Raw genomic sequence first — 72,089 nt, 5'->3', positions numbered from 1 at the left:
TCTTAGTGTGGTGTGCCTGTCGGCATAGGCCTCTTCCAACTCTTTCCAGTGCTGTCTGTCCAGGGCTACTCTGGTCCAGTTGGGTCCTAGAGTAAGTTGGATGTCATCTTCCCATCTGGTTATTTGTTTGGCTTTGCTTACAGCCTAGTGACTGACTGAGTTTAGTAAATGTAAAATTCATGCCTAAATTAATCCATTGGGTGAAAACTGTATTTTTATTTTACGATTACCCATTTGTTATTTTTGAGTGATCTACACACAGCCCATTCTCGATTCATCCATCAGCCACAAAAGGCCGGTATATCAAGCCGTTTGATTGTACCCGTTATGTAGGCATTCATAAAACGCTTGACACTTTTATATCCAGTACGTCCACTCTGTTAGGCTTAGTACAATTAGAAATGTAGTGTTAACAGATCACTTTACTTTTAACTTATTATTAACAATAGATACTTAACATAAATAACAGTTTTGTATAATTTGAAGCACCACCCAAAGTGTGAGAAACTTATGTTTATATGTGCAGAGCCCATAAAATGTTTTATTATTTATCTGTAAAACTATTTAGCAGAACACAATAGTAGCCTGAGACAACGGACAAGGAACATACAAAACTATAAGGTTTCTGTATTTACTACTTTGGTTATATCTAGAACCCTAAATCCTTTCCCTATTATGCGTAGCAAGTAAACACCCTCCTGTACATCTATATCTCATTTTGCAAATATAACTATGGTCGCGTCTCTTTCTCTAAACCTGAAATCCACAACACGTAACACACAATGACGTAAACAAAGAAGGTAAATTTACTTGTTTATGAGTAACACTCCGATATCAAGTGCACCTTCTACATCGCTTTCCTTATTCATCTTACGCAGATGCTCTAATTCTACCCCGTCATTCACTCGAAGCGTAATAATGAACGCCTTTGGGAGTCTAGTGTTGTGTAGTTAAATTCAGAATGAAATTAGTTTAATCTCGGCTGTTTCGCTATGCCGTACTGTTGAGCAGAACAGAATTACCAGTTTAGGATCTAAGCTTAGAGCTGTGTATGTCTTAGACACAGACGTTCTACGTTTATCTTCAAAATAGTTTCTGGTTGACGGAGCAAGTTCTTGAGCAAGAAATGTATGATTAGCCTTAATCACTGCTTGTTTACTGCCAGCGAGAACTTTTTCTAGGCCGAAATGTTTGCACGCAAAAATAAACATTGCTACTCCCTTCTCGTTTATTGTCAGTATTGGGACATCTGACTTAATTTTGTGCTCTCCGAGGTATTCGACTAACCTGTTCGCAATAAGCAATCTAAATACAGGGTTTAGTCATTAATTAAGTATCGGATAACCATCAATGGACACTCCGCAACGTCGAGCGTCATCAAGTTTTTAATTCAGCGCGAAATTAAAAAATATCAACCTGTTTATCGAAGCTCACATCTCCCTTCGCATATCCTTGAAAATGTATCCTAATAACCAAGTTATAAGGTTGTATTTTAAGTATTCAAGGTAGTACCATACGAGGAAGGACATATGTAGACATGTTACAGTAATTATGAAATGATTACTCCTGTAGCACAAGCACTCCGCTGATGAAATCCGTCTGAAATCTAGTAAAATATATTACGTTAGCTGCAGTGCGGTGCAGAGAATGCATTAGAAATTTTAAAATTATAGCTCCTGACATGGTGGCCAATTTAATAATAATAATCATAATCATTTATTTGTTGCAACCTTTAAACCATGTATTATGGGAGTTGTCAATTTTCATTATGCTATTTAAATTCACTAACTGTTTCAGTTAAGTGGATGTGTTTAATTTTCATAAAGGGTAAAAGTGGGAAAGTAAGTTGTTGGTTTACCATAATTAATATTGATCAGTAACTAAAATCGGACATTAAATAATTTAAAGGCATTTTATTTATAAGCCGCTTTGCTACCTATGCCTACTTAATTTCGCTACCGATACGCTAAATCAATGAAGATTTTGCATATATATACACATACAAAGGGACCGCAAAAAACGGAAATCGAAATTTAGTTTTTCGTGGTAGCCCTAAGGTCAATAGCATACAAAAAAGAAGCATTCAACCAGCAATATTTACATAGCAATGAAAAAATCCATTTAAAAATCCTAAATCCAATACAGCATCGAACAGTCCACGCCCGTCTGACGTAACAGGGTAAACAAAATAACAGTCCCATTTACCCGAAGGGCAGCTTCCTGTGGGAGAGATCCCTCTACTCCTGCAGCACTATACAATGTCGTAAATACAATTAAAAAATATTCAGATGTGAACCATGTTATATTAGAACAAGGTTCAAAATAGAATAAGTTTTCAAATGTAGATACGACAGATGGGAGAGCTCCACCCGGCACGCGAGCATTGTGACGTCACAATGGTACATTTTGTTTTGCTCGCCCGCCCTCGTGCCTTTCCATTGTACGGGGGGAAGTCAGGGGTGCAATTCTCACGGCTATTTATATCAATTGTTGTTGTCATTGAGGATAGTTTATTGCAATTGGAATGGGTTTTTGATATAAAGCTGTTACAAAATGCCTCAAGGGCCTGTTTTAGATTTAAGCTAGTTTTTAATTTCTTTTAGTAATACCACTGTATATATCTTGTTTGTAAATAAATGATTATCTCAAGCTGTTTTGATTTGAAAGGTTTTACAATTTGTGTTTAAGAGCCCCTAGGTCTTTTTCTATCAGACATGTTACATTAATATACGTATTGTTCTACATACTTGCTTTAGATTTTAGCTGATACCTACTACCTAAGATTTTATCTCTTTTCATTATATTTAGTTTATGTAAATCCATTGCATATACTAGCGGGTATGAAGAACATGATGATCATAAATATCAGCCACCACTCCTCAACCATCAACGTCGCCTTTCATCCGTTTTCTGAGATCTTGACCAGATTTGTCGTTGTGTTGATTACACTGCGTCGTTCACCTAATGCGGTCGCCGAATTCATTTTAAACTACTTAGGCCAACAAACGTCGTCTTCACATTAGTCTGTCCGCCTACTACGGCGACCGCATGACTCTTGAATGGATTCGTTCAACGAACGTCGTCTTTACACTAGTCTGTCCGCCTAATGCGGTGGCCGAAAAAGCATGCACGTCTGACGTTTGTTATTTGTGACAACTTCAAATATAAGTGGCCAATGCCAACGATATAATGAGTACATTTGCATAGAGGTTTTACTTTATCAAATGATCTGCGGTCGCCGCTGTCGGTGACCTAATAAGGCGGACAGATGTCGTATTTACACTGCTTCGGTCACCTTATAAGCGTTGGCAGCTGTCGATCGCCGAATGCGATCGACTAACGTGTTCTTTACAATTTTGCGGTCGCCGCGTGCAGCATGCGGCGAACGACGAAGTGTAATTGCCGCTTTAGCTTATACATAAGTATCTACTATATTTATGTCCATTAAAATAATGCACATACGAGAACGTAGGTAAAACTGAAATATTTATTACAAGTGCATCACAGTAGGTACACCTGGTTTGATTAATCAAACATTTCAACACCGCCGCGCCAATTTCGACGGAACGAAATTCACAAAAATATTGATACCAACTCCATTACCAATAGCGAATGTACAGTCAGGTACAAACGTTTTATTTTTCTGAAAACAGAGTCGAGTCTGAAATCATTTCTTCGTGGTCTTTTATGATAGGTAGGTTTCTAACCTTTTGTGATTCGAACCTTTCTCGGGAAAATAATATTTAAGTAACCCATGCCAATTTTGAAGTGATAAAAAAATATTTATGGGTTGCGTTTGTTGGTAAAGCTTTCCACGTACGCCTCACTGCTTAAGTAAGGCGTGTTTTCGACACGTTGTAGCTGAGTATTCTTCTGCATATTTATTCTGCAGCGAACTGTATCTGCATTGGTATCGTCCCAGCCCATCACAAATACCGTGTCTGTTCAATTAATTAAATCCGTAATAACGATCGGATTTTTCGAATAACAGTCGATTTTTTGCCATGAGTATACGAATATTTAAACACGTCGTGGTGTCTAAAAGTTGTGTTCATATTGAATTACTTGAAAATAAATGTTTTTGTCATCATATCAGACGTTAAGACGACTCGCTACTGGCTATTGGCCTCCCTTAAAGATCTTCATAATGACCAGACGCCTCATGCAAACGGTTCCCTGCGATCTTAATCGGACAAAATTTTACTCGGTACAAAATAACCGAGCAAAAAAGCGACTTAAGACGCAAAATTGTTGTCTCTTTCAAATTGTATCTATTATCTCTGACTCACGATTCTTGACTGTTATAACAGAACGAGCGTTCTCAAATAGCTCTATATGGTGGCAATGACTGTAGAATATATCAATCGTTCAGATTACTGTATGATCTGTGAAATGATACCTACCCGTCAGAAATATGGTCGCGATTGGAACCAGTCCGTTTAATTAAATTCCGAATAACGATCGGAGTGTTCGCAAACTGCGGATATTAAAGCACCATCGGTTGCAATTTCGCTTTGGCGATTTTGAAGTGCGAGATTTTGATTCCGACAGCGGGCGATAGCGAGCCGTTGTAACGCAATTTTGACGTGACTATGCATACATTTTTTATATACCTATAATGTCTCCCATGTCCACACATTTTTTTTAAACTCTAATACAGATAACTGGATAACTGTCGTCGTCAGAGCATCATTGTATGATACCTACCGATAATAAAGACTAGATAATTTAAAATCAAGCACTTACTTTATTTAATAAAGTACTTACTTAACAATCGGTATGTCCACGAATGTAGGCAATTTTACGTGCGATTTGGTATTCGGTAAATTTCCATACATATGTATTTGTAGGCCGAAGACTTTTTTTTTATTATTTAGAAACTTACTTATTTTGGAATTTTGGATAACGTTATAAATAATGACACGATATCCTAGAAAATACTGCTTAAGTTACCTTATACTTCATGCTGAAACAATGCTTGTGTGCCAATTTCAACTCATCAAATTCGAAGTAACTTAAAATTTGTGTGAAAACTTCCAATGCAAATTCATCACTTCTTCGTTCTTCGGGCAACTTCCGCAATCATTTCGCTGCGCATTCGTAAATCTGGAGTAAAGGCGGTGATAGATATCGGATGAGTGTTTGCTCTTTAATGGCTCTAAAACCTTTATCGCTGCTAAGTATGTCAATCAGCCGTTAACTTGGCGATCATTTGATTATTTTGTTACTTTTAATATCCTCACAAATGTAGGTGCCGAGACTACTTATCAGTAATCAACCTGTCATCCGAAAGACGACTAAAGCTAGCCAGCCAAGGGCGTACTCTAAAGTTTTTTACAATGCACTTCGAACTCGATTTCGAGAGCATCTTTTGATGGTACCTTGTACTTAGTTGCAAATGTGTAGATAAGTTATCGGGCATGAATCATGAACAGTAACCCTTGAGACTCCTTCGGACTAGAAGTATCGCGTAGAGAGCCAACAGTTAATTAAACATAGGTATAATTACGATAACTTAGTTTCATCTCAAGAATTCCCTCTGTAATCGTAGATAAATGTGCCCTCTGTGAACATTTATTCCGATGCTAGATAAAAGCAATGTTTACCTGCTTGAGAAATGTACCAGCACCGACAGCCAGTTTACTTTGTTGTACCGTAATGTCGCCAATCCATTATACGTAACAGGCGGGAGCAAAGCGCAAATATCTCGACATCAGAATAATTCCATTTATAATACTCTATTGAATTAAACGGAGACTTAAGTCCGGGTATAAATTATCTTTCTAGAACAGAGGACTTGTTCAGATTGTAGAAGCGGGAAAAGGTTCGGATATTATAATGAGAATTGACTTATGACTTGTTCTGGTTTTCCTCTACTCCAATAAGTGAAAAGGGGAAGGCTATGAATGTTAAATTTTAAATTTACTTAAATAATGTGTATTGAAAAAATCTTAAGCGGTATATAAAGCCCGCTCGGTAAATACTATTACCACTATTTTCTTTTACGGCCAACCCAACATCTCTCCGTGTCAATCCAAAGCAAATTACGAATATTTTTCGCTGCTATTTTCAGTCGCGTCCAACAAAAAGTTGCGGCTGTCTGGCGCAAACATTAATTTTGTTCACGTTCTTATATTTTTCTTTGACCGAGTCGTCGTGGAACTGACCTTTAATAAATAGAGTATAGCCTTCACCTACTTGAGTATCCTTGGGCGGTATCGGATAATTCTCTCTAGATTTTGCTAGGCTTTGGCCCTTGGAGCGATAGAGTTGTACGGGATTTAATAATACGGCTCGAATACGCCACCAAAGGAAATGTGGTTTCTTGATATTTTGGCTGCGGTATATGGACATTTTCGTTAATGCCTTTATGTTGATTTTGCTCGTTTAGGTGTTCGTTTTTAGATTTTAGTATTAACAGTATGGCTTTGCTATAATTATTTTTTGTTCTTTAAGCTGCAATAAACGACCTTCTGGCGGTCTGCGAATATTCAAAACTGAATGTCTACGGTGACAGGCTCATTTTTAAATATGCCCAATACCGGTCAAAACATAGATAATTTTAAATAATATAGCCTAATGACTATATACTTCATGTATTGAGTTTAATTTTGGCCCCGCGTTACCTTGTCACAGGATTTTGTTTGCACTCCACCTGAAAATTTTTGCTTTTTTAAACTGTCACCTTAAACGTCGCTGTGCGAGCTTATCCACGGTTTACCAATTGCAATCCTTAACAAGTACAAGACAGCACAACTGCGACCTCTGTCGGTCGATAAGCCACAGGTTCGTGCTCCTGCAATATTAACTGGACACTCGATACAATCTGCCGGCCTCGCACATTTGTATAAAACATGCAAACGCGTTGTGGTGGTGCATTTGTTTTTATTACTCTTGGTCAATTGCGGCAAAGACGGGTGAATAAAAATAAATGATAAAACTTACACAAGATAAAGCTAGTTCCATTGTAATAAAGTGTTTGTTGTAAAGAGAGAGAGAGAGAGAGAGAGAGAGAGATTCTTTATTTGTGAAAACACAGGTAGGTACAATGATTGATCTTACTTAGGTTTCGTAGGCTCACCATGCTCTGCTATTAGTGGCGTACAAATACTATACAACAATAAACATAAAACATCCATTATTTCAAAATGTACAATTTGTAAATTAAAATTACTCGTCTACTTAGAACATACGTAGTCACAAAAATTATACTTAAGAACGACTTAAGAATAAACTTAAGAATAAAATTTATATATAGGTACAGGTGCGGAGACATAAAAATACTAGGTACTGTCGAGAGGATACTTCAACAAGATCCACAAGGAAAAGGAAACGAAGTGTTATCTCCATTCCAAAAACAAAGTCTGCATATGCTAGAAGACAGTATGTCGCTCTATCTGCAAAATTATATAACCGTATAGATAATGCCATTGATTTATATCCTTCTACGTATAAAGAATGTAAAAATAAGATATTAAACTGGCTAAAAACAAAAAACTACACAGAAGTAGAAGATTTATTAGTAACAATCACGTAACCTCTCTTCAATCCTACAATTCTTCTATCAGCTTTCATCCAATTTAATTATACCGTCTTATGTTAACCATACCGGTTTATGTTAACACATACACTTCACGCATCCGTGCGCGCACACACACACACACACACACACACACACACACACACACACACACACACACACACACACACACACACACACACACACACACACACACACACACACACACACACATACATACACACAAGTGGCTCATAGATATCTAGCTTAGATATCTCTTTTCTGTTTAAGTTACATGTTACGCTAATTTAAATGTAATTTTAATCTTAAGTTCTAATTCTATTTTTGTTTCTTTCAACCGTTGCTCTGTTATTGTACTAAGTAAACCAGTAAGGAAGAGCGGTGTCTCTTGAAACAGGTATCTTGTATGCTTAAAAAGAGACACCAACCTGCATATTGTTAAGCTACTATGTTACTGAATAAATCATTTTTTTTTTATTATTATTATTTTTATTTAAATGATAAGACTGCTATAGGTACTGGACCCTCCATAGTTAATAACACTGATTTAAACGTTCACGATTTTTACACATTATTAAATTAAGACCACGGGGACAACGCCGTCCTCGAAACGTCGGAGGTAAATCTTAAAACTTAAATACGCGATTAAGTCCTCCATAGTTAATTGGCCACTTTCTGCCTTACTATCGAGTGGCCAATTAATATGGAGGGGCTAATAACTATAGCAGTCACACAAATTTAAAGCGGAGATCAATTTTGCCGCATATAGTCAACATGTCTGACTATAGATGTATCTAGAAGCAATCTTAGTATGCAGTGCTGCGAGTCCAATGTGGCACTGGCACTGCAGTTCATCCAATATTCCGGTCCATGTGGTGCTCGATTTCAGTGGCGTAACTAGGGGGGGGCTGGGGGGGGCACGTGCCCCGGGCGCCGTCCAAGGGGGGGCGCCAAAATGGGCAAAAGACCTCCCATAGAAAATGGACCAGCCAAAATGTAGGAAACAGTCAAATTTTTTTTTCGCGACTTAGGGGTTGGTCTCATAGTAAAAATTGCTCAGTATAATCCCAAAACCTCCCTGGTAACGGAAATGCAGTTATTTTTTAGCCACCCTGTATACAGGGTGGTCCAAACCTTGACGTCCAAAAAATTTTTTTAGAATCCTCGTCGTTGGTTATCAGAATATACCCCATGTATGTTAGCCGATTTTTCGTAGTTTTCGAGTTTAACTTTTAACTTTTGTTAAAAATTCCGGGGTGAAGCTTTGCGTTGCTTTTATGCCTTCTAATAATTGTTCGTGGTATTTGCACTGATAACATGAAATAGCGATGGGGAAGTGACCCCATAAAATAATAGTAGAAATAACAAAAGAGGATTTTTGTAATGAATTACTAATTTGGAAGCTTTGCACCTCAGTTCCTTTGACGGCGACTCTGACAAATTATGACTATTAAGTATCACTTTTTTGACCTTTTAAAAAAACGTAGGGTCTAGCAGTTTCTAAAATGACCAAAAGTCCTTGAAATCGCTTGTATTTTTTATTGACCGAAGCGTAAGCGAAGGTCTACGTTTTGACTCGGGCATTTTGCTTTTGTATGTCCGGATGTTCTCCTCCACAGGTCACAATTCTCAACCGATTCTTGTGAAATTTTGTGACCAGATTCTATGAGTAAATAAAATTTTTTTGTCGATCCCGTTTTTGGAATTTTTTAAAAATGGAGTAGTAAAAAGTACCTCGCGCTTAAACAAATAGTCGTATCGATATCACAAGAGTATTTTCTTTTTGAGACATATTTACATAGTAAATGGAAAAAAATGCAGAAAAATTGTATTGCTGGTTTAGGCGGTATTTAGATATTTAGTTTGTACTCGAGAATGAGTAGCCGAATTTCGTCAGCTTAGCAAAGAACTATCATGGCGCATTTTGTAAACAGTCGCTTTTTTGTTTGCACACAGAAAGTCTGGGTTCGATCCCCAGTAAGACATAACTTTTTGTATTTTTTTTTTCACTAAAACTTCGTATTTTTTGAAATAAATTAAAATCTTTGTATTGTTGATTGATCAAACCACTGTGTGGCGCTGTCATCGTGCACGGTTCCAATAAGCTATGCTCGCGAGGTCTACAGCTCACAGAGCCCCTAGTTTATTTAGGAAAGGGCAACATCTAAGCTTGACATGCTTGAACGTAAAAGTTTGTCTTTTTTCCCAACTCAGCCAAGTGAGGATGCTGATTTTTTTTAGCAACTGCGCCGGTTGTGAAAGATTATGTTACAAAAAAAATATTCAAAAAAGTTCAATATTTTTTTTTAATAAATAATTGCTTCACCCCGACTGATTTCTCAACAAAAGTTAAAAGTAATAAAAATAAAAATCATAATTCGAAAACTACGAAAAGTCGGCTAACATACATATTCTGATAGCCCACAGCGTGAGAAATCTAAAAAAATTTTTGGACGGCAAGGTTTGGACCAACCTGTATAACACATGCCGTGCCAACATCGCTCGTTCTGTGATACTAGAATGCCGTGAAAAACCTGTGTCAGGTACTTATTGAGAGCATTCTATCCAGAGTTTCGATGTAGGATCGGGAGAATTTAGTCCAATTCAATCCCACCAAGGCTCAATTTTGCGCGTTTACCGCTAAGAAAACCTCATTTTTCAAGGCACAACCCTTCCCATGTCATGGAGTATTGGGAGCCTCGGTGTTGACATCTCCATCAGTGACGTCCAATCATTTCGTAGCCACCTTGCTGGGTAGGCTGCGCTCGTATCCAAAAAATTCGGTGTGCTCAATAAAGGGAGGCGATACTTTACTCTGGGGCAGACAGATCCATAGGCGTACCCACGGTGGGGAAAGGTGGGGCAGTTGTCCCACCCTGATCTCTGACCATAAGCTAAGAATCTCTGTTTCAACCGTACCCTGTTACAACGTCCCCAGCCTCCCCTACTTCTGCCCCACCCCTTAAAAAATGCTGCGTACGACCATGGACAGATCCCATATAATGAGTACTGCTGTCACCTTTGGGCAGGAGCACCTAGATGCCACCTTGGTCCCTTCAAATCAGTCCAAAGGCGCGCTATGAATAGTCTACGATCCCAAACTTACAAGCGATATTGAATCTTCAAGTCTAAGGAGATCTCCAAAAAAGAAGTGTATAAGTTTTAAAATGGTCGGCAACGCGCATGTAACGCCCCTGGAGTGTAGACTAGAGCTCCCGATACACGTGTTACACGCTGACACGGGTACCCGTGTTCTTAAGCCCGGCGGTACTAAGAACCCGAACTACACGAACCCGCCCGGATCCAGAAACGTTTACACGGGTACCCGTGTACCCGTGTACACGGGTACACGAAAGAACGGATCTTATTTACCCGCGGGTTCAACCGTTCATTTTCGTGTAGCAGAGATTCGTGCTATGAAGAGATACGGTGGAATATAAGAGAGATTAGGAAAGTTCGATTACTTTGCAGTTTAACGTGGTATTGATTGGTAATGTCAATAATAAAGTACTTAGACTTTGTTTCAATAATTCATATGTTTTGTTTTACTCTAATTAAATTAAAATTAACAATAACTTAGGTACCGTTGAGTTCATTTATATAATTTTCTTCATTGATGTAGTTTTTTGATAATGAAAGTAAACGTATTCTTTATTGTATTGTCATCTATAGTCATGCTCATTATACATCAGCTGTTATAATTTGAGGATGGTAGGTACATATATGACACCCTGTTAGGGCACTCCATATTTGTTAAGTCTAGGTAGGTACATGCATTTTATACGTATAGCAATGACATCTATATTTATAATTTAATATTTAACGACCTAAATGATTATCTAACTAAGACAAAAGTAGATAGTTATGCTTACTGAAACTACCACGAACGGGGTACTAACAAAATGAGATTAAGTATTTTAAATTGCCATATCGTGTGAAAAACAAAATACATGACATATGTAGATAATAAACAAAGTGCAGAAGTTTCATTCAATAGAACGTGTTGTTTTTACAACGTGCGTTGGTGCTTTTGGTCTTATCTCTTTGCAAAAAAATACAACAACTAATCTATCAGGTAGGATTATTCTATTGTTTTGTTACCGCGCGGCTCTTAAAAGCATTTTACTAGCAGTGTTGGCCGAAAGTTAACGCGAATTGAAAATGTTCGCCATTAACCATTATAAATTGAACCTTAAACCGTATCGGACGATTATAGATTACGATTCAATTTATAATGGTTAATGGCCAGCATTTTCAATTTGCATTAACTTTCGGCCAACACTGTTTACTAGTGACAGAGACAGCAAACAATGAATAATATCTATGCCTAAGATTTAAAAAGTATCTCATAGAACTTTAGTTAGACTCCAGTTCGCCTATTGGTCAGTTGGATACTAAAGTCTATCTACGTTAATCGTACTGTTTTGTTGTTTTATTAATAGTTTTTGTTTTGTTGTTCACTGTTAATTTTTGTTAAAAAAATGAGAAGAAGTTGGGTGTGCAACTTTGCCAGATCCGGTGACAAAGCCTATTGCTCTTTGTGCAATGAGCGGGCAAATAACGAGTTTTCGTGCCATGGTGGTTCAACAGGAGCCATAGGAAGACATTTGTTATCAATACATACCCTGCCTGTGAAGCCGCGGTCCTGGGTTCGAATCCCAGTAAGGGCATTTATTTGTGTGATGAGCACAGATATTTGTTCCTGAGTCATGGTTGTTTTCTATGTATTTAAGTATTTGTATATTATATATATCGTTGTCGTACCCACAACACAAGCTTTCTTGAGCTTACCGTGGGGCTTAGTCAATTTGTGTAATAATGTCCTATAATATTTATTTATTTATTATTTATACATCAAAAAACACCCACCATGACGACCCCTGAGTAAGTACATTTCTTCCTACTTCGTATAGTGAAACCAAAAACTGCGTTAAAATGAATGCGATTTTTTTACATTTATAACAGTTATAATTTATTAGAATGTTTAGTATATTTAAATAAACAGTTCTGTAGTATATTTGTAATTAAGGTATTGAAACAATAAGGGTCATAATGGGAATGAGGATGGGATTTAAAACTACCGTTCTTATTATTGTGTGGTATATGATATATAATGAAGTTTATATCAATCAATCAATCAATAAATCAACTAATGAAATCTTCACATTTTACTTGTAGATACTTTAAGTTTAAAGTAATCAATTCACAAAATATTATGCACCATAAACAGTCACTACATATTACAAATAATTTTGTGATTAATGGGTCTTTTCTATATGGAAACAAGCACTTTACCATTTGTGACAATTTGTAGAAAAACAATTTTTTATATCTTTGAAAATTACTGTTTAATTTAAAATAAGTTTTTGGCAAAAATTTCATTTTTGTTACACGCTTTTATCGCTGACTGTACTTTTCTTACGACAGACAACTAATACTCATCGAGACAATTCTAAAAACCCCTAACACAATTAGGTTGCGTTGTTTCATCACAGAGTTCCTATGGCCACCTCCTGTCTCCATCATCAGATCAGCTCGATGGTACCAAATTATTGCATTGTCACCCGACTTACATATGTATGCAAAATTTCAGCTCAACCGGAAACCGGGAAGTGGATCAAATTTAACTTGCAAGATTCCATTACAATTTAGTTACATACAGGTCGAGTTCCTATGGCCACCTCCTGTCTCCATCATCAGATCAGCTCGATGGTACCATAATATTGCATTGTCACCCGACTTACATGTGTATGCAAAATTTCAGCTCAATCGGAAACCGGGAAGTGGATCAAATTTAACTTGCAAGATTCCATTACAATTTAGTTACATACAGGTCGACCTAATAAAAGCGTGTTAAAAATGAGAACCGTTGTAAAGCATTTCACAGCCTGTGTCGAATAATAATAGCATTTATGTTTCTTTTTATAATACAATTTGATATTTTAACTAGTACACAAAAATAAATATTTTCATTTCTGTTCACTCTACCAATAACGGTGTCGTTTTTAGCAATTATTTGAAAGCTATATTAAGCGATTAAAATAAGCGGGTCCTGGAGTATTCAAATAAAGAATAAATAAGTTTTTGGCAAAACTTTCATTTTTGGTATGTACAAGATTTTATCGCTGACTGTACTTTTCTTTCCACGAGTATATTCTAAAAACCCCAAACACAATTCGGTTGTTATATCACAGAGTTCATATGGCCTCCTCCTGTCTCCATCATCAGTTCAGCTCCATTAATATTGCATTGTCACCCGACTTACACACGTATGGAAATTTTCAGCTTCATCGGAAGTGGGTCAAATATAACTTGCAAGTCCGAATTTGAAAATCCGATAAAACTGGTAAACAATCGGGGCTCCTGACCCTGAATCTGTGTTTTATTTAAAGCTATACATAACTTTAATCTCCGCTACACGTCAAGAACGGGTTAGACCCGCGTGTATTTAAGATCCGTTTCGCCGTGTACACGGGTACACGGGTACACGGATACACGGATCTTAATTACACGTGTACCCGTCTACACGTGTAGAACGGGTCAGAAAACCGTGTACGTGTAGTACGGAAACGGGTACCGAACACGTGTACACGAAACCCGGACACGACCGCGAACCCTAGTGTAGACGTCCGTAGGATGCGGTGACCGCTTACCATCAGGTGAGTCGTACGCTTGTTAGCCACCGATGGAAACACTTAAACTAACTAAAAAAACACTTCTTTGTCTAAATCAAAAGTAAACTTTAATAAGTAATAAAAAGTAACCCTTTCGTTAGTTCACTTCGTTTGGGGGGGGGGGGGGCGCAAATTTAGTACCTGCCCCGGGCGCCATATCCTCTAGCTACGCCACTGCTCGATTTATAATTCATATGCAATGAAACTTGCTGTGATCATTGCTGCACCTATCGATTCCAATCACTGTCATATTATTATTTGAATTCGTTCTATTGTCTATGGGGTGTTGTTAAGGTGCGTCCAAATCTGACGAGCGCGTCTCGTAGGGTACCAAAATATATGCACCTACAAAGAAAAACATACGGATAAGTAAATAAATTCCGATGGTTTGTACTTATTGTTATAACAAATCGAATGTTACAAAGGTGTACGAAAATTTTAAATTAGGCTGATTGCACTTAGAGTTTATAACTTCACATTAAAACAGAGCCCTCGTTGATATTAAATTCTTTAAATACAGAAAGTTCAATTATTTAGTTTATTAAAGCAATTTTCGCATAGTTGTTCTTTTCAGCCAGATATAAGCTGTCTAAGTGGCTTCAAATAAAAATGGCAGCAATTTTATCAGCTGACATTTCTTGCATTTTATCCGATGGAAAAATATGAAATGTTTTAAGATAAATGTCCCAAAAATGTCAGCAGAATTTTCGCTAAAGCGACGTGCATTTATTCCGTTTTCATATCAAATAATGAAATTGGTATATCTAAAAGTTCACCGGCTCGTGTCTTATAATTAGTGTCCGACCGAAGGTTCGGTTTCGGTTTCGGTTTCGGCCAGTTTCGGCCAAAAAATCATGTTTCGGCCGTAGTTTCGGTTTCGGCCAAAAAACGGCCGAACCTTTCGGCCGGGCCGAAACATACGCAATGGTACTTCGTTCTATGAAACTAAACTATGTGACAAAGACCAAAAGTTGTGGAACAAGTAGGACAACAATATTACAATATTAATACATATACTGATTGATGTATACAGAAATTAATCGGTTTATTATTAAACACAATTCCACTAATGATGAGCCCACTGAACGGTCGACGCAGTCTTAAGAGGCTGTCAATACCTAAAACGCGCACACTGTCTAATTGTATCGTAGTAAATGAGATAGCACTGACGCATGTTACTGGGCCTGGGCAGTGGGCAAGGGAATAATAAGATAACTCATCATCTTCCTCGCGTTATCCCAGCATTTTGGCCACGGCTCATGGGAGCATGGGGTCCACTTGACAACTAATCTCAAGAATTGGCGTCGGCACTAGTTTTTACGAAAGCGACTGCCATCAGACTGACCTTCCAATCCAGAGGGTAAACTAGGCTTTATCGGGCTAGTCCGGCTTCCTCAATGGTAAATATCAAATGATATTTCGTACATAAGTTCCGAAAAACTCATTGGTACGAGCCGGGGTTTGTAGTGTTTGTACCTGCGACCTTTGGATTGAAAGTCGCACGCTCTTACTCACCGTTGGGCCACCAGCGCTAAAGGGAATAATAAGAAAACTATTGAAATAAAAATAGCGGTTAAGGTATAAGTAAATGTTTTGACAAATTGATTTTAATTTCAGACACATAAGTCAAGAAATAAAGTCATTAGAACCGTTTCTTTGCAATTATTTTCTATCGAGCCGATGTCGTTCAATCATGTATTGAGTGCCGCCACGGTCTTAAAATGTAATAAATATTAACATAGGTATAAATATATTTTTTGCTTTACTAAATCAAATAGTTTTTCTTAAAAGGGGCTACCTGTGGTTTTCATCGATTTTTGACAAGTTTTGAATCGTATCTCCTACTTTTGCACTACAGATAGATTTTTATAAGACAAACGGCTATCGGTTCTTCAATATTTATTTCCATTATTGTCTACCGGATTTTGAAAGAAATTGATACTATTTTATGATTTTGCTAACATTGTCTAAAAGAAAACTTTTTCGTATGTAGATTGCTGTGAAGGATATTACTTAAGTATACGAAATCTACATATTTGGGTTCGTCTTTGACGTGTCGTAAAACGTCGGTTTTAATTTTAAACGAATTAACACAAAAGTTATGGCCAGAAAACCAGTTTTTTGGCCTTAAATTGTTCAACTTTGATGCCAAATATCTCGAAGACAATGAACTTTGAAGTAAATATGGAATACTATATTGCTTAAAGCCGTTGCTGTTAATATGATAAGCCACAAAAAACATAAGAAAACTAAGGGATTCAGATCGAAGGTCATTAGCGTGGCGGAGCCCCTTAAGTAACATAAATTTCAAGGACATTGGGTGTTGACAGCCCCTTAATATGAGTTTAAAAGCGGTTTTATGACATTTTTTCAACGATTTTAACAAATCTTCAAAAGTTTCGGTTTCGGTTTCGGTTTCGGCCGAAACTAGAGCCAAAGCCGAACATTCGGTTTCGGTTTCGGTTTCGGCAAAAAAACATGTTTCGGTCGGACACTACTTATAATACACGTAGGAACGTTTTAAAAATATTTATCCACCAATACTACCTGCAGCAAAGTTCCTCGAAACAAACGTAGGTACCTAATGTTTACACATATTCATATATGTATAACGAGCTTTGAAACAAAACACAAAGGAATGAATTTTAACTCATACCTTCACACAAATCATTATAATTTGAGCTGCATGGAATGAATTAACATATAAATGTATTTCTGAAGTTGCAGCAAGACAAAGAGCCAGTGTAACGGCCTCATTGGTAGACAATAAATTTGTTTTTATGGCTCACTGACTTGCGTTCATTAACTTTACAAAATCTAATAACCATTAAAAAGTAACTGTTTTGCACACCTACGCAACGTTTAGGCACAGCTTTAACATATCTCATAAAATAAACTCAAACGATCTTAAAAAAGACGAAAGAAGATGACGTCACGAGACAGATTCTCTACACAAACATAGTCCCTAATATTTCCCTCTCCATTATAGTAAATATTTTTACGCAATTTGATGTACCTATATGCCCCTTCAGATGGTACAGTCACTTCCAAAGGCGGTCAGAAGAGCATATCCCTAAAACCCTAAAACTAAAACTGCCAACCATTACACGCAACTCAGGCAGACCATCTCCTACCACCTGGTGGACGACGGTTGAAACATGCGTCAAGCTAGGCCTTCTCTCTCTGGCAAAACGCGCATTTTTGAGTTTTTGTATGTTTTCCGAGCAAAGCTCGGTCCCCCAGATATTACAACACAAGTAAAATAGACATACGCAAGCAATTAACCTTTTCTCATTATCACCTTTAATTTTCAATAAGGAGGTAGAGTGCATTGGGGTAAATCCGAAGACGGGGTAATTTTGAAAATGGCAAATATCTACTAAACTAGAAACACTTCATACTTTAGCAACACTTATGCCACTGCAACGCTTACATGACATCTTGCGTACTGTTGCTACATAGTAGAAAGCTTTTCTAGTTTAGTAGATATTTGCCATTTTCAAAATTACCCCGTCTTCGGATTTACCCCAATGCACCCTACTTAGTTATTGTTTTCACAAGTTCTTCGAAAATATGAATCTAGGGCCTGTACCTAATCACAATCAGCCAATGATTTGATTTTTGTTAATGGTCATATTTTTTAAACTTCACAAATTAATAAAAAATATAACACCAACTCAAGTTTATGTAAACAAGTGCCTTAATTCATTTAAAATTCATACAATCAGGCTCGAAGGCGCTCACTCACCAACACATCATAATGACCTCATGTTTACACGGCCACTTATGTTCCAAGCACCCAAAAGAGCGATTTTCACGAGTTTTTATCACAACTCTAATTAATTCCGTGGAAAATGGCTACCGGGCGTTGCGTGGGTGTGGGAATAGGCGATGTGATGAAATCACATCATGTAAGTATGCAATAATTTCACTCATTTGTCTCATTTTAAACGTGGGTGTGATTTGGCGATAATTTGTGATTTTGAATAGGTACTTCGGTACCTTAAGATTACATTTACATGCGTGTACATGCTTGCTTTTGTTTTTGATCCTTGTATGATATGAATGTATGATTGTACGTACCTATAGTACCCATTCCCCATGTTTCAACTATTAAACGCCAGCTAGGGATGCAATTTAGCCCGCTTTGTGAATACTCGGATTACCTTAAAGGCCGAATCTGGTCGGCCCCGAGATTCGGAAGCATCGTTTTAGGTGAATGGGATACAAAATGAATCGATTGGAGACAATGGAGACAATCGGAAACTATGTTAGAGGGAGAGGATAAATAATTGTCATTGTGATCGTATTTGAGGATTATGTATTCGATCGAAATTAAATCACTACATTCTGGATATTATAACGGTAAAAATAACTAAATGTTTATTTCAGAGATACAAGTATATTTTCATTTTAATAAATATCAAGATTTTGACTAATTTTACTAATTGGAAATCTTTAGTTCCCAGCTGGAAGTAAATTAATACACGCAATGTAAGGTGTGGCGTCAATGATACGACTGTTGGTGTCTAAATACGAATATATTCTGTTAAACTAACGCGTACATGCTATTATATACTACCACTACGTACGTGTGTGGGTGAGGCATAGTACACATACTACACCTCCCCCCTTGAAGAAAAAAAAATAATTAAAATATAAAACTTAATCTATTTTTTTTTTTACGTAAGCATTGAATACATTGTAGTAAAACAATGATTACAAAAAAAAGGATTGTACATGAAAACAATCAAAGCAGTAAGTAGATAAATTCAAATTTAAAAGAAAATTAGACACAGATGAAATTAATGTGCTTATTAAATCAAAACAATTTAACTTACAATCAAAACATACAATTGATAGCAAAATCATGGCATAAAAAATTATAATATAAGCAAATATTTATGAATGCCTTGATGACGAATCGAACCACTTTATTTTAATTACCGTTATATAACTTACTCTATGAAATATACCTACTTAAATACACAAAAATAACTTCATTTACTTATTTATAAAATATATATTAATTTTGTTAATGATAAACAAAATTTATTAATAAAAAAACTACTAATATATATGTTAACTCTAATAAAAATGAAAACACAAAAAAAAGATAAACACTTAAAAACTTCACTAGACATATTTACTGAACTAAATTCAAAAATTACAAGAACTATTTCCAAATTTGGAAGTGTATTCGTCAATACAATTCGTTTCTTCGTCCTTTTAAGTCTTACTTAGTTACAAACATAGGTTTGTTCCTCGTCATTGGTACCTTATAATATCATTTCTAATTTTTTATTGTACATTCCTTGCAAGTTATTTTATTATGACGTCATTCATTTAAATATATTTTCTTTGTTTTATTTTATTTTATTTATTCATTTATAGTGGCATATTTTATGCTTCACTGAAATCAAAGATCAAGGGTACGCAACGCTTTTACATATGTGGTCGGCCGACCTTACTATAATTATTTATTTATTTGCTCAGGATACAAGGATATTTATTTTTAAGCGCGCACACATACTATTTATTTATTCATACAGGCAGTTCTTTTAACACATCCATACATAATATCATTCCGTGTGTCCAAGGAGTCTCCACGATTGATACTCGACCGAATCATGGTCAGACCTCCAAGGATTCCGTGCCTGCCTTGTATCCTGGCGTACCCTTGCTAACCTAATCGCTCAAGGCCGCCTCTCGGGCCACCGAAGATGCGATAGGTACATATTTATTTTTCAATTAGGTACTTTCTTTCATTTCCCACTCAAAATAAACTATCACTCAAAATGCAGCCACATAATAACTCAAACACCATGAAAACTTTAACATATAAGAATTTCAGCAACTCTTAGTTGATCAGGCTAATCGTCCTTTGAAAAACTTACGTGTTTAAGTTTTCCCATACACTCACACCACTTTTCCAATAACATACAAATTCCATTTTACTAATAATACAATCGACAACCATGCTAACCATTATTTCACATTTCTTACCTTTCTTAAACTTACCACAAACATTCATTTACTAACATTTATACGAAACTTGCGCTCTTTAAAAACCAACGTTAAATCTTTTCTTAAACAAGCCCATACCTACAATACCACAGATCTTCTTTGCAATACCACTATTTACTTTAAAGTCATAATATCCATAATTATAATACTTCGTCATTATTTTCTTTGTTACATATGTCAGATCCGTGAATTAAAAAAAGTCTTGTCCGATACAATTGTAACTTGCTATCATAAAAAACACAATTCGAATTCTAATTAAAAATAAAGTACTTATGGTAAAAAGTCGGTACTGACATACTTTTATATTTTAAGATCTGAGATTTGAAATATTTTAACTATTACTTACTATTCTTTCAATTTAATATCATTACAATAATGTTTAAGTAATCTAAATCAGTGCACGAACTATGAAATTAGAGATGAAATAACAGACGCCGCATACCGATCCCTTTAAGGAGTGCACGCGCCGCCGTTATGTTATGTGCCATATTTGTAAGTTATAAGGAATAAAAGCATGTCATTTTACTAAGTATAAGATATATGAAATTTAATAAATCGAAACTATCACATGTATGTATTTTAGACCACCCATATATTATGGTTTTGTCATCAAGCGGCATAGTTATACTTACTAAAATAGGATTTTATTCAATAGTCTCATTAAAAAAACTAACATACGGACCTTTAATATACAGTCCAACAAAAACGTTAAAATGTAGGTATCTATTATTTAAAAAAAATTGAACTATGGAGCTAACATAAAAAAATAAACAATTAAAATAATTAAATGTCCCTTTTTGCACGGCACAGCACTAAACTACACTTATCACTTTATCGTTTTTCCACACACCAACCTACTCTTTCCTTGTAGTCCCTGGACCTCCAGACGCCACACTCGACCAAGGACACCAACAACTCCCTGCTGCAAACCATCATTATTAGCTTTGCCCCCGTCAGCATTTTACGAGTTTTTATTGGAGTCTTTCTGTTGAAGTATCAAAACTGTCCACTTTTACCGTTTTTATGATACTAATCCGCAATAAAGTCATCCACCAATGTTTTACAACAACCTCCCGCGTGTAAAGTTCGTTTTAAATAATATGTATCTAGTCCTGGCAATTACTGTCCAATTATGCACGATTTTAATATATTCACTTATCCCATTTTCACTTTGCTCTGATTTAATCACAAATGTCCGACACAATTTTGTTTAACATAGTCCTTCAGCTTAAAATTTTGATTTTTCTCCACGTCCTTGACTGGCAAGCGCAGCGCGCTGCCAGTGCAGCGCGAGGCCGCACTGGCAGGATCGCCATGTAAGGTGTGGCGTCAATGATACGACTGTTGGTGTCTAAATACGAATATATTCTGTTAAACTAACGCGTACATGCTATTATATACTACCACTACGTACGTGTGTGGGTGAGGCATAGTACACATACTACAGCAATTAATATATTCGATAAGTCTTAGCTAATTAGAAAACATTTTAAATGCAAATGTTATAAAATTTACTGGCCATTATTAATCAATAAACTTTTATGGCGTTATTCATAAGCGGCTGCTAACTTAATCAGTTGATGATCGTCGTTTGTCCCTATCTGTCGTTATGCCATAGAGAGGGACAAACGACGATCATCAGCTGATTAACTTAGCAGACATTTATGAATAACGCCATTAGTCTAGACTCTAGACACTATAACATTATTAATTTAAAAGAAAACACTTAATTAAATAAAGTGAATGTACACAAATTAATTCAGATCAGATGACGCCTTAAACATAAGGTGTCATTAATCAGTAACTTTATAGCAGATTTCTTTCGTGCAACGCACCTACCTTAAAGTACCTTGATTGATTTGATTTAAGGTACATTATGTTCCTAATTATTCTTATGCGTTCGCTATTATTTAGGAACATAGGTAACTATTGTTATTGTAAAATTAAAAGTGATTTAAAGTATAGAAAACTTAGGATAAAATTGTGTTTATATTATTTTAAAATCTTGTGTCTTGTTTCTACGTATGTATGTTTGTGACGAATGTTCCATCAATTTAAAATTCTTGTGAACCAATTTCACGGTGAATGAGGGTGAATTGCTTCATTATAAAGATACGGGTGACAGACAACATTTTTTACAGTCTTTAAAAAAGGAGTACCTATTTTACGAAAAATAATCTGATAAATCGTCTGAGTTTTTAAACCTTTTGTTTATTCCCAAAACATCTGTTAATGTGGCTCCTAACTGGCCTTTCACTGTAGACTGGTGAACATTTGGTTACATGCTTAACCGCAAAATTATGGCCTAGCCACGGTAGCGCCACGCTCGAAATGATACAAATTACATTGCGCTGCCACGGACGGTATTGTGTTAATAAATCACCAATAAGCAGAGTGGTTTAGTTGATTTAGCTCCGATATTCATAAATCTGATTATGGAAGGCTTCACAGATTCGTAATGTTACCTCAGACTTGTTTATTGTTTATTATTTAAGTTGACAAATGTACCTTAACAGCTAAAGCCACAGCGGCACAAATTGGGAGACAGTTATACATAGGGTCCACAAGTATTTACATAACAACATTATATAATACTACTTACAGGCATCTCTCGCTTTATCACTCTCTTAGACTTGCAACTAGTGAAATATTACTATAGTCTGTCGATTCGGAACTGGCCCCGAACGGCTTATCCGTTGTCTATTGTTAAATGAAACCGCACGTGCTTTTACCTGTCTAAAAAAATAGTTGGGCCATTTTTACCGGTTATTGAATTACCAATCTATAGAGATTGCAATAAGGTTCAAAATGAACAAATGGAAAAATAATTTGCCATTTCTTGTGTGGCAAGGACCACCCAAGAACTACGGTTACTGAGTGCCGGCTTACCCTCTTTTCGCAGGTAGCGGCACGTGCGGTTTCACTTAACAATAGACAAAGGATAAGCCGTTCGGGGCCAGTTCCGAATCGACGGACTATACCTAAGATACAGATTTGCACTTATGTGGGGCATTCAGAAAGTTGGTTACCTATACCAGAAGATGGACGTCATGTGCCAGTTTTGTAAGCGTTTCTGCAAATGCCTTGTGGCCTGCTTATAAGGTGCTAGCGTCGCTTTTTACAATGAAAACTAGGTATTTCCTCTATACAGATTTTTCATTTAATCCTTTAACGGACAAGACTGAAAAAAACCTCAATTCAAGCTCCTTCGCCAATCTATACATAGTCCTAAAAATGAAGTTACAAGATGATAGTTTTTGAGACCATTGCTATAGGTGTTATATGTATAAAGGTTTGGCAATAAAACATAAGTCAATAGGCTAGTTATAAGCAATATTAAGGGGGAACAAATACACATTAAAAATGAAAGGTTTTTATTTTCAGTTTTCACTTTACGGAAAACAAGGCGGTTACCGAATGGCGCCGAATTAGTTAAAACTATCATAGTCTATTTATAATACCCTCTCCCAATGTCAAAGAGTTTATCACCACATGTGCTCCCTGATTTCAACGAGAGGCCCAACACATGGCTTTGTTTGTAATAGAGACCAGTAAATTATAAAAACTGCAAGTTGCCATAGAAAGCTACTCACCATTGTAGACGCCATTAATTAACGATAAGAGAGATAATTAAGTATATAAGTTTATGTAGGTACTTAGGTGCTTTGACCCATTTATTTTAACTCTAATATGTATAACTTACTAAATAGTTAATGTAAAGTTTTCACCTTCTCATTGGCGCACTAACAACCCTTTTGTCATTTATGCTTGCGTAGGCATTTTTTACTTTGTTTATTACATTTATTAAACTTTATTAAATGTATTTATTTTTTCGTTTATGGGTTGAGCCGTGCACAAAATCTGAAACCCTAGTTAAATTGTTGAAGGTAGCGCCATCGCTACCTACAACAAAATCAGAACGAACGCAACATAGTCTTTATTTGTAACTTGTCTCCGGTTTATAATGACAAGCATGGGAACCGTGTTTGATTATTTCTTTACGGTCGGTGCTGAAAGTTGGGTTTAACATGATGGAAATATCGTTTTAACAGGGATTAAAAGTCTATTTACAGGCGTCGTGTTTCATGCACAGAGTTTACAACGTGTAATATGACGTAATGCGTTCATACAGCTTTTACGAGCTCACTTATTTGGCACTTAAATGTTTTCTTTTCATGTTTTACGCGATACAGTTTTGGTATAATCCTTATGTTTAAAAGAGTATTATAGTTTTAAAACTTTAGTGTTCGTACAGAATTTATGTAAAATGTAAAAGGGCTGACATCAAGGTAACTTCGTTTAAATCATAATAAAGTTTTAATGATGGTCACAACTACACAAGTCACAATATAGTGCGTCGCAGTATAACTATCTCCACTCTCCGTGTTCCTCTAAAACACATGTTTTATAAATCATTACCATGATAAAGTAGTATTTGAAAGTACTGTTTTTTTTAAACTTGTTTTGCTTAATATTATAGTCCGTTTGTATTTATAGTATTTATTTAAACTCACCCCACCACATCTATAACAACGCCTACCCAATATTAATAAGCCAACGCGTTAGTTAAAAAGTTAACCTTCACCAACTACCTGCCTTTTGACCATGCACCTGCGTACAAATAAACAAGTCTATCTGTTTGAGGCATCTATTGCACGGTCACTCCGCTTAATTGGTTTCTCCAATAAGACGATTATACGAAAGGGTATCCTTATCAAACGGGTTCCGTAATTGCGTGGTTAATAATCTCAGGAGACGCATTCGAAATTTTCAAAATAAGTTCTTACTTGCAGCGCTCGCGCCAATGCGTATAAATACGAGCGTAATGGATCGCGAGTGACCTCGTGTCTAAATAGCATCAAATTGACATTTGTAAGTTCAAATTGGCCTCCGGTTTTATAGTTCGTGATTGATAGCGTGATTAATACACACTAGAGCATAGAACTGATCTCAAAAGGGGGCGTTATTATTGCTCCATTATTTGTATTTTACCTATATTCAACCATGACACTTTGTTTTTTGTGACATAAATGACAATGTTCTGCTTTATTAAATTGTGTGTAAATTGTTTATTTTTTCACAAATCTGACGACGTCTTTTAGAAGGACTTTTTTGTGGCTAATTATATTCTGAAAAAATATAGAATATACAAAGTACCTACGAGTAAAATCCATCGAGAATGTAAAAATTTAATACGACATTTTTTTTAACATCAGTCATCTACTAAAATAATTCATTCTAGTAGATGACTGACGTTAAAATAAATCTCCGTACTGGAAAATGTAACAGGAATGTTTATACTTATTTGATTAGTTTGTTTCTATAGTTCTCTACCAGACAGCGCGTGGAACAAACTTACTGTTCTCTGTGCAAATCAATTGGAAATTCTACACGTACAGAACAAGGAATGCTATTCAATCAGTTTTGTACTATCTCGAAATGGATCAGTAGTTCCATGTATTCGCTTTCTCGATTGATTACTCGGCACAGATGTTAGCAGGCTTACGATCCGCCTGTTATTATTGGCAATAATAACAGTTCATTATCTCAGGAAGCTGTTTTAATCTTTAATTATTTTAAGTTTTAATGATTGAAAATATTCAATCAAAAGTTTAACTTGACTTTTTTCTGAGCCTTTTTTCTTTTTGCCAATAATTGGTCCTTTTCAGTGTCGGTAATGGTAAACCTAACCCTAGTTAGGAATTTTGTTCTTTTAAACAAAATGTAACCCATTTAATTTAAGTACCCTAGATCACCTACAACATTCAGAATATGTACGAAATAATTTGGGCTTACTTTTATGGAAATGAATGTATAAAAACAATTATGGAAAAAATAGGACAATGATTTACCTGTACTTAATAGCTTCTTTATTATTTTATGTTATGTTTACCCATGTGAATTGAATAACAATCCACATAATAGGAGAAAGCTAAGTCCACAAACCACGTTACCCAAATAGTAAAGCTAAGTTCTTACAAAAATGCGATAATAAAGACGCAGATTTCAAATTCTTGGGATGACCACCGGCAGCCGAAACTGCTTTGATCAGGCCGCCAATTAAAATACCAATCGAGCAACCCTCTGACGAAACTCGTATCAAAATAAACGATAACAAGCATTAGTACTCATTAGCTGACAAAAAGCTTATGAACTGTCTCGGAACAGCTGGTTACGAGGACGTTTCAGAAATATTAACAATATATGTACATACATTATCAATGAATAATAAATCGAAGAGTAGGTAATATTAAAATAGAACAATAATTTACGTAAATAGAAAGATAGAGGTATAATTGTTGCTTAAAATTTTAAGATTTTCTTTTTAATTATTAACTGACGAGTTTATTGTCAAATCGATCTGAATATTTTAGTACTTAAGTGGTTCATTGAATTGAAATGTATTGTAAGTTTATTAATTTCTAAGCATCCTTCTCATACCAATATGTAGGTAGGTATGTGTGAATGAAATACACTAAGAATTAATAGAAATCTACCTGTGTACATTTGCAGCTTACTACTGCATCATTCGCTAAACCTTAATTAAGTACAATTACCTATAAGTGCGTAAAGACACCCAACCACCCATCTTACATAACATCACGGTCAGGAATACCTTTGTACAAAATAGGCAACCGGCAAATTACCTGTAATTAATCAAGCCCTTTACCATTCCGATTAAGGGGACTATAAATTAATCTCGCTGTTGGGAACATTTTTTCAAGATTGTAAAGCGTAGGTAAAATTTAATTATTATTGTAGCTATTAGCCTTCAATATAGAAAGTATATGTGAAAACAAATTAATATGATACCGTAGGCACTTGAGCAGGTAACTGAAATGACAATTAAATGGAAAAAGGGTTTTAAATCCCTGTAAGGGTCTTTCATATTCGTATGTGTGTACGGGACAGACATTTTAGTCAAACTATTCCCACAAAATTGCAAAAATTGCAATATCTGCTCTTTTTTTAATTACTAAAAAGTAACAGTACCTATACATCTTTATACATATGGCGAACTTTTGATAGTGATATGCATAAAGGTCTGGCTACACGCTACAACTTGCTTGCACGAAATCAAATTCAATTAAATGGCAAGTAATTAAGAGAAGCTTACGACGGCAAGCTTAGAATGACTGTTCACCAAACAATTATCTTTTGAAGGACTACAAAAATTACAAAAAACCAGTGATGTACCGACTATGGTTTTGGCCGACTAGCCAACTAGTCGGCCAAGTTCATAATCGTTACTTCCCGATAAAGATTACATTCGTATGGCAACTGTAGTAGCTTTATTCAAGTTCGGGTACATTGGGAAAACAATTTTTTTTTTATCCTAGCGTCGTCGCGCTTTCAATATCAACTGAAAGATGTTCCGTGCTACTGCTACGATACACCTTCATAACTAGCTATATATGAATTTATTATGAACATAAGCACATTTTGTACCCTAAATACGTATTTGAGTAGAATGGTCATGTAACATTTGATTAATATTGGTTTGTTATTTTATTTATGTCCTGCTTTCTGTAATTAAAAATAGGCCGACTAATCGGCCTTTTTTGCTGACTAGTCGCCGACTAATCGCCGACTACAAATGTGGCCGGATAGTCGGCTTCCCCGACTAGTCGGCGACTAGTCGGTACATCCCTACAAAAAACGCATCTGAGGCGTTCCCCCAACTCGCATTCCATCCAGCGACGAATCGAGCGGTCTGGCCGAATTAATTGGCTCGGCATTTGACAACAGGAAAAGAAAACGAACTATTGTGACATTAATTAGGATTTATAGACGCGAACCCAGGTAGATGGGCGGTAAATAGCTGGGGCTGGGTAAATACCTGGGCCTCTATTTGACAGTTCGCATAGCTATAGCTCTGACTGACAGAGAACGCAAGTATGACTAAGCCCTAGCTTGTGGTCTATTACTCGGACACAATACTTTTTGCATTGTCAAAAATAGGTGTATCTCTATTTTAAAAAGGTATTCTGCGTGGCAAATACTACTGGCACGTTCTTTTCCGCTACTACTGATGCTCACTGTACGAAGTGGTACTGGAAATACAATGTCTGTAACACTTTTTTTAAAGCACCATCTTTGCAGAAACTTCTGCATTTAAGTTTACATTTTCAGTACCTATCGAGCCTAGCCTCAAAGAATCTATTTAAGTACTACTTATAATGTACTATTTTCATTGATTTCAAGTTTGAATTTGGAACGTAATAACTTAAACAAGAGAAGTTAAACGCGATAATCCGTTTATCCTGTTTACTCTGGTAGTAAGTTTACACACTCGCGCTTAGTTGACTAATTACGAAACACTCGAACACGTCACGTAAACTCAGTCGTATAATGTGTCACAGGTGTATCCCTGCTACTGCAACTTGTGTCGTTACACGTAAATAAGTGCACGGACGCTCCGGGCGTTTAAAGTGTTGAATTACAAATAATGTGTTGCAAATAATTAACAGCCATAACAAACTCTGCGTTAAATGTTTCGTGTTTAAATTGGATAGGCGCTTAATGGTTACAGCTGGTTTCAGGTTGCAATTCCACGAGCATCTCTTGTGGATTTGCAACCGACCGTACGCGGCATTCGAATTTTAAAAACCGTAACTAGACTTCATATATGGGTTTCCATCAGAGAAGGGTCCTTGTGCACATGAAGGATAAGGAAAATACCCTTCTCTATTGGAAAGCCACATATTTTAACCAATTTGAATAAAAAGAGGTCTATTCCAATTTAAGAATTTGTTATGGTTTTAACTGGTTTTGATGCGACCTTGAAGATTTTCTTGGTCTTAGCTTACAAATTGCTAAATGTAATCTGGCTCCTTCTATTTCACATAATCACTGCCAACGACCCGTTAGGCAGGTTCTCCGTTCGTATGCGCGTTTTGCTACAAAGCGGAAAAACGCGTTATCAGCCGCAAGCGTACAAGCGTAGAAAATATTTGTTTAAATATGTTTCAAAACGATTGAAAAAAAAACATCGGCTATGTTTCCTTGTTTTCTTTTCGAAATTTAGAATTAAGTACTTCAAGATTTCCTACTCGTCCGACTTTGACATTTTAATTGAACAAATTTTGCTGGTTTTAACGCTACTATTTCTTGAGTAAACTTGTATAAAATCTTACAGCTACACTCCAAATTGACCAATAAAAGCAACTTTTAAAATTTATTTTAAACGTAATATTAAAAAAAAATCCTAGGGAACTGAATTATAACAAGCAATATTTTATGCTATGAAAACAGAATGAATGTTTAAAAAGGGCGAATCCTTTTAACCCTGCTAACCATGTATTCTGCCGGGTACACGAGAGCGGGGAAATTGAGTTCTCTGTCGCCGGTATTATGTGGCCTCTATGTAGATCCGCTACAAACTCCTCCTCGCGTAAGGTTACCATAGGTCAGGATTTCCCTTGGCATGTCAGGATTTTTGACCCTTTGTCATCCTGCCGTCCATTTAGAGGGAACAACCATTTAACTTAGAGATGTTACGTAAAAACACGTGACTATTTCCATTCATTATCTAAGTTTCGATTGGCGTTTTCTATCAACGATTGGCATCTTGGCTAGGTCCCCTGGGCTACTAACTCGCGCGTTTCGAGTTACCGATTGCAATGACACTGAACTTTATTGCACAGACAACTCTTTGCTTTTATAAATAAACAGGCGCTGAACGAAAAGGCTTCGTTTAAAACAAACTAAAACAAACTTTTGAGAATATTATGCTTATCGTTCTTATTTTAATATGAACGAAAATATTAGAAAGACCTTGATCCATAGATCGTGGGTAACTTGAAATGAAATAATATAGGTACAATTTATTATAAAGGGCGCAAAATGTTGATAGGTATTGGGGATGCGGAAAAACTTACATGCACTGGTTCTGCGTTTTCCTCCTTATAGAGTCTCCAGTCTCCACTGATTCGGCGGCACTTTATTTTGTTGTATGTATACTTAATTATAGGGATCCCTTTGGTTTCATTTTCTTCAACACACAATATATCGAATCGAGTTTTATTTTACATGTATTGATGTGACATGTGACATTTTTTTCTCTTTTTATTATCGCCTTGCCGTCTATATTGAAAACCCGACAAGGAGGTCAGAATTCATAGGTTAAGTATTTAATACGTGGCGCAAACATTCCCCCGGCCTTGAAAGGAATAGCTTTCAAAAAGTTATTTAAAAATAAATCATTTACTACATAATAGCATCCTTATTGCTCAGAGAAAACTAAATTGACATAAACATATGAAGCCTCCATAACTTGAGAGAGATAACTAAATACTAATAGAAATATGAAATTATATTATTGAGAAGGCAAAGGACATAATTTGACCAAAGGTCTTTTAAGTGTGCCTGATTTTGTTTTAACCAAAGCAACTCTGGCAATACCGTCCTTGCCTGGAAAGAGTTGAGTTATAAGACCTAACGGCCAATGTAGAGGCATAACATTATCTTGAAGGATGACTACAACAGTTCCTTCCTTAATAGGCTGAGAAGGAGTATTCCATTTTTGTCTGGTTTGCAACGTGTGCAAATACTCATCGCGCCACCTCTTCCAAAATGATTGCGTTAAGCGATCTAATAATTGATATCTTTGCAAAAGATGATCAGATGTTACCTCCGCAACAGACGCAGCTGGAAGATATTTCAATGGAGTAACATTAAGAAAATGAGCTGGCGTCAATGCGGAAGGTTCAGCTGGATCAGAGCTTAACACGGATAGCGGTCTAGAATTTAATAAAGCCTCAATTTCACATAGAATTGTCATTAATTCCTGAAATGACAAGATTTGTTTACCTATCGTACGAAACAAATGTGATTTGACGCATTTAACGTTACTTTCCCAACATCCTCCAAAATGTGGAGCACTGGGGGGAATAAATCGCCAAATTATTTTATTGGCTGATAGTTCAGTTTCCCAAGCGTCTCGATACTCATTCGCAAGGAAATTATGAAGTTCTTGCAAATATGTATTGGCTCCCTGGAAGTTGGTTCCGTTATCGCTGTACATATATTTTACAGGACCACGTCTGGATAAAAACCGCTTAAATGCTGACATAAAGCTTGCTGTACTTAAGTCAGTTGCAAGTTCTAAATGAATTGCTCGCGTTGTGAGACATGTGAATAAGCACAAATAAACCTTTTGACTCTTCACGCCTCTTCGTCGAACAGGTGTACAATACAACGGACCAGCGTAATCACAGCCAGTATGTATAAAGGCTTTCTCAACTTGATTTACCCTGCACGCTGGTAAATCTGCCATCATTGGGGAGTTAGCCTTTGGCTTGGTCCGGAAGCAGTAATTGCATAAATGAATGCGATGACGAATAATACATCGAGCTGCTATGATCCAGAATCGATGTCGTATAATAGATATAAGAGTTTCAGGTCCTGCATGTAAATGGTGTCGATGATAATAATCGACCAGTAGGTTAATGATGTGATCACGACGTGGCAATAACAAAGGATGTTTATAATCGTAATCTTCATCAGAATTACTGAGACGTCCTCCGATGCGAAGGATTCCATCTTGAATAAATGGCTTCAGGCTTGCTAAAGCTTTTGTAAACCCTTTTTTCAGGGTCATATCTAAAATATGTTGACTGAAATAAACTCTTTGTAGAGCTCGTACGATTTCTAATTCGGCTGCTGTTAAGTCATCAGCACTAATAGGGCCTTTAGGTAATCGTTTTATAAATTTTAAGATATAGGCAACTGTGCGTACATATTTAACCCATGACGAGAACCGTTTAGACAAATCATAAATTAAGTTGTCGTTCGAATTGTCACAAGTCACTAAAGAAACCGTTTTTTCTTCAGGAACGTTGACTTCGTCTGGTATAAACGCCTGAATCGGCCATTCGTTTTTCGGGAGTTTCATCCATGGAGGGCCTGATAGCCATAGAGGATGGATCACCAGTTGAGCTGGAGTTAAGCCTCTAGACAGGCAGTCGCTTGGATTTTCTGTTCCCTTAATATGATAAAAATGATCGCTTGATAAGTTATCTTGGATCTTGGTAATTCGATTGGCCACAAAAGTTTGCCATCGATGAGGCGACGAATGAATCCAACAAAGTGTCACTGTTGAATCGGAGAAGGCCAACACAGAGTCGATTGGGTATCTGGTTGAGTAGGTATCAACCACCCTTTTTATAAGTTGTGACAATAGCAATGCTGCGCATAATTCCAGTCTTGCTAGGCTGACAACCTTCACGGGCGCTATCTTAGATTTAGCGCAAATTAAATTAATGACACCTCGGTCATCATTAGGAAAAGTGACGTAGGCATAAACCACTCCACCATAAGCTCTTTCACTAGCATCTGAAAAGCCGACTATAGTTAATGAACAGTTTTCAATGACACCAATATGTCTGGGAATGCTAATGTTAGATAGTAGCGGTAGTTCACCTTGGAACTGTTGCCATTGGCGTACAATATGATCAGGCGGCAATTCGTCCCAATCAATTTTCAAAAGCCATAACTCCTTTATTAGAAGCTTAGCGAACACAATTACAGGGGCAACTAGGCCCAGAACATCGAATAGTCGAGCTACCGATGAAAGAATGTTTCTTTTACTACACGGTCGATCGTCGGGACTAACCTGGAACTTGAATACATCTTCACCAGGATACCAACGCAGACCTAAAATCTTCAACGTTGTATCATCGTCGAAGGTGACACTTTGGGATAAATGTAGTCCTTTCGGTATTTCTTTCAGAACAGCTGCAGAATTTGACGACCACTTTGCCAGTTGGAATCCACCTTTCAAGAACAAATCCAGCAGTTGTTTAGTCGCTTGCATAGCTTGGTCTTCATCAATAACGGAACTGGCTACATCATCCATATAAATATCACGAGATGCAATTTCCTTTGCGAGTGGGTATTTATCACCTTCATCAGCTACTAACTGTTTAACAGTTCGCAGTGCCAGAAAAGGACTGCTACGTAGACCGAAGGCTACCCTATTATACTGAAATACCTTTATAGTTTCTTCAGGATTAAACCTATAAAGTATACGCTGATAAGGACGATCCTCCCCCCGTACGTCAATACACAGATACATTTGACGTACATCAGACGTGATAGCAATACCAAACAATCGTAAGTTTAGGAGAATGCAGAACAAGTCAGCTTGAAGACTTGGTCCTGCGTGAAGTATGTCATTTAACGATAAACCGCTTGTGGTCTGTGCACTAGCGTCCAGCACAATTCTAACCTTTGTGGTTATTCTGTCAATTTTGACAATTGCGTGGTGGGGTATGTGATAAGCATCATTTGACTTATCATTTGGAACCTCAGATAAATATTTTTTATCGATATGTTCACGGATAACTTCATCATAAGCTGGTTTTAATTCAGGTTGCTTGACGAATTTTCTTTCAAGCGCTAAAAATCTGCGTTCAGCAGTCTTGTAAGAATCGCCTAAATTGCTTGGGTCCAATTTAAACGGAAGTGCTACTTCATAACGTCCGTCTTCCAAACGATTGATTGTATTCTTGAAAATATCTTCAGCTTTTTTCTCGTCTGGACTATGAATCACTCCTCCATCCAAATCTTCAATTTCCCAGAATTTTTGCATTAAATTTCCGACATCAACCGAAGTAAAATACCCAGCTGCTGAGTAGGAAGCGTTAACTGCGGGAGCATCGCCTAGTATGATGTACCCCAGTGTAGTTTCTAAAGCGTCAGGCAAACCAGGCTCGTTTTCAATTTTATCTGACATTAACAATTTGGTGAATAACTTAACACCAAGAAGTACGTCAATTTCACCTGGAATCGCCCAAGAGTCATCTGCTAGATGTAAATTATCAAACAGATCAGTTGCAGATTGATCAATATGACAGGTCGGTAAATCAGGCGTGATCTCATCTAAAACAAGCGCTTCGATAGTATATTGATGTTTAGGATCATATCTTGACCTAAATGTTAAGTTGACATTTCCTCGGATGGGTTGTGTTATCGTTGTTCCACCTAATCCATTTATTGACGTCACTGGGCTGCTGTGTACAGGAAGACCTAAATTCTTGCAGCACTTCAATGTAACGTAATGTTTCTGTGATCCTGGATCCAGCAGACATCTCAAAACCTTGTCCTTGCCGTTACGCCCACTAGCGAGTACCTGAGCAGTGGCGAGAATTTCCGTCAAGGGTGATGTAGTCTGTCCCGATGCCGAATGAGTACATACAGAGGCACCGTTGTCCTTTACGGATGAACTTGTGCTAGCTTCACTATCATCCTTAGATGAAGACTTGGACTCGTTGTTATTCATTGCAGGTTTTGAGTTTTCGAAGTGTAACGTTGTATGATGTTTGCCTTTACATTTACGACAAGTTTTCTTCGAGGAACATTTCGATGCAGTATGATGCGTGTTCAGACAATTAGTGCACGCGTGAGTTTCCTTAACGAAATTAAATTTTTCGTTAGGCGTGAGTTTCATGAAATTATTGCAATTATAAAGTTGCGAGTGATCATTACTCTTGCACATAGCACATGAACTTCCGTTATCATGCCCTTGCGTGCTAACATACGCTTGGGGCGTGCGAGGGAGGGGAGCTCGCACGCTGCTAGTGTTGGCAGCGGAGCCGCTTTCAGCCTTAGTTGGCGTTCGTTGCGATGTCCGATATAAAATCTTCACTTGTTCCCTAACGAAACAAATGAATTCGTCATATGTAGGCATTGTAGAAGAATTCCGAATAGACATCTCGAAATTCTTTGTGGTATCTGAATCTAATAACTTAAGACCCAGGTGAATGAAAATAAAGTCACTTAAGTTTTCGAGCTTGAGTTGTCTTATTGCTGAAATAGTAGCAGCAAACGAATCAATTATTTTTTCTAAATTAGATGCCGAAGGACCGTTGATGTTGACAGGTTTCATCGAAAACAGCTGGTTTAAATATGACGTAGCTAATGCGCGTTTATCATCATATTTCGCGATCAATGCTTCCCAAACTGTGTTGTAATTTTCTGCGGCAGGTATAACTCCCGCACAGATCGACTTTGCCTTTCCTGTCAAATGACTAAACAAATAATGAACACGCTCAGAATCCGTAAGTTTTTTATTCTCATGTATGACACGCTTAAATGTTTCATAGAAGAATGGGAAGTTTTGAATATCTCCATCGAAAGAAGGAAGTTCAATCCGAGGGATTTTAATGGAGTCGTCCTTACATGAATGGCTCGAATCCCTGGATGTCGAAGGGCTCGGAGCAGGTGCATCAATTTTTGAAATTTGACATTTGATTACGCAGTAGAGATCTTCAAACGCATTCATTGCGTTGTAGTTGACGATGTACTCCGGGTCCAACTCCAAGTTCAGAAGATTGACTTCATCCATCAACTCTATAAATTCTTTTCTCAGTTGATCGACCAATCGAGCTTGCGCGATGAACTGCGAGAAAGCCTTCTTGTCACTGCTTAACTTTGGAATCATGTCATAAATATTTTGTAAACGCATGAAACATTGAGCACGTTTTGCTTCCGCGAGCTTAAGTCGCGTTGCCATGGTTACCTAGTTATTACTATGACAGCACGAAAAAATATGAACAATTTGTGCTAAGATGCACAAATAATTATAAATTATATTCAACTTGTATAATACCTTAATGCAAGTCGAAGGAAAATGAAGTAAATACGAACGTTACGCTTGTATAATACCTTAATACAAGTGTAACCTTCGCAATAGGTTAATTACAGTTTATGAAAAAACTGAGGCTTTTAGGAATAATTTACCCGTAGCTTTCAGTTTAGTAGAGTGTATTTAGTAACTTAAAATACACTGAAATTATATACTTAACGAATATGGTGTGCAAAAATGTTCCGTGAAAATTATGTCACAATATGACAGTTACAAAATACGAAATTTATTTGTAACGCATTTATAAGGTAGCGTGATGAATAATCCCACACGCTACGCGTAAATGAAATATGAAATAAAAATAACAGACAATAAGAATAAATTAATTTACTGACCGTACTTTGAAATAGAATTATGACGGGAACATTTTTTTGAAAATTAAGAAACCGAAAGGAAATCCGAAATTATATTTTGTACCTACGCGATTCAGTGAGCAACAAGGTTATTATGTAATATTTTTAAAGGTAAATTTGGAAACCGGTTCAAAGGCCAAAAAATGGGGATGCGGAAAAACTTACATGCACTGGTTCTGCGTTTTCCTCCTTATAGAGTCTCCAGTCTCCACTGATTCGGCGGCACTTTATTTTGTTGTATGTATACTTAATTATAGGGATCCCTTTGGTTTCATTTTCTTCAACACACAATATATCGAATCGAGTTTTATTTTACATGTATTGATGTGACATGTGACATTTTTTTCTCTTTTTATTATCGCCTTGCCGTCTATATTGAAAACCCGACAAGGAGGTCAGAATTCATAGGTTAAGTATTTAATACGTGGCGCAAACAGGTATTTTTAATTTTTTAGCTTTAGTTATCTTAATTGTAGTTAATTTTATAACACTTATTATACAATAAATGAGTTATTATTTATTATATCTGAATATTAAAACCACATGCATACCATAGATAGGTACCAAAACCACATAAGCATACTTATGACGGAGAAATTCAGAATGATTTTAGATTCATATTTAAACTTCCCCGTTAGCAAGGCCGAGTGCAATGTTTTGTTTGACTGTTCGAGTAGAATTCTACTATTTCTCTGTTAATGCACTAGCTATGTTCTACTTTTAAGGTGGGATTCCACCAGTGTGTGGTACTGTACGGCACAAGCATATTCAGTACCTACGAAAATGCTTGTGCCGCACAGTACCGCACGCTGGTGAATCCCGCCTTTATACGATTAAGTTGTTATACCGGATGTAATGGACCACGGGGCATTAAATGGCCATTCATAGAAAATATATTTTTTTCTTTACACATATCAAAAATCCTATTTGATGCATGAAGATAAACTGTTTTGTTACAACAAATTTCTGATTATTGATTTAGGTAAACATTAAAATTTCGAAATGGAAATGAAATATAGATAGTACTTTTTTAAACCTAGCAAAATAAATAAATTTAGCTACACATATAAAAAATACAATGTAATATAGGTACTAATTAGGAATTTCTATTGTGTGCTGTTATAAACTATAATGGGCGTGAAATTGTTGAAATATTACTGAACTCTGGTTTGTTTTAATTAGCAAAACCATTGTTTATTTACTCGTACCTACATGATTTAGTTCAAATTCTAAAATAGAAATAGCTATCTGTTTTCATATCCATATTGCTTAAACTACATTGGGAAAAGGTACGTAGCTAAAATCGAAAGATAGATACGCCTAGAAGGCTGAATTAGGTATTTTTTAGTCACTACCAAAAAATCTATAAAAGTAGAAAGCTAGTATCTAAGTAAATATTTGTAAATATGAACTGTTCAAATCATTTTATTTCATTGTTAATAAGATTGGCACCGCAACAGCATCAAAAGACCGAAATACGATTCGTGAATTGTCTTGAATAACTTTTTTGTCGTCTTATGCCATTACAAAGTCTGGTTATACCACTAGACCTAGACCAACTATGTCTCTGTCACTTCGAGGCCCCAGTGACAAGCATCGAGAAAGCGTCGCTTCCGAAGGTTTAAATCAATCTTGGTGCTTGCTGCTCGCAGTTTAAAATGCAGTGCATCTCATTAGGCGAGACACTGATTTATGTGGTACCAACGCTACGTAAGTATAGTGCTCTTTTGTAGAACCTGAGTGAAACTTAAAAATCCAGGCAGGAGCATTCAAAACATATTTCCAAACGATTGCTACTTTACTCTATTAAATTTACACTGTAAAGTAAGGTGTATTCGGGTATTTCCGAATGAACGATAGTGGCGGATAATTCCGAAAGCTGACTCTTACTACAACGGAATACGAGTGATTTTACAATGCTTTTCGGGATTACCCGATTTCCGGAATTACCCGAATAAACCTTAAGTATCAAATATGTGTATGGATGTAGAAATATCTACTCGATATTGCTAGCGAAAGCACAGGGAGCAATGTGTGTATGAATGTAGAAATACCTACTCGATATTTCTAGCGAAAGCGCAGGGAGCATTCGAAATTTATAAACTAAATCTGATCGTGATTTGATATTGGGTATCTTACTAGTACTTAACAACAAAATATCCAAATATGCGGTGTCTAAATGTGTGATTTATTTGAAATACTGGTAATATTCATATTCATATTTATTATTAATAATGTACACATACATTACAAGTCAAGTTTACAATGGGTGAAATAATAATAAAGCAATTTGCATCTAAATAATACATATGACAATTATTCACAAATGTGTTCGATAAAAAATATAAAAATAACAAATTAAAACGATAATTTTTACTATGTTTTACATTTCCAATATATCATTAACCCGTGGAGCGCCCTAACAAGACACGTGTGCTAGTAACTAGTATAGGAGTTCCATACTACGGTAATTCTGGGGCGCTCCAGGGGTTAATATCATAAAAGGCGTTGTCAATTAGCATTTATTTTATTATAAAACGAATTGTCATTTGATATAAAAAATAAATAAATAAATATACTTGGTCATCCAGATCTTGACAGTAGAAAAAGGCGGCAAATTTAAAAAATGTAGGCGCGAAGAGATATCGTCCCATAGAAAATTTGAATTTCGCGCCTTTTTTTACTGACAAGATTTGGTTGACCAGCTATATGTCTAAATAGATATGACTTAACGTGACATTACGAAGTATCCCAAAATCGCCGATGATATCGCAGACACGAAGAAATACTTTAACATCTGAAACAAAACGACACGCAATCAGTAAACAATACGCTGCAGGTGAGGAGTTGAGGATAGGATAGTCAACATTCAATTTGAAACAACCGCAATTTTAACCGTATACTCTCTACAGAATTCAACTAAAGCCCTATAGGTAAAGTTTGATTTGCAAACTTGCAAAGATACCTAATGTCGGAATGGCCCTAACCGGAGGTCAGCCTTCCGCTTGTAAAATTTTCATGCTAAATCTTTCGACTTTCGGCTTCCAAAAAATTTACGCTCTCCTTCGTTCGGGTCTTTAGTTCTTACGTTCACTTTTTAAGACTAATCTCGGTCCTCCATCAGCTTTAACCTCTCTTTCCATTAGTACATTAAGGCCACTTGGCTTTTAAATACCAAAAACTTATAAAACCAGCGGTTGCAAGTTCTTGTACAATATGCCGTACCTTGTCCTGCCACTCGCTTACGTACTGGCTGTAAGGCATGGTGCTGAAGATGACGAAGTTGTGGAACGGCGCCGGCTAGCTTTGTGGAGGCGTTACGATCGCCAAGTCACGCATCTACGAGTACAAAGCATCAGTCAACGGCATTCCGCTCCGCTGGTGGACGTTGGACCCGCGTGGAAGCACATCGCGCTCAGTGAGGTTTCAGGTCTTTAAAAATACCCCAAGCTGTCTTTGTGAGAGATGTGGTATCACTACTACTACTACACAAATAAAACAAATGTAATATGTAATATCGTCGCTATACTTACTCAACCTCATATCTGCAACAATCATTTGATGGAAATGTCGCTTTTCTTTCATTCGGAATACGGGTGTTTTTGTCATCAAATGAGTGTTGCAGATACGAGGTTGAGTAAGCATAGCGGCGATATGTACCTTGTCCTGCCACTCGCGGTTCTTGACGCACTGGCTGTAAGGCATGGTGGTGAAAGTGACGGAGTTGTAGAGCGGCACCCAGAAGTTGGGCACCAGCCAGAAGAGGAAATCATCCATGGCCTTGCGGAGGCGGTATGAGGGCCGAGTTACCAAGTCACGCATCTGAAACACATTAAAACTTCAATTAGGCAAAAACTTGAAAAGTTTATAAACCCTCGACAAAATACAGGTAACAATAATTGTGGACGCTTTTAATGGTATGTTCGGTATCGTGTTCCTGATTAGAAAAAAAATTTAAACACCGCTTTCGATTAAAAGAAAACGTTCCTAAATCGCTCATGCTCTTGAATTGGGGTTCTAGTATGCCACAGACAGACGCATCAGACAGGGGTTAAAAAAATAACTAGCGACATCCAGGGGGTAAGTAGGGCGTGTTGTACGGACAATATCAATATTACGTTAAGAATTCAACGATTTAAATGGTGCTTTTCTGTGTTACTAATCATAATAGGTCTTCAAAATGCAAGGGTTAACAAGTAGGTACAGATTCAACCAAAAGTAAAGCTAAAGGTAATTAGAATACTTACCATTTTGATATGTGCTAGTCAAGCCGGGTAAATAAATACAGTACCTATTTGAAATAAATAATATTTTCTCATTAAGCGTACTACGTTGATTTTTATTGCACAATTGAGCTTACTTTTATCATACTTAATTACCATTTCAAATACAATCCCATAATATTTCAGAACTGCTCCACCTTTGATAAACGGGACCATATATCTCGTTTAAAAACGCATTAAACGTTTAGATTAAACCCGTATTTCCTGATTTAGGCTGAACACAAAGTAAACAGGCGTGTAATTCCGAGCGTGGACGTGTTGATCGCTCAAGTAAGCCCAATATAAGAAAGTTTTTCAATACTTTCTATTAAAGATCTCTTGCCCGTTGATACAACAAATGCCTTTCCCAACACGATTGCTGGTCAACACACATTTATGCTCTCATGCTTCTAGGTAGCCTATGATTTTTACTCACTTCAAGGTCACAATACACTGGTTTCTGTAAAAACTCTAATCACCGATGCTTGCTTAGCCAATATGAATACATACAGGCACAAAGGACCATTGAAACGTTTGATAATAGGGGAATTAATATTTCATTGCTTTTATTCACAAATCCGACCGTTTCAGAGAATTAGGAATTAGGACAAGTATATAAATTTTATTAAATCCCGTTGTCCAAGGGACAATATTAGCACACTTTGTTCGAAAAGATGTGGCATGCTGTTCTATTAGCATGCTTAGTAGATGGTCCATTATGGAAATATAAAATCAGGATTTCAAGGGTCTTTGGTCCCCTGGACAACTAACCATGGCAACTGGAGTGCGACTAAAAAGTTGGTTCACCCATACTTACCTCGACATAGTTGTACATTGCCAGATCGCTGATCGCGTGCGTATCCTCCCACCTAGTCTGCGAGAACTCCTCCAGTATCTCCGCTAGGCCGTCGTGATGTTTTAGGAACAGTTTGTCCAGGAGCGTGCAGTCCTCAAAGCCGGCGTTCATGCCCTGCCCGTAGAACGGAACGACGGCGTGCGCTGCGTCGCCGATTATAAGGGCTTTGTCTTCTACGTGGTAGGGGCGGCACTGGAAAAAAGAATTGGCAGCTTGCAGTGTTGGAAGAGATTTTTTTTTAAGAAATGATACACGTGTTTTATTGAGATTGTGCAATAAAGAGGATTTGTATTGTATTATACACTTGCGGGCCGCGTGCAAAAACTGAAGTGGCAAAAATAACGAAATGTCCTAGAATACATATACAGTCGCCATTAGATATAGGTCTAATAAGCGGATAATAAGGTGCTTAAAATATCTGCTTCATTCTGATATTTGTAAAAACCTCGGCTGCTCCGATATATTTATGGCCACTGTAATACCTAATCATCATTCCTATAGGTATAGTACAGTCAGCATCAATAGTAGAGTAGTATACTATAGTATAGGAAACGAAAACACAAACACATCGGAAACACATCGTATAAAGTGCAGAGAAGTGCAGTGATGTTGAAGCTTCAGAGCGCAATATTGGTGTTAGAAACTCTAAAATCAACTAATAGCTTGCGCTGCATAAGCTCATATTCGTACCTACATAATGGCTATTAGTATCTGCAACAGCTAGATTTTATGCAAAATGTGCCTGCAGCAACGTTTGATATTCATGTGTATTAAACGCCTTTGTGGACATTAAGGCATCGCCTATGCCTACGCAAATTTCTCACCTCAAGGAATAGGTACCAATATAGTAGCCTAGTTCAGTTTGCACCTGACTCTAAAAATATATTTTCATTTAGACTTTAAGTTTCATCTTCGAGAAATGGAAGGTCACATAAAAACAGGCAAATCGTTTGCAAATGGCACACAGACCGTTTATCGTCTTGAAAAGGACAGGGCACTGTTTAGCACTAAATTCACCCATGAGGTCACAATTTAGTACGAGAGTACTAAAGGAGATAAAACAGGGGCAGATTTACTATTTCTACGCGAATCAAGAGAAAGCTAGTACAGGTAGACCTATACAGGTACCTTAATTAAAAATTAATTACCTTCACAGCAACTAAAGGAGACGGCGAACCACCAAAGAAGTCCTGTATCAACTTCTCCTTCCCAATGAAGGGAATGGAATCAGGGAAGTACTTCTCAAAGAACACAAGCAGTTTTGCCTCACTGTCGATAGTCTTGAAGTTGGTAAACGGCATGAAGAGAGTCACAGTCCAGGAGCAGTCTTGGTTGGGGAGCGCGATCATCATGAAGTTGCCTCTCGGCCATATGTGGAGGTAGTTCGGGGGCATCTGGAACTATAAGACGATCTTTAATTGTTGTTTTTTAAGTTATTCTGCTAAAGAAGACTAGCTATCCTATCTAAGGTGTAAGTGTAGCCATCATATGCATCTCCAGGTGCCAAGCGTAATATGTGCTTAATCACAAAAATGACCAGATACTGAGGTTAAAACTTATCTAAGTCAAGTTTCACCATCTTGTGGATCTACGACTAGCTACGACTGTTGGAAAAGCCTACAGCCTACCTACAGTTATATAACCCATTGTAACCCGTTTAAGAGCCCATCAACGTGCACACTAGCGCCACTGCTAAATAATCGTGATTATTTAAAATTAACGAAATATATTTAAAAAAGAGGGCCGCTACGTACTGTATCTTGTATTAAAGTACCCTTTGAATACATCAAACTAGTTTCTATTTTGCTGGATTCGTCAATCTAAGTATGCGTCCAAAGTTAAAACGGTCATTTTTGACCAACAACAAGCAACGTCGGGCGGGGTCAGTACTTGGATGGGTGACCGTTGTTTTGCTTGTTTTGCTCTATTTTTTGTTAATTGTGCGGAACCCTCCATGCGCGAGTCCGACTCGCACTTGGCCGGTTTTTTAAATATATTTCGTTAAATTTAAATAATCACGATTATTCAGCAGTGGCGCTAGTGTGCACGTTGATGGGCTCTTAAGAAATGGCCAGTAGTTTTTAGCAATTTTTTTTTCTGGCAAGTAATTTTAAACTTTAATGGAGGTCAACAAATACCTTCCTCTCCAAACACGTAATCCAGTAATAACGTTGCACTAAATATTGTATAAGTACCTACCTTATTCCATGGCCAACTCTCTGTTTATAATTTTAGTTTTTGTTCATTAACATCTAATGGTTTGGCCTTATTACTAATTAAGGCGTTATCATTGAATGATAGTAATGATAGCTATTAAAACAGCATAAAAACAACTTCATGATGCAATGGTACCATCATAACAGGAATCCTTGAGTGTTATTAAGAGTAGGTACAATATTGTGACAACGTATTTATCTCAAACCATCAACAATCTCTCATATCTACATATTTCTATGGCAACAGTATCATCTTCCTCGCGTTGTCCCGGCATTTTGCCACGGGTCATGGGAGCCTGGGGTCCGCTTGGCAACTAATCCCGGTAATTGGCGTGGGCACTATTTTTTACGAAAGCGACTGCCATCTGACCTTCCAACCCAGAGGGTAAACTAGGCCCGTATTGGGATTAGTCCGGTTTCCTCGCGATGTTTTCCTTCACCGAAAAGCGACTGGTAAATATCAAATGATATTGATATTTCGTACAATAAGTTCCGAAAAACTTATTGGTACGACCCGGGTTTCGAACTCGCGACCTCCGGATTGCAAGTCGCACCCTTTTACCGCTAGGCCACCAGCGCTTCCAATCTTTTCTTCAATCGCTTCTATGGCAACAGTACCTATGTTGTGTTTCTTATTACATATACTTCTTTGAAATATATTGTCTCAAAACGAAACCAAACAGCGATTTCCTTATTTAAACTATCCACAAGCAGAAAACCGGTTTAATCTATATATATAACTTACTCCACCACTTTCATCGGCCGGTATACACAGCTCCAAATATCCATGCTCAATGTACTTCTGGCTGTAGTCGAAGAGGGGCTGCTTCATCATAGATTTGCGGACGGCGGAAAACGCTCCGTCTGCGCCTATGATCAGGTCAGCTGTGACTTGGACGTTTTCTTTGCCTGGGCTGAAAAAGGCAGGGAAGCAAATTAGAAGATTTTGTGGTCATCATTTTGAAGCAAAAAATATAGAACTCATTAAAACTTTACTTTAAATAAACAAAGCCAATGTGGTGAGGACCGTATGTAAAGTAAGGCCGTCTATATACCAACGCTTTCGCTGCTATGCCTGCTATTAACTCTTCGTTTCTGACTGAGTGACTTAAGTATGCAAATATGAAAGTGCTTGCCCTATGACTTGATCTGTTCCCTGCAATAAATTTAAATGCGGGTCTTCCCCACATTGGCCTTATCTAAAAATACCGTTCAGGGCCTTTTAGAAAGGACTATTTCGCAAGTCTAAAAACAAAATGAGGACACGTTTATTTAGAACGGTCCAGAGGCTTCGTGGCCCCTTTCCATGCGAGAAATGAAACCTTTGTCCAAATGGGGAATTAATATCTATTTTACTGTTGTGTTGCAGGGAATACTGGGACTGAAGAGCACCATCATGGCATCGACGAATTCCATGTACTTACCAGCTTCCATGGGACTAATCATGTGAGACTGCTCACATCATGCTTAATAATCAGTGTTAGGTAAAGTTACCTACGACCTACTTAAACTAATAATGAAACGCTCTTTTGCCTTACATAAAGTAACGAACGCCGCTATAGTCGAACTCATATATCAGGTAAACTTTTTTTCCCTGTGCCAGCTCAAGCCGGAAAGTTCACCTAGGTATAAGTAGGTACCTATTTTATTACCCGACTTCAAAAAGGAGATTCTCAATTGACAACATCAAACACATATTGCGTCGTGATACTCACGTCTCGAATTTCAAGGATCCTTTTCGTAAATTGGCTTCGACCAATTTGTGGTTGAAATGCCTCTCGACATTCTCGTATTTCTCTGATTCTGAAAATTTTTAATGTGAAACATATTTGTTACTACGATTATCCTGTGCTTAAGCGTGAGGTACCTACCGTAGACAAAAATGGTGTTTTTATTTTTAAGATTTAAACTAATGACTGTTTTCAATTATAGGTTTGATACTCAATTATTTAACATTATAGAGAAATCAATTTACCTTGCAACAGAAGTCCATTGAGATAATTTCGGCCAACTGAGTATATGCACTGAAAACAGATGACAATCGTTAATGATAAATACCTAAGGATTTTTGATTATAGTTCGCTAAACAAATGAAAAATTGTTTTTGTAAAATAAAAAAATGTTTATTTCCTTTCTTATTTCCTTATCAATTTCATGTCGTTTTCATTTGTATGCTAGCCGATGGATCATATGAGCCCGCATCGCGATCCCGTTATGTTGGATTATTTACTTCTCTAACCTCAAATCTATAAGGAACGGTAAATCCTATAAGTGCCTACTGTGACAGCGCGTGGTATTAGCACCATATTTTAAGCAAACTTAATTAGTCCTAGCAGCAATCGTATGGTACGGTATCATATGAGCTTCTACGGTATCATATACCCTTGAGGGCCGTGCCTCCGCGTAGCGAAAACGCACGGTCACGTCATCATTTGTGAAATGAACATATATAAGCAAACCGTTTGTTCTGGCATCGTACGATATAGCGTACGTAGAGCCGTCGAGGCAATGGATCATACTAGCCCGCATTAAGACCCCGAGATAGCTCTACATCCTTGAGGATTATGAACCCACACAGCGATAACGTTTTGGGTCATTTTTGTAAAGTAGGTAATGAAAGCAAACCTGATTAGTTCTAGCATCGTACGGTATCGCGTACGTAGAGCCATCCAGACGATGGATCATACGGGCCCGCATGGGGATCCCGTGATGCTGGATCATCTGCTCCTCGAGACCAACATCCTTAAGCGCCGTGCGCCCGCGCACCGATAGCGCGAGGTTAATCGATCTGCCCCGAGCCAGCGGGGTTTTTCGTATATCTGTGAGAGTTTATAATTTATTACATACAGCCACAAGCAACTTCTCAATGTGTGTTTATATTTTCTGTTAACATGTTACAACAATGAGCACATCGGTTTAAACCATACATGCAGAGGGGGTGATTTTATTTGCTCGCTAAAGTATCAAGCAATCTAATAGTTTATCTGAGATTATTTACGAGACTCTAGTAAACTAGAGTAAGTGATAAAAAGAATTGTCTCCGTCAATATTGATAAGTAACGAAGTCAAAATTTGCAGCTCTTGCGTTTTTGCAAACTTTTATTTCAAAATTAGCCATAGCTACATACGTTATCTTCTATCAATATCTCCAGTTAAATAGGGACCCTAAATAGTGACACGTAAGCACCATTAGATTTTTATTTTCAGTCCTTCCAAACTTTCGGACATTATAAAATATTCTAACTATAGGTACACAATAAGTAACTATAAAAAAACCGTCTTACCTTCGCGGTATTCAAAAATGTGGACTCTGTGTCCTCTTTTTGCCAAGTACAAAGCTTCCAAGGATCCAACCTATAAAAAAACAATATTGCTTAACAAATGTGTCGCAATAATAAGGATTTAAATCCTTTTTACTGTAGGTTAAGTTCGCTTTTATTAACCCCGAAACTCGATGAAAGTTCAAATTAGCTCCATGGCCATAATAGGTGATGACCACAGTTACCTACCTACTTAATAGTGATTAGTTAATTCCCATAGAGTAGCTCAGTCTTGGCTTTAAATTGTATGTCGCACGTCCACTTTTTTATAGGTACCAGATTCAGCTGATAGGGTCACCGGAAATTGATTTTGAACTAAGGGGTCATCCATTAATTACGTCACACGTTTAGGGGGAGGGAGGGGGTCAAGAAAATGTGACATGTTGTGACATGGGGGAGGGGGGAGTCACAAACATTGTGATGTCACTTTAACTTCATCAGTAACCGAAAATTATTTTATATTTTTTTATTCGCTGTACCTACAGTTAAATAATAGTTATAAAATTACTAATATTTATATACGTATCAAAAATATTTTTTTGTTAAAAAAATAATGCCGAGTTAATATTGTCGATTTCGTTGAAAACAAAATTGCCTAAAATGTGACGTCATACCAGGGGGGGAGGGGTTTGCAAAATGTGACCAAGTGTGACCAAGTGTGTCCCCCCTCGGGAGGGGTAAAAAAACCTAGAAATTCGTGTGACGTAATTAATGGATGATTCCTAAACATACACACACTGCTAACACCGTATATACGCGCACAAATGTAAAATTGATAAATTAAAGTTTATGTATTGCCAGAGCCTCAATAATAATGGAATGTTAAAATAAAAATATACACAGCAAAGGGATACGGTGATATTTTGTAATCAAAATAACAACGTTCTAATGAAAAAAATGGTAACTGTAAATAAATTCGAAACACAGTTTAAAATAAATACCTATTCTCGTTACCAGCGGCAGCGGCAGCAACTCTTACAAGATATTTTATTTATTTTATTTTCTTTATTGGGGAAAAAACAGATACAGGCCAATAATATTTACAGGGAAAATTACAAAATGGTAGATATAGCCTACATCCTAAGACAATTCCCACTAGGAGGAGTGACAATAGTTTTAGGATAGCATTGTGATTGGAACTAAATAAACAGACTTATACTATACCATGTTTATTGAAAGAAATCACTAGGTACCTATAGAAAAGTATAGCCTAACCGCGAGTACCTAACCATGAACCTGGCCTACTGTAATCAATAATCATTTGTAAAAACACATAAATATGTATACCATACCTACAAATTATAATTACGCTAAAATATAGTTTACAAAAATATTGTAAAAAAAAAATATATAAAATTGAAGGGTACTCACTAAACCTCCGCCGACAATTGCAATTTCCAAATGTTTTTTCGAATGTCCATTTTGCAGCTGAGCCATCACCACTGTATTCATTAAACAACTAATATCACACAAAAGAAACAAAACTGTCGCAAAAATCAAAACTCAAATAAGATATGATTCATTTGATAAGTTATCAACTCAAAGTATGAAATTAGATGTTAATCTCGTATCGGTATTAGATCACTATTCACTGTTGATAACTAGCACCAGTGTCATCAAAGCTGGAAGGTTCGAACTCAACTAAAACTAATACCACACACACTACCTAATACATTTCTTTAAGGATAGTGGATCATTGAAAATTAGACTTAAACGACATAATAATAAGAGTCAATCGCAATTGATCAAACAATTTATCACTGGATACTTTTGCGTTAAAGCTATCCATTGAACAATTTACTTGCAAACTGTTTTTCCAAGTAGCATTTAAGGCAATAATGTACCCATTTACCTACTCTATGAATTTACTTACTTATATAACGTGATATAATATAACAAATATGTATGTAATAGATAGAGAAATGAAATGAAGATTTGACCTATTAGAGCTCTCGGGGTTTAATTTTATTAGTAGGTACGAGTAGGTATTTATCACAAAAATCTTGTCGCGTTGCGCAATGATACATACCTTGCTTGAGAATATTATTATAATAGGTAAATAATTAGTTACTAATAATACCATCTTCAGGTAATTATCTACTAATTAAGTACTTGATCAATTGATCAAGTAGGTAAGTCTACGTCAGACGTAGTTAACAACTGAGAAATAACTCATTTTACTTCAAACCACTAGGTAAATCGATGTTACAGACGACGTCAAAGATGTGTTACTTGGGTTAATCAACTTTTTCTTGTCACACGTTGCTATGGTTACGGTCTCCTGAGTCACTCTTAAAATTCTAGGTTATTCGTATTTAAATGAACCAAACTTGCATTTTATGGTAGTTATAAGACATTTCCATAATGAGACATCTACTGAGCATGTTAGTAAAACATGGTACAGCAGTTCTTCTAACAATCTATGCTACTATAGTGTCTCCCTCGTTGATGGGACAGAATAACAACAAGAAATAGTTGATTGACCCACTTAACACTTTTGCTCCCTGTATTTGTACCTTACTCCGTTGTCATAAGGCAAAAATGTAAACATCATTGACGTCGACTGTACCTTAGTGATAAAAGAAGCCATTCCCAGTGAACTTTTGACTTTAGAACCTAATATTATCGGGTCCGCTGTGAAGATACGGTGAACTTCATATATTTATCTAGTATAGTCTAGTAAGAAAACACAAGTCTGTGGTTAACCAAAAGGGGCCATTTTGGTCCTAGGGTAAATGCTCCTATGATGACATTCTATGCCGTATGTCGGTGGAAAAGAATGAGTATTTAACTACTTATTACTTACCAATCAATGGATGCATGGGCAAATGAATTTGTAGGTAGGTATATTATACCTAAAGCGATTCTTGTCTTACCGATTGATTGACATTTCGCCACATTTATATGCAATAAAATGCACATATGGATAATTACACTTATCCGGTAATGGGCGTTGGTAAAACCTCAGTTTTTTTTTTGTCCAAAATATAATACGGTTGCAAATTTCAGAAGTTAGGTACTATAGGTACCTACCTATTGTTTGAAAAAACGCTCGCGTACGGAATTGTCCCTATGACGGATTTTAAAATCAAATAAAACAATTTCAACTCTATTCTCCACAACCATTGGTTCAAATTGGACTGCCAATTTTTCTTGTATGGTGAGTCACTAGAGGATACCTACACTACAGGGCTATAACCGCGAAAATCGAAGTTCATCTCGATTCGAAGGCATTCTTCTCTGTCACTCTAATTACGTCTTAATGAAAGTAAAAGAGAAAGATCCCCGCAATTTGCGAATTTCGGTTTTCGCGGTTGACCCCCCGTACCTATTACCTATTCACGTTGTCACCGCGACAGTGCACCTAATAAATTTCAATCGATATGACATTCAATGCCGATCATTTAAGACACAATAGTTATTTGAGCCGCGTTATTCGATACTAAACCACTATCTTACATTACCTGGGGCGACATATTTTAAATGATAATTTACTTTATTTTCCAGATAATAAAATCCTAATTAGCATACCTTTCCTTTGCTTTCTCTATGGTTTCTTTAGGTTTAAGGCTGGAGTATAAAATCGATTCATATCGCTCTTAATTCGGTACAACCGCGAGTCTTTACAAGTCGACTGTATCGACACAATTTTCGCATGACTGAAATAGTTATTTTCGATACAAGTGCAAAAAAGAGGAAATTCGAAACGAGTGGCGATAAATTAAAACACGACCGAAGGGAGTGTTTTAAATCGACACGAGTTGCGAATTACCTATTCGCACGTGTATCGAACAACGTTTTACAGTACATATGGCCCTTTAAAGTTTAAACTTTTGACATCGCACGAAAAGTGCTATTTTACGCACTAGTGCGTGAAAATAGGGCCATATGTACTGTAAATAAACATTCATTATTTGACATGATGCCGTCACTGGATCAAAAACATACCTGCGACGGTAGCACAGTCGCATTTTTATCGCATGTCACCATGCATTTCACGTTCTATAGTTCGTTTTTTTTAGCATTACACAGTGTGTAATGTTCCCATAAAAGAAGTTTGTAGCCATAATTCTGCAAAAAAACTGCATAAAAAACACGGTACATTAAGACACAATTAAGGTTTTTACCAAATAGGAAAAATATTTTTTTTTGGGACAGTGCCTCAATGGTCGCATTTTATTTTTGAATGGACTGAATTTACACATAATAACATACTTATATATTAAATGCCAGCTCATAAAAATGAAGGGGTGACGAGATATGAATTTTTAAAATTTTTGTTTAGGGTTGTCACTGTTGTCACTAACTTTTCTATGGAAATTTAATTATCATGTTCAGTCATATTTATTGATTCTGCTCATAAATAACATCGTTAATTTTGGTTTATTATATTACTTATATCATTAAATCACTCATAACTTTTTAAAACCAAAAGGTCAAAACAAAATTTATTATGTTTGACTCTTAAAAAATTGTGCTACGCAAAAGAACCTTGGGTCATATCTTCGATGAAGAACATTGCGTGGTATTACGCTTAAACCCAATATCAATACTCAATGTCAGGAGAAGCGGGGGTGAGGCGTCATGGTGCAAAAATCATAGAATCTTACCCATTGGAATGGTCTCAGAACAAGCCGGTGAATCAAGGAACACATTTTGGCGTTATGATCGAGAGCACCATATACGCAAATTAGACCGTAAAACCACTGTCCTTGACTTGTTTCACCGAGCTTTGGAGTCTTCTGACCGTCTTTTGTCGACCAAGTCCGTTGGTGATAGACAAAAAAAAACGAAAACATTCTGCCATTCCAGAGAAAGTTCTGCAACTTTTAAAACCCACAATGGATAACGTACTTATCCATGATGACCCGTCACCGCAAAAATATTCTGCTGATACTTGTAGTGAATTTGAACGTGATACTGAGGATAACGAAGATAACAACATCGTCAATTCTTCAGATGATAATTCATCTGAAGAATTGAATTTATTAATGATGATTGATCATTAAGGGGCTACCCCACGCCAATGACCTTCGATCTGAATCCCTTAGTTTTCTAATGTTTTTTGTAGCTTATTATTTCATTTCATGTCATTTATTTACTGCAATCCATGGTACATGGATGGTATATAATCATTTAAATTGTAACAGCATGGACCCTGAATAGGGTAAAGCATGATAATCTTAAAAACTAAATACTTAAAATTACCTTAAAACATAACATAACATAATTTTGATTTCTACACTGAATAATCCAAATATACTTCCGATGACATTACAATACATTATCAATTAAAATAATAATAATAGTGTCAATTCATTTATAATAATAATTCATTTAATCATTCCATTACATTGAGACAAAGTTATTGGTTTTAGTAGAATTAATTCTCAGTCGTATCACTATTGTCAGATGCCATAAATTCATGATAAGAATAAAATGATTTAGCAATTAACCATGATTTCAGTTTATTTCGAAATATATTATAAGTTTCAACGTCTTCAATAGAATCAGGGATTTTGTTATATATTTTTATCGACTGGTAATGGGGCCCGTTTTTATACATAGTTAATTTAGGTTCAGGAAGAACTAGTTGTATATTATATTAACAGCAACGGCTTTAAGTAATATAATATCCCATGTTTACTTCAAAGTTCATTGTCTTCGAGATATTTGGCATCAAAGTTGAACAATTTTAGGCTAAAAAACTGGTTTTCTGGCTATAACTTTTTAAAAGACACGTTTTTCGACGTCAAGATACATATGTAGATTTCGTACATGTAAGATCCTTCACAGAAAACTAGATACGAAAAAAGTGTTTTTAAACAATGTTTAAAAGTCATAAAAAAATAAGTATTCATTTCTTTCAAAATCCGGTAGACAAAACCGGAGATAAAAGAATAAAGAACCGATAACCGTTTGTCTTAATTCTATCTGTAGTGCAAAAAAAGGAGATACGATTCAAAACTTGTCAAAAATCGACGAAAACCTCGGGTAGCCTTAAGCTAAATTTCATCTAAATCGGGTCAGCCGTTCTTGTGTGATCGAGCAACAAACATCCAAACATACAAGCTTTCACATTTATAATCTTTATAGGATTTATTTTTGTGGTTACTTTTGGATAACCCTATTTCCATAGAAATTTCTAAAATACTTAGAAACGCTAAATCTCTCTACCCCTTCTATTGTCGTGTGTAATTTTTTGGGACATAATAAATAACAATATTGTTCATATTTATAATGAAGAATAAAATGCGACCGACACAAGGTTAAATTAAAAATAAATAAAAAGTGAAAATAAGAAAATCTTAAATAATTCTTATAATACTAGAGCTACATTTCCTATTTTTTTTATACGAATAGATAATGCAATGTTACGTTACATAAGATACTAACAAAAATAGAAACAATTATATTTTAGCAGAAAAAAATTAATAATTTTTCCTTAAGGTCATTGACCTTTCACAAAAAAAATAATTTCTCCAAAAGTATACAGAAATTTACTATGGGAATTTTTATCAATTGTTTGCCATATCAAGCTCTTTCGAATAAACACATAAACTACACGTGGCCGCAGCCGGGCCAAAATTACACACTGTGCATTAGAAAGAACTTGCAAGAAGGTAAGCGACCTTGACATCGACATCGACAAGCGATCTTTTAATTGAAAAACGCTTTTTAAAAATCAAAAACTATTACTTATGAAAGCAGAAGAATATAAATGATCGTATTAGATTCATAATTGTTACATATTTGCCGTAACTTATTTTTAAAACGTGTTTTTTCAATTAAAAGACACATCAAGATTGTTTACCTTATTTCTAATGCTAAAAAAACGAACTATAACAAGTAAACTAAGTGCGAAAGTGACGGGCAAAGTGACAGGCGATAAAAAATGGAACCATGCTGCGCCCGCTGGTCTAAACAGCAAACAAAAATAAGCAAAACTACATATACTTACTTTACTCTTTCAGCAAAATTCTATTGTAAATTTAAAACGTCAAGGTTTTAGATGGCAAATATAGACACCTAGAAAAGATGACAATCATTGATAGAAAACGCCAATCGAAATTTAAATAACGTATGGAAATAGTCACGTTACATTTCGTAACATCTATTGGCAATGTGCGAAGTCGGTGTAGGGGGAGTGGCGCTGATCGTCATAAACACAGGTAATCTTATGGAATGCCCGATATTAATACTAGCGGCAGCCGCTTGAACAAATTTTACTCCATAAGATTTAACGTAGAAAGTCCGACAAAATGAGGGCAGCACCAGTCGTGCACGTAGTGAATTATCCCGTTACATTTTTTCTTTTCGTTTCGTTTGTCGATGTACGATTGTCACCTTGACTAGGCCCCTGGGAGTTCGGGCAAAGATTTATGTATGGGTTAAAGGGCTAAGATAAAAAAATCCTCAATGACATAAAAAATATATTTAAAATCAAAAATCTTACACATTTACCGCTTACTTCTAGTTAAGATCAATTTTACTTAATTTACGAATAATCTTTATCTTCATTCAATATTGCGAAATTCAACCTTGACGTCTTGTTTATAAGGTTGAATTTTCATCAATGTTTTTAAAAGCTCATATTACTGGGCATAGACGATATATCCTCGGAAGGGCTTTGACTTGAGCTGAATGAACTAAGCGTTTCCCGCGTCTCCTCTTTGATTTTGAGATGGTCAGTGCTCGAGGGGGGGCGGGGAGGGAAGCGGTCTCTGTCTCTATGGTCCTTGTCTTTGCCGGATTTGTCTTTGCTGCTGTGTTTGTGCTTGTGTTTGTGTTTGTGCTTCTTCTTTTCTTTCTTCTTTTTCTTTGCCTGTAACAAAAATGTATCGTAAGGTTAATAATTAAAACAATCTTATCCTTAGATCGCTTGTGGTCAACTCTTGCAAGTAAAACGATGGTCAATGGGGTCAATGAGATGGTCAATCTGGAATAATCTGGATGAGGGTTTGGTTACTAGCTGCACATGTCTAGGTCTTGTTTGGTACACTAAGGGTCATTGGAAACTGTAATTACGTTCTTTATAAGCTAAGTCGTTCGTCGGAAAGGTTAAAAACTTATACATATCTAAGAATGTTTCACCTAAAGGTGGCACTATGTCACTACATATGTAGTATAAAAGAAAGTCGCTTCCCGCTGTCTGTCTGTCCCTATGTATGCTTAGATCTTTAAAACTACGCAACGGATTTTTATGCGGTTTTTAATAGTTAGAGTGATTCAAGAGGAAGGTTTATGTATAATTTGTTAACCCGTGCGAATTCGGGGAGCGTTGCTAGTTAAGACTAATCACTCGATAGTTGTCGCCTTATCTTTTTAAAGTTTTAATTTTAAATTATCTTCCCATACTTCATGTAAGATAGTTGGATGGCGAACAATTTGACACCACTTGATAGGAAGAGAAGTAAAAGCAAGATGAACCAGAATCACCTTAGGAGCGCCCATGTCGTTGTCGCGGCGGAACATGCCGGGCTCGAAGCCGACGGGGCCCGACGAGCCGGGGATGCCGGGCAGCGGGGCTGCGTTGTCCGATATGAACTCCCGCTTTGAGTCCTCCTGTCAAAAAAAAAGCGGCCAAGTGCGAGTCGGACTCGCCCATGAAGGGTTCCGTATTTAGGCGATTTATGACGTATTAAAAAAAAAACTACTTGCTAGATCTCCTTCAAACCAATTTTCGGTGGAAGTTTACATGGTAATGTACATCATATATTTTTTTTAGTTTTATCATTCTCTTATTTTAGAAGTTAGGGGGGGGGACACACATTTTACCACTTTGGAAATGTCTCTCGCGCAAACTATTCAGTTTAGAAAAAAATGATATTAGAAACCTCAATATCATTTTTGAAGACCTATCCATAGATACCCCACACGTATGGGTTTGATGAAAAAAAAAGGGAGTGCCGGCAGAAGTGAAAACTCAATCACTATTGCAAAATGTCTGCAGCACTATGTATAATTGAGGTTCACGCCATCTAGCGTTATTTCGTCGCATTACTTGAAACCCCTAAGCAGATCACTGTTAGTACTCGAGTTATATTAATACCAGTTAGATCGAAACTCACCAGATGGCATTTAAATCAATAAAGAAAAACTCAATGACATTGAAGTTTTTCGATCAGGTCACGTGACCGTCTTACGTCTTACGGTCACGTGACACCTGTTACGAGTTTAACATTTTTTCCCCAACACAAAAAGTGCACAGCGCCGCTAAAGAAGTTTTCACTTCAAAAACAAATTTAATAAATCCTCCTTGGGGTTGGCATTATGAGTCATAATTTATGACGCCCGAGTTCAGGCTTTGAACCACGGTGGGTGGTTTTCATTGGTGTACTTGCAATTTCGACCTTACATCTTTATAAATAGGTAGTATTTTTGAAACTTACGCCACTGTACACCCTGGTGGTCATGTCATGGACCGAAGTGACGTCAATCTTGATGTCCTCCTTGATGTTCGAGAAAGGAACGTGCTAGTCGCTCTTGATAACTCCATAGCATTATGACGCCGGAGTTCAGGCTTGAGACCACGGTGGATGGTTTACATTGGTGTACTTGCAATTTCGACCTTACATCTTTATAAATAAGTAGTATTGTTGAAACTTACGCCACTGTACACCCTGATGGGCATGTCATGGACCGAAGTGACGTCAATCTTGATGTCTTCCTCCTTGATGTTGGCCAGAGGAACGGGCAGGTCGGTCTTGATGTCCAACTCCATTGGGGTTGGCATTATGATACTGGAGTCCAGACTTTGAACCACGGTGGGTGGTTTTCATTGGTGTACTTGCAATTTCGACCTTACATCTTTATAAATAAGTAGTATTTTTGAAACTTACGCCACTGTACACATGTCATGGACCGAAGTGACGTCAATCTTGATGTCTTCCTCCTTGATGTTGGCCAGAGGAACGGGCAAGTCGGTCTTGATGTCCAACTCCATTGGGGTCGGCATTATGATACTGGAGTCCAGACTTTGAACCACGGTGGGTGGTTTTCATTGGTGTACTTGCAATTTCGACCTTACATCTTTATAAATAAGTAGTATTTTTGAAACTTACGCCACTGTACACCCTGATGGGCATGTCATGGACCGAAGTGACGTCAATCTTGATGTCTTCTTCCTTGATGTTGGCTAGAGGAACGGGCAAGTCGGTCTTGATGTCCAACTCCATTGGGGTCGGCATTATGATACCAGAGTCCAGGCTTGGGACCACGGTGGATGGCTCCTCGGCTTCAAATTTAACCTGACAAAAAAAAAGCATAAAAGATGTATAAAGTCAAAGAAAAGTCACAACAGTCAGAGATGTTCTAGGCATCCCTGAGCTAGGTTGTGGAAGAACGGAAGCGCTGATGGGCTAGCGGTAAGAGCGTGCGACTTGCAATCCGGAGGTCGCGAGTTCAAACCCCGGCTCGTACCAATGAGTTTTTCGGAACTTATGTACGAAATATCATTCATTCGATATTTACCAGTCGCTTTTCGGTGAAGGAAAACATCGTGAGGAAACCGGACTAATCCCAATAAGGCCTAGTTAAGGAAGGTCAGATGGCAGTCGCTTTCGTAAAAACTAGTGCCTACGCCAATTCCTGGGATTAGTTGCCAAACGGACCCCAGGCTCCCATGAGCTGTGGCCACAATGCCGGGACAACGCGAGGAAGAAGACTACGATACTAAAGGTACTGTATAACAGATAAATTACCTCAGGAATTTCTTGCTTAATAACAGGTTTGTTCAACTCCATCTCTCTCAGCCTGTCCCTATCCTTCTCCCTGTCCTTTTCCCTCTCCAGCCTCTCTCGCTCTTTGTGCTGCATTTGTTTCATCATGGCCTGAATCTCAGGCAGAGGCACGCATATGGGCCGCTTGAGCCCATACAATGTGTAGTAGAGATCAACTAAGTCGCATCTGAGTCGTGCGTCGTTTGACAGGTGGCTGTTAATGTTGTTCCATAGTCTGAAAAAAAAAACAACGGGTTGCACTCCGGGAGTGCCGGCAGAAGTAAAAACTCAATGACTAGTGCAAAATGTCTGTATAATTGAGGTTAACGCCATCTAGCGTTATTTCGTCGCATTAGTTGAAACCCCTGAGCACATCACTGTTAGTACTCGAGTTATATTAATACCAGTTAGAGGGAAACTCACTAGATGGCATTTAAATCAATAAAGAAAAACTCAATGACATTGTAAGTTTTTCGATCAGGTCACGTGTCCGTCTTACGGTCACGTGATCTGTCGCGAGTTTAACATTTTTTCCCCACCTCAAAAAGTGCACAGCGCCGCTAAAGAAGTTTTCACTCCACAAACCAGAATATATCGATAGAATTAGAAAAAAAATACACGTCTTTGTATTATTTTGTCTATAATGATACTTAGCAAATACCTGTGCACAACCGCCTCCGTGTCCAACCTATGCCGCTGAGCCTTCTCGAAAGGCGGGTTGTTGACCAACATTCGGGCTAGGCCGTGTCGCACGTGTGGGTCGGGATCGCTTTCCACTGTGGTTAGTAGGGAACTGAGGTCTTCAGGCTTCCCGTCGACGCGGACGAAGTCAACAAGGCACTCGACGGCGGCTAGGCGTACGTCTAGAAATAGTACATTATTGTCGAGGTTCGGAAGTAGCTACTTGCAGGCTGAGGATTCGTTTTAAACGGACGACCTTGGGAGTCCGTTTAATTGAATCCGAAGCCAGCAAGTAGCCTTCCAGCCGAGTCATATATAGTGCTTTTCTCAAAAATGGTGCAAGAAATAGAAATATTTTACAGAACTTACAGAAGCAACGTTCTAATTTTCACAGAAAAAAATACAACTATTAAAAAAATTTGCTTGCCGCCTTTCAAAAAAAAAAGAAGTGTATTTTTCTGCTGAAATTACGCCAACCTATTTGAGACACCTAAATAGTCGCGGTACCAACATTAAGCCTGTAACAGACTATCGCACCGCACCGCGACCTTGGAGCGTCGCACCCATAAGTGAGAGCGAGAAAGAGATATCTGTTTCGCGCTCTCACTTATGGGTGCGACGCTCCAAGGTCGCGGTGCGGTGCGATAGTCTGTTATAGGCTTTATAATAATAAGTGCTGATCATCTGTTTGGCTGTTTAAGGGACCTATGCCTTCATTTGATATGGCCATTTAAAGTTTTAAAAAGTTTGGAACTCGCTAAATAATGGAATTTGTATGCGACATTGCAGTCCCGAAATCGAGACTGCAATGTTTTTAACTTTTTAATTTTTTGAATGACCATAAACTACGCACTTCGCGACCTATTTTTTAACCGGCAACGTCGACTTTGCCGTCCATTTTTGAGAAAATGTTATTAATGGTTATTGGAAGTGATTAAATTTAACGCATTCACTGCCAGGGGCCGTGGCCTAGGAACAAACTTTATGACGGTGGACGCACATGTGCGTCGGGGGAAGTGAATGTGTTAAGTTTGTTTCGTGACATTGAAACATAATTCTTTAGTAGAGAAGAAACGGAAAAAAATATCTCTTAATACATAAGTGATTGAGATAGAAGTATATTGAATAAAAGGGTGAATCAAGTTTCTTGTCGCTCGTTGCCATGGTTACGTTATCCTGGGTCACTCTTTAAAACCTGATTTATATGCATATAAATTCACCAAACACGCTTTTTTGTGATACTTATAAACCCTTTCCATTGAGGGTAGTCTACCAAGCGTGGCAGAAGAAGGTGGTGTACAATGTCTTCTAACAAACTATGCTGCGACTGTCTCTTGGCTGACCGGACAGAATAACAACAAGAAATAGTTGATCCACCCAAAAACTAAAAATATACCATTTTATTCAAGATAGACAGACAACAGGTGGTTGAAGTATGTTATTTTTTAGTTCTGACACTTAGAGACATTTACACCTCTAAATAAGTTTAGATTTTTTTTTTCCATGTAGGTATCTGTTTTGTTTTTATTTTAATATTACTATTATAGTTTTTTTATGTAATTCGACATTAAGAGACCTTATACATCTCTAAGTAATTGTATTACGTTAGTTTGATTTGGTAGTTGTAGTTGTATTTAATAATTGTTGATGTATTATTATTATTATTATGCTTGTATGTAAATTCAATGTTGACGTGTAAAAGTGCCCTTGTGGCCTATTTGCTGAATAAATGTTGAAGTTGAAGTTGAAGTTGAAGGGGTGGTGGAAACACTTACCAACATATTGCCCGTACTGGGCATAAGCCCTAAACACAGTGGGTATGCTCGGCAGATGTCCGCACTGCTGCAACCGCCTTATCGAGCGCAGACAACTGACGGTCACAGTGTTCTTGTAGCATGGCAACACTTTCTCTAAATTTAGGACACGGGTTATCTCTTCTAGAACCAGTTTTGTGTCCGCTGAGAGGGAGTCTGCTGTTATTGGGGCACCCTGTAAAAAAATGATTGAAAAATAGTACATTACTGCAGACGCCGGGAAAGAAGGGCTTGCCGGGTGAGTAGGTATAGCCGGCCGACCGTAGGGAGGCCGGATAGTGATACGAAGCCGGCAAAACCTTTTCACGGCTAGGCATGTATAGTGCTTTTCTCAAACAGGCAATGAAATAAAAAAATACACCACTCAAAAAAACAAATTTATAATCTTTATAATAAAAATCCAACTTCACAACAAACATTTTTTAATTTTCCTTCCAATCCCGCCATAATTGTTTTTTTTTTACGGATGTCGTCCGTATTTCGCGTGTGTAGTGTTCGAATAGACCTTATTAGGGCCATTATACACAATCTGATAATAAGAATCTCAATTTCTATAAATAAAATAAATGCAGAGGATTTTAAATATTGTCTATGGTCTCTGGTGACTTACGTATAGACTAAATTTTAAATTTATTCATCAACACATTGAATCATACAGATTCGTATTCTTAATATCAGTACGTTCGTGTATAAAAGGCGTTAACACGGATATTTTGGTCCGATAACCATTCATTCACCAAAAATAAAAAAAAAAATATAATTCGGCTGTTTAGTCTGTTCATGGACACAGCCCCCATGTTTACATTAGAATTAAAAAAAAAATTACTTCCCGGCCTAGGCCTTCAATTTCGTATGAAATTCCTTTACAGTTCTCTGAAGTTGCTCCGCCCTAAACGTGATACTTCGAAGCCTGATATAACGCCCGGAGCGACGACATTTCATTGCATGTTTGAGAAAATATATTTGAATTTGAATCCAGTTTGATAATCGAAATATGTAAATTAATGACGATGCTCACATGGTTCCAAAACTCAGGAAATAACACCCCAACTTTGCCATACAAGTATAAACAGTCAGACTATAAAGGACTGTCCCTTTTACCTGCCTAGGATGCTAAAAACGTACATAGTAATTAAAGTACTTACATAGTAACCTAGACGTTCTAAACTCAAGGTCAGGGTAGAAACCAGCTCGCACCAATGAGTTTTTCAGAACTGACGTGTGAAATATAATTTGACATCTAACATTCGCTTGTCAGTGAAGGAAAATATCATAAGGAAACCGGACTTATCTCAATAAGGTTTTGGTAAGTCAAATGGCAATCATTTTCTTGAAAGCCAAACATTTTTTGAAATTAAGTTGCCACGCAGACCCGAAGCTGTGGTAAAAAAAACGTCTGACGTAAAAAAACACGCTAAGAACATGATGGCTTACCGGTTGCAGCACAGATATGACGGGTGTGATGGTCGCCGTCAAAGCATCGACCAACGCCGCTTTATAATAGTTGTCAGAGAAGTGGTTCTTCGAGTTGTCGTTGTACTTGAAGAGGTCAAGGAGGAATCTCACCACCTCGGGCGGGCAGATGCCGTGGATGTTGCGAAGGCCTGGTGAAAGGAGTTTATATTTGAAGAAAAAAAACCGGCCAAGTGCGAGTCGGACTCGCGCACGGATGGTTCCGCACCATCATCAAAAAATAGAGCAAAACAAGCAAAAAAACGATCACCCATCCAAGTACTGACCCCGCCCGACGTTGCTTAACTTCGGTCAAAAATCACGTTTGTTGTATGGGAGCCCCACTTAAATCTTTATTTTATTCTGTTTTTAGTATTTGTTGTTATAGCGGCAACAGAAATACATCATCTGTGAAAATTTCGACTGTCTAGCTATCACGGTTCGTGAGATACAGCCTGGTGACAGACGGACGGACAGCGGAGTCTTAGTAATAGGGTCCCGTTTTTACCCTTTGGGTACGGAACCCTAAAAACTATAAAGTAAGGTAACTTCTATAAGATTTAAGACCACCGGCATACTGTGGCATGCCAATGACATGACGGACGATCCATGAAAAAATCTAACCATGTACGATCAAATTTAGGTGTAATAAATGACCTAGAAATAAATAGAGTCAGATGCAGATGCTTAAAGTGATCTCAAGACAACGTAGTTGTTAAGAAAATAAGGGTCGGTTGCACCAAACCGTAGGTCACCGTTAAAGTTTCATAGTTCACTGCTGAGTGACGTTAACCAGTCCGTCAAATGTAGTTGGTGCAACTGTATGAGCGTGTGCAGATCAAGACAGTTTGATAGCTTAGCCATTTGTGTTGCTAACTATACCTTACTACCATAAAAGGTTTTTTGTAAAAAAATAACTCTAAGGCATGCATCCATACTTAATATTATAAATGCGAAAGTGTGTCTGTCTGTCTGTCTGACTGTTATCCCTTCACGCTTAAACCGCTGAACCGATTTAGTAGGGTAGTTTTTATCCCAGAAATCATCCTCTAAGGGAGTGAAAAGGGTGGTTGAAGTTTGTATGAGGAATCGATAAAAAGTAGATTGGATAAAACATAAGTTACCCAAATTACTAACTCCACGCAGACGAAGTCACGGGCAAAAGCTAGTACAAAAATAAAAGTATATTTAAAAAAATACCTTCTAACAGAACGCCTACATTATTCAATGAGAAAGTACAGATATCAACATTGTCAATCTTACCTGCCATAGCGACCGGTATAGTCTTCTGCAAGAAGTAATGCTGCAGGTTGTCAAAATTGTTCTGTTTGATGATGTGCGGCGCCGAGAACGACCCGAACATCTTGCGGAATATCGTCAGCATGGCCGGTGGGCCCGCCCATGAGCTGATCATTGCATTTGCCACCTAGAAGCAAAAAAAAATAGCTGGAAGCAAATCTTGTCAGTAAAAAAAGGCGCGAAATTCAAATTTTCTATGGAAAGATATCCCTTCGCGCCTACATTTTTCAAATTTGCCGACTTTTTCTACTGACAAGATCTGCTTGACCAAGTATATATTTATAATAAGTTTTATTGCAAAACAAAACCATTTTTGATACAAGCTTTTATTGCTGACTGTACTTTTTTTTCAACAGGCCACTAATACTCATCGAAACAATTATAACAAACCCTAACATAACCAGGTTGCATTGTTTTATCACAGAGTTCCTATGGTATCGTCTTGGGTCGTCCCATTCGTTTTTCGTCAAGTTCTTAAATTAGTCCTATTCTGCTTTCGTCACGCATTCTACATTGAAAGCCCCCGACGATTGTAAAGAATGTAGAATGAGTGACGAAAACAGAATAGGACTAATTTAAGAACTTGACGAAAAACGAATGGGACAACCCAAGACGATACCGTTCCTATGGCTACCTCCAGCGTCCATCATCAGTTCCGCTCGATGGTACCATAATAATGAAACTCAACTTTATTTCCATAGTAATAAAACTCACCTTCGTCAAACAACGCACCGCCAGGCACCTTATTTTACAATAATGTCTCCCCTTTTTTTATATAGTATCTGTCGAAGCCTTTCTCGTGGCCGGTTAAACGTAATTATGTATAGCGTCGATGGCTTCACTCTGAGCTGTGACTTGTAAAATTCAACTTTATGTCAATAGTACTAATGCACACTTACCTTTGTCAAACAATGCGCCGCCCTACACCTGATCTTATAATAAATTTGTTCATTCTCTATAGTATCTGTAAGAGCTTTCCTTGTGGCCGGTTCAGGGTAGTTGTGTAAAGCGTCGATAGCTTCACTTTGGGCTGTGACGTCACGCTCGTGTCGGAGCTGGTACTGCCATTGGTAGTCAGGTTGAGATATGACGGTGCTTCGTAATAGGGACATCTCGGGGTCGAGACGGATCCAGAGTACTGGAGAGTCACTATAAAATAAAATTATTCAAATAAATTTATTTAAGCTGAGCCGCCTATGTAATACTCTTACGGCAAATGTTGCTAGAGTCTGTGCGGAAAGAGAAGAGTCGTAGAATGTATTGGATCCCATACATTTCTCGTTTTGCACAGACTCTACGCGATTCTGTAGGGTGTGTAGAATGAAGGAAAGGAAATTCATCGATGTTTAAAGTTTCGGTAGCTCAGTTGGATAGACCGACAGGACTGGTGTTCCAAAAAAATAGGTCATGACTTCTGGTGAACTTTTCTATAGTTCATTTAATTTTAAAATCAAAAATCATCGTGTCATATAGCTGGTCAAGCAGATCTGGTCAGTAGAAAAAGGCGGCAAAGTTGAAAAATGTAGGCGCATGGGAATAGAAAATTTGAATTTCGCGCCTTTTTTTACTGACAAGATTTGCTTGACCAGCTTTATTATCACTACATAGTATAAAACAAAGTCGCTTCCCGCTGTCTGTCTGTCTGTATGTATGCTTAGATCTTTAAACCTACGCAACGGATTTTGATGCGGTTTTTTATAATAGATAGAGTGATTGAAGAGGAGGGTTTATGTACCTATAATTTGTTAACCCGTGCGAAGCCGGGGCGGATCGCTAGTATACTAATAACTTTGAAATGAGAAATTCAATTTCATTGATTTAAGTTCTAGAGACTTTTAAATTGTAATATACTTTAAAAAGGATCGCCAGATAATGTTGCCCGCCTGCTCAATTTACTTTGTGAGCCACATTTATATAAAATAATAGAAACAGTGAACCACTTACTCCATAGCCGACAGATCCATATCAACCTCTTCCCCCGTACACAGCGGAATCTTCTTTTTCTTATTCCTCCTGCTCTTGCTGTGGCACGTGATATCCGCCTTGACCACCGTGTTCTCAATCTGAAGCGTGTGTTTGAATGTGCCGTCTAACTCTTGAAGTTGGACGAGGAGCGGCCCCACGTATTTGCGGATGCCCCGCTCGTGGACGCAGTCTTGGCGGATTTCGAGTTCCACTGTGTTTCTGTAGACAACAAATCAAAAACTGACTTCAGTCTTTATTAGGGCGTTTTCTAAAATAAATATTGAAAACCCGATTCTCCCAGATCCTGGTGTTTTTGGGTTCTTTCAACTCAGAATCACTAGCATATTCAATCCTGATGATAAAAAAAATTGTCCCAAAATTTTGTATGAAAATTGTACATTCCACTACGTCACGTTACATACAAGTGAAAAAATTTCTCATACTAAAAACGTGACGTAATGGAATGGACATTTTGGGACATCTTTTTTTAATGGTAGGATGGAGAGTGCTGTCGATTCTGCGTAGAATGAGCCCAAGAATGTCCAGATTTGAAAGAATCGGGTTTTCGATATTTATTTTAGAAAAAGCCCATTAACCTTTTAACCGCCGTAGACTGATATATAAGACATACAAAATCGGGCTCATTTCGCCGCTGTCTGATAAATAAGATAAAACTTCGTGTAACTTCGTACCCCCCGGCGACACGAGCACGCTCGATGACGTATTCTATGGCGGTTAAAAGGTTAAAGATTAAAACAATGTGTAACAAATAATAAAAAGCCTTAAAATAAAAATTACAAACTAAAATTAAAAACTAAGCTTAAAAACTGAGCATAGAAATAAACTATAGATAAAAAATTGCCCTAAATCGCCGTCTATTGGCAGCGTGCCCAGAAGGCTGGCAGCATTGCCAGGTTGTAGGACAATGCTGATCCGCTGAGCTAGATATGACCCAGCCCTCTGGTCACGCGTCAATTCAACTAACCTGCGGCTGCATTCGTTAAATACCCCGTGGGCGCTTTCCCCCCAAGCCCCATTGTCTCAACCGACTTTATATTATATCATTTCATCATTTTCATTATTTTATTTTCATTTTAACAGGTTAAAGCGCGACATAACCTTTAAACCGGAATAGAATTATTCTTCGATGGTACGAAGTTTTGTATTTACTCTACGGCGGTTAAAAAGAGTTGTGTTTAAGTCACGTCTAAGTGTAAGGCCCGAGTGGACGCTCGAAGCGGAGCGTTCGGCGGGGCGTGCAGCGTGGCGTCGGGGTCAGGAGTAATTTGAGCAGCGTGCACTAAGGCCGCTACTATACGTTTGCATTTGTTTAACATGCACGCCGCACGCCTTGCCCCGCTGCACGCCCAACTCGAGCGTCCACTCAGGCCTTACACTAACTATCACTTTCCTGGCAAAATTCATGGGTTTTTTTAACATTCCCCGTCAGTTTTGTGACGGTTGCTAGCCGACCGTTTTAATTCAGTCAAGTGAAAGCCCAGAAGTATTATACTGTAAAACACACTCACCGTTTCCTATTAAACACTGAGGTCAACTGAAACTTCGCATGTCCTCCTGTCCGGACCCATTGGTCCACAAATACCGCCATATCCTTCCCAGTCACCGTAAATATCGCTCTCACGAACAAATTCGTTGACAACAGGAGATGTCCCCATAACCCCCCTCCTATTTTAGTGTTGGCAGCGTTGGTAGCGAGGGATAGTTGCTTGTTGAATACTTGGAGTAGTAATTCTTGGCCGATGCGTTGTTCTAACATACGGAGCACTAGGTGGGATTTTTTACGCATCACCTGCAAAGTGGAAGAAATTTTTAGGTTTTTATTGTGACTAACAGAAAGTTCTAATGTCACAAAGGCAAAGGTTATCTTTGTAGGTTCCTAATTAACTAATTAAAAACCATATCTAAGTAATCAATCCAACACTGAATGAAAAGATTAAAAGAAGAATTGAACATTACATTAATAAATTTTTTCTACTCCAGCACTTAAATGTGTCAATTAAATGACTGACAGTGATATCTAAAGCAATGTCATTTGAATGATTTGTCTATAGGCTCATAAGATGACTGCTAGCAGTCATCTTATGAGTATAATACAACTGCTTTATTTTTTTTAAAGATACAAGTTCCGATCATCTTGATTGAAAGAGGTATGTTTTCATTTACAATAATAACTCTTTTTTTTTTAATAATAACTCAATTTTTTTTAAATAATAACTCTTTTTTTTTAATAATAACTCTTTTTTTTTTTTTGCTGCAGCTGTCATAGAAAAAGTAATGTATGCAACAGCTCATAATTGGTTCTTAAAATTCAAGGGTCTTTTTTTACAAAACTCGACTACGTCTCGTTTTGTAACTTCGACCCTTGAATTTTAAGAACCCTTATTATATCACTGTTGCATAAACTACTATAAGAATTATGTAAAGCGCAAACTTATTACTAAAGCGTATTATACCACACAAGACTACATGAATGATAAAACAACGTGGGATTAATTGTTATTCGAAATTATTATTTATTTATTAGGTATATTTGATTAATGATGAGGAAATTGATATTCCGATGTTTTTACTTCTTTTGTGTTTTTTATTTATTTATTTGACATTTAGATTTTATTTTTATTCATTCTAGATTAGTATTTTTATACAATTTTTTTTTCATGTTTGACGACATGTGAAATTCTTAAATTTGTGTTCAATTTGATTTGTATAATAATCCAATATTATTATGGAATAATAACATCAATAAATTGCTCTGATAATTAGCTTAAGATAATTTATAAGTATGTTACGATTCATAAGTGCTTGTTGCTAGGCCTACATGAATAAAGTGTATTTTGACTTGACTTGATTACCCTATTAACTCATTATAAGGCATAAGGGATTATGCAAAATGGAACCCTATCACTTTGAAATAAAGTTCAAAATCTGGTGGGATATAAATTCCCTCTGTCTGCCTTATAAAAGCTTAACAAGGTATACTTTTCCTTTGGGAGATACCGACGAGACAACTACAAGGACTTTCCTATGATAAATGTCGTTTGAAAGTCCTAAAATGACTGTCTTCATACTGTTTGTTGACTTACCTCAATATACCTCGGTGACATGGTGTGTACATTTCTGACTGGGAAGTAAAACATGTCTTTGGGATCAACGCGAGCTCCGCTCGCCGGCGGTTGCCATGGATCAAGAACGATACCACCATATTGCTCTTCGTATGTCACAACCTGTTTTATGACAAAAATAATTATGAATTGCAAAGTAGGTCAGCTAAATTAAATTATATATGTATTAATAAAAATTAAGCCCTTAGACATATGACAGACCAACCTTTTGAAAATTATAACAATGTGGTGTGTTGCTATGAAATATATTTAACGTATGGTTGAGTATTTTAGGCCTAACCTAAATTATGTGCCATGAGTCTGCCAGATAACTGATAAACAATTTTTTCCTAATATATGTCTCAAGTTTAAGCCGGGTACTCATTAGCGAGCCGTAACCGTAACATGCGTGATACAGTAACGAGGTTCTAGTGTGTACGCGTGTGCGTACGTTGTAAACGTCGGCTCGCTGCAAGTTGCTCGCGTACCGCTCGCAGCACGTTTGCGAACCACGTACACACTATAAATAAATAAATATTGGGGGACATCTTACACAGATCAACCTAGCCCCAAACTAAGCAAAGCTTGTACTATGGGTACTAGGCGATGATATACATACTTATATAGATAAATACATACTTATATACATAGAAAACATCCATGACTCCGGAACAAATATTAGTGTTCATCACACAAATAAATGCCCTTACCGGAATTCGAACCCAGGACCGTCGGCTTAGCAGGCAGGGTCACTACCCACTAGGCCAGACCGGTCGTCAAATGTTTATGTGTTTTTTTGGTTACAGTACATGCAACGGTTACGGTTACAGCTCGCTAATGAGTACCCGGCTTTAGAGATCGTAGTACCAACCTCTTGCAACTCCTGATGCGTCCAATACTTATACTCATTATTACCAAAGCACTTCTTAGAATACAATCCACACAGATAATCAGGAATGCCCTTGGCCAACCACAGATCCGACCAGTTCTGCATAGTGATGAAACAGCCGAAGAATTGTTCCGCTACGGCTTGAGCCATGGCTTTGCGGCTGATGTAGGTTTGGTCTATGATGGCTATTGAGTGGAGGAGGTGGACGCTCAGGATGGACATTGTGGTGTAGGCTGTCGCATCGTCTTCAGTCTAGAAATATGTGGAATTGATTAGAAATGTGGTGAAGCATGAAATGATAAAATAAATACTTATGGCTGAAATCATGTATAGAATCGTTAAATTTGAAGCTTTTGCTGAAGCTTGCAAAACAACTTTGTATCATTAGACTTACATCGACCGGGATATGAACCGTGATTACCTTTTGTATAAGATAAGATAAGACAAAAGATAGTTTATTCAAGTAGGCATAATTACAATGCGCTATTGCTATTGCTATGAGTATTGTTTTTGAGCTCCCGATATTTCGACCCAGTTACATGCATCTTGTTCACGGGTTACCCGTTACGTGAAACTAACCGTGAATCATTCAAAACTGTAACTTTGTATCATGTTTATTATAGATCAAAAAGTTACAGAAAAAACTTCTACTCACTGTATTTTCTTTGTATTACAAATTTTAGCAACGAAAACTAGTAGCAGACATAGATCTGTTACGTAAATAATTATGTAATTTATGCATGTCGTTTTAAATTGAGAATGTATGGGAGCGGCTTTTTGGCAGCGGGTTCGTGTGACTTAGGAGTTAGGGTGGTATTCCATCTGTCCAATATCTTGGTCCAATGTGTATTTGTATCTCACATTTTGCTTAATGAGAGAGTGAGAGGCAATGCACATTGGACAAAGAAATCGGACAAGTGGAATAACCCCCCTTAATGAAACTTACCTCATCAACAAAAACTTGTTTGTAGCACGGATATGGATACCTAGTGGATAAAGTCTCTTCATAGAATTCAAATGCTTCATGTAGGTATCGCACCGTGTTCTTAAGTATTTGCATCAGATTCGGTAAGCAGTAGTGAGTCACTTCATTCATGAATGGATCTACGAATGTCTCAAATGGTCTGAAAATTATAATGATATGGTCCATTCAATTAATTCGATTAAACTTCTAAAGGTTTACGAATTCGCCACCTACGAACTACTTGCGCGCATGTTAGCTTTAAGGTTGCGCGCCTAATTTATTAGCTCAGTTCATGCCATGAGTTCAGTGAGTACTCTTTGAAAACCGTAGAGCTTTTTTAGATCATAATATGGTAGACAAAAATATGAATAGACTTGGCTTTTGAATTTCTTGAGGCGTTTCTCTAGTAACTTCATAAATTCAAAACCTGATTAAACAATTTTTGCTCGATAGAAAAGAAATGAATGGAATGGTGATACAATCAAATTTGTGCCTCACCCAATAGCCAAAGCGATATTTGGTGCACAAGCCGGCGTATTCACTACATAATGGAATGTCTTCCGTCTATGATCAGGCGTGTACACAACATCGAGCAGCTCTCCACAGGAGACTGCAGTCAGGGACTCGTCGACAGTGAACTCTAGCTTCCATGTGCAGGGCTCAGCGAAACTGTCGACGCAGGGGAACCAGAGGCGAGCTGAGTGGCCGTAGGTGAACATGTGGGCTGATTTCTGCAAAAAAAAAAACTATATGTGTAGATCTCTTGATGGGCAACAGATAATAGCTGAATAGAATGTGACAATAATGGTAACATTGTGTAAATGAGGGGGACAAGGTCGTGAATTTAATGAGTTTACCAGAATATTGTATAAATCGAATTTTATTTTTTAATAAAATGACGCTGGAATTGTTTCTTTTTTCCTAAAATCACTGATCTTAAACTAAATCTGAATACCACTATAATTCTGGTAGCAAAACATATATCTTGATAAATAATTTAGGAGACTGATTTCTAAAAATGTCTAATACAAAAACCAGATTACTTACCTCAACCAGAGATCCCTCTCCTTCTGGCACCACAAAATGCATCCCGCCCTGTGGAGACTCCAAGGAGAACTCAATACCAATGCGGAGGCCTCGGCCCTCGCCCACCAGGTGAGCTGCATCGTCAGGGACTTGTATGTGGAGCTCTCCGGAGTTGTGATCTGGGTCAATCTTCTGAGCTGCTGCTAGGTGGCATTGTGAGAATACTTCGAGGGACCTCCTGTTGAGAAAATTAAATAAATAGATATTATTGCGAACAAAAATCTTAATATTGACATGGACATAATGGATATGACTCAAATTTTATACAGCAATTCGTTTGAAAAAGTAATTCTATTGAGTGTTCTTTTTAAAAAGATTATTGAAGAGTTTCTAAATAATATTGCTGCTGCTTATGTAAAAGATTAAATTGAGTGTCAACATAACTCAAACTAATTAATGATTTTGAATACCTCCTTAGCCTATGAATATTATGAATACTAGTTGATTTGTTTATAATACGTACGTGTTAGGGTCAGCTTGGCAGATATCCAGGAATGGGTCACAATATTGAAAGTTTGCTTCATATCGGTCATTCAGGCACACTCTATAGATACGACATTGCTTTGCATTGAGCCTTATGTATCGCAAGTTATCTTTCAATGGGACTACGGTCAGCTCGACAAAGCCCTGAAAACAAAGTTATGCAAAGCAATAAAATAACCTAAAAAAGGTTGATTTATTAACACAAATACACGTTATTATCCGTTATAGCTCACAATAATACTTCTCCTCTCAAAGCTTATCCCAGTCAAACTGAGAATTTGATGAGCTGTAAAGAAAAGAAACTGTTATTAGCAAAAACCCACTCAAACATAAAACAACAAACAAGATTAGCCCGATACTTATAATTTGAATGGGCGACAATTATCGCCAGTGCGCTCTTTCTTCATGGTATATAGTAATCATTCATATTTCTATTGAGATTAAAGAAAAATAGGATTTTTTTAATGCTCAAAACGACAAACACCACAAAAACAATCACTAATCATTGACTGCAAATTGACTGAAGCTGAAACGAAATGACAAGAGCAGGGTTGCCAACTCCAAATTTTTTTAACCCCTAGTCCTCAACTCAAAAACCCCTAAAACTGTACTATTGTTTTGGAAAACCCACTAAATAGAAAATAAAAGAAATTATGCGTTTAATTAATTCTTTATTCATACATTTTCCAGAATTTCGTACATTAAATCATTTTCAA

The 72,089-nt window shown here is 37.2% G+C and overlaps 2 protein-coding genes across 4 annotated transcripts; both read right to left on the bottom strand.

Annotated features, from left to right (window-relative positions):
- Nucleotides 1–38,958: 38,958 nt before the first annotated feature.
- Nucleotides 38,959–48,513, bottom strand: LOC134648917 (kynurenine 3-monooxygenase). Its single transcript, XM_063503528.1, has 10 exons — nucleotides 48,269–48,513; nucleotides 46,862–46,931; nucleotides 46,203–46,396; nucleotides 45,553–45,601; nucleotides 45,293–45,380; nucleotides 44,323–44,491; nucleotides 42,510–42,761; nucleotides 41,323–41,553; nucleotides 39,904–40,065; nucleotides 38,959–39,040 (listed from the first exon to the last, which is right to left on the bottom strand). The coding sequence occupies exons 1-10, from the start codon at nucleotides 48,347–48,349 to the stop codon at nucleotides 38,972–38,974; spliced, it is 1,365 nt and encodes a 454-aa protein (XP_063359598.1). The 5' UTR covers nucleotides 48,350–48,513; the 3' UTR covers nucleotides 38,959–38,971.
- Nucleotides 48,514–54,319: 5,806 nt separating this feature from the next.
- On the bottom strand, nucleotides 54,320–71,517 carry LOC134648927 (transcription initiation factor TFIID subunit 2). 3 transcript variants are annotated; one of them, XM_063503549.1, is made up of 17 exons: nucleotides 71,354–71,517; nucleotides 70,852–71,068; nucleotides 70,303–70,535; nucleotides 69,787–69,964; nucleotides 68,823–69,092; nucleotides 67,934–68,074; nucleotides 66,359–66,639; nucleotides 64,809–65,048; nucleotides 63,764–64,013; nucleotides 62,829–62,991; nucleotides 61,548–61,717; nucleotides 60,075–60,288; nucleotides 58,280–58,481; nucleotides 57,601–57,853; nucleotides 56,962–57,147; nucleotides 55,328–55,462; nucleotides 54,320–54,716 (listed from the first exon to the last, which is right to left on the bottom strand). In XM_063503549.1, the coding sequence occupies exons 2-17, from the start codon at nucleotides 70,891–70,893 to the stop codon at nucleotides 54,480–54,482; spliced, it is 3,195 nt and encodes a 1,064-aa protein (XP_063359619.1). In that variant the 5' UTR covers nucleotides 70,894–71,068; nucleotides 71,354–71,517; the 3' UTR covers nucleotides 54,320–54,479. The 3 variants fall into 3 exon arrangements, with proteins under 3 accessions (XP_063359619.1, XP_063359621.1, XP_063359620.1); XM_063503551.1 differs by having other exon boundaries at nucleotides 54,320–54,722; nucleotides 55,337–55,462; XM_063503550.1 differs by having other exon boundaries at nucleotides 54,320–54,722; nucleotides 55,337–55,459.
- Nucleotides 71,518–72,089: the final 572 nt, after the last annotated feature.

This window comes from Cydia amplana, chromosome 6 (genome assembly GCF_948474715.1).
Source record: "Cydia amplana chromosome 6, ilCydAmpl1.1, whole genome shotgun sequence".
Classification (NCBI taxonomy): Eukaryota; Metazoa; Arthropoda; class Insecta; order Lepidoptera; family Tortricidae; genus Cydia; species Cydia amplana.
Note: the sequence above shows the minus strand (reverse complement) of the source record. Positions and strands in the feature narration are given on the sequence as shown.

Bases quoted from the DNA above. Each gene is read 5' to 3' on its own strand.
- LOC134648917 (XM_063503528.1), bottom strand. From the start codon at position 48,349: ATGAATACAGTGGTGATGGCTCAGCTGCAAAATGGACATTCGAAAAAA. The intron at 45,602-46,202 runs GTTTGCTTTCAT...ATCTGTTTTCAG, and splicing joins ACGATGCTAGAACTAATCAG to TGCATATACTCAGTTGGCCG. The intron at 40,066-41,322 runs GTAAGTATGGGT...AATGTGTTTCAG, and splicing joins CAATGTACAACTATGTCGAG to ATGCGTGACTTGGTAACTCG.
- LOC134648927 (XM_063503549.1), bottom strand. From the start codon at position 70,893: ATGCATTTTGTGGTGCCAGAAGGAGAGGGATCTCTGGTTGAG. The intron at 68,075-68,822 runs GTTGGTACTACG...GTCATAAAACAG, and splicing joins CGCATCAGGAGTTGCAAGAG to GTTGTGACATACGAAGAGCA. The intron at 66,640-67,933 runs GTAAGTCAACAA...TCCACTTTGCAG, and splicing joins TGTCACCGAGGTATATTGAG to GTGATGCGTAAAAAATCCCA.